Genomic DNA, 72,089 nt, shown 5'->3' with positions numbered 1-72,089 from the left:
CTCATCATACTGATCGGGCGAGGCGCCGGCGGCTGCTGCGTCCGACCGCTTCCCGGCGAGGAGGAAGTCGGGATCATCGAGGAAGAGCTGGGATCCATGGATCTAAATTTCTTTCTAGCGGTGGTGCGTGCAGAGGCGGAAAGAAAGCTGAGAGGCTTGTGCAAGAAGACTAGTGGCAATGACGAGGAATGGCGGCTGCAAGTCCGGGTCTTATGGGTAAATAACCAAAAAATTACCGCCTCTTCAACCACTCCCACATTTACAATGCTTCGACCGGTGAGAAAGGAGGAGCGATGACGACCGTGTGAATCTCTGCACGCCCTTTTGCCCGCATTAAATGCGCCTATACCCGCGGTTTCAAATTTTGAAAGGTTTCTTTAACTCTACTCGGAGTCGGGTGTCGATCAGTTGAGTTCTTTAAATCTTTTTCTTCAAGTCTCGAGTGAGGTTAGCCACAAGGCACTCGACCCGACTGAGCTTCCACTCGATATTCGAGGAAGGATCCATCTATACTCAATTGTTTCGACTATGAGCCTAATCCACTTTACTTGACCAAGCTTAAACTTAGCAGTACTCGAGTGGGTGCTTATGGAAACCTCTCCTTCGGGGTAGAGTTAGGGAGCTACTGTTGAATATCTAATTATGGGGTATATGCGCATAAGGAGTACATCATATGCAGACGGGGTATATACGACGCATATTTGGTAACTCTAGATATCACGGAACCGAATCAGCTGTACCTGATACACCCGAAGTCAAGGAAGTACATACCAAGAAGGTTTAGATTAGTTACCCAACCTGATACGACTTGTATTCAAAATAGATCTATCTACTTGGACATCAAGGAAGACAACTCCCTATCGACTACGACTGGATAGGAGTCGGTACCTCACCCCTATATAAGGAGAAAAGGCTTGGGGGAGAACAACGAACAAGACAACAACACGAAAGACACGGCAAAACACACGAGAGAGAGAGAGAGAGAGGGGGGGGGGGAAGCATCGACAGAGGAGTTACTCGACAACTTTAGCCCTAGGATAGATTAAATCCAATCAACTCCTTGTAATAGTCTTAGCCACCTTTCTTGTACTCGAGATCATCAATACACGGCAGCAACACCCCCACAGGACGTAGGGTATTACTCCAATCGGAGGCCCGAACCTGTATACATTGTTTGTCTCGCCTTGTGATTAATCCATACACTTGAAGGTACCCAGTCAATTTACGGATATATTGTCGGGAACTAATCTTTGACATGTTGTTCTTACCATGCATCCAAACAAAGAGGTATAGTATTGTTCATTTTTTGTGTCATTTACTTTTGGTACTATCTATTTACTACTTTATTTGGTTGTGTAGTCATCGATCACCAAAAGAGAGAGATTGTAGCAAACATGCCCTTGGAGAGATTGTAGCGACCATATTTAAGGCATGCATATGATTTTGGTGATTAATAACAACATAGTCAATAAGACTAATAGGTTTGTCAAGTATATGATTTAGTAGGTCTCATGGATGCAATACATGAAGAAGCCACCAAAGCAAGGATGAAGATTGATCAAATTGGAGGAATCCTAGAGAAAGTGTACATGCCGGAAGGCCTGGCGCAGAGGAGATTGTACACGCTAGAGCATTTCAGCTCATGGCAACTATACATGCCGGAAGATCAGACGCATGAAGCCAGTACTCCCTGGAGTGTTTTTGACAATGGGGAGAAAAACTATACACGTCAGATGGTCTGGCAATATGGAGTTGAATACGCCGGAGTATTTCTTGCAGAGGATGTTGCAAATGTTGAAGAGTGAAGATCAACACACCAGACGATCTGGCGCACTGATGATATACACACCAGAGTATTTTGTGCAGAGAAGAAAGTGGCTCGGTTGGCAGAAGTAGTGTACACGTCGGATGTTCCAGTGATGGAACTAGTGAACACACCGGAACATCCGATGTTCACACAAGATTTGAGTATGGTTCCAACGGCTAGTTATTGAAGGATGTACACGTCGGATGATTCGGTGAGTACAATGATGCTTATACCAGATCATCTAACGTATACAGTAAAGTTGAGCCGTTTGGGCAACGACTAGTCCGCGGGGTTGAGGCTATAAATACCCCTTCACTCGGTCATTTGAAGATGTGGCAGTGTGTTGGAGTCCAAAGGAAGCTTATATACACTTGAGAGAATATTAAAGCCACCAAAGTACTTAAAGTGATCATCCAAGATAATTAAGCATAATATTAGAAAATGATTAGTGCTAATAGGCCTAGAGAGTGTTGTTGCTAGGTGTTGCTACTTAGAGAAGGGATCAAGGAGTGATCCTACATTATATCAAGTGGTATGTCGGTACCTTAGAGTCTTAGTGACCCACCGGCACCTTGGGCTATTGGTGGCTTAAGCTTGTTGACCCTCCAACTTGGTATGGAGCGACGGCAAGAAGCTTGTGTAGGGACACGAAGACCCTTGCCTTGGTGGCTTAAGCTTCGAAGTGAAAATGACGGCAAGTGATCAGAAGAGAGATTTGGTGTGATTCTTGCCTTTGTGGCTTAGTAACTTAAGAATCGTGACCAGAAGAGTCTTAGCAATGGGAGTATATTCTTGGTGGAGCTCCAACGTGAATTAAGAGTGGTGTTTATGTCATCGATACTATATGATAAAAATCCCCTATACTGAATTTGTTCTCTCTAGCATGTTTACATTTTAGTATTTACTTACATACAATTTATCTTTTTAGATAAGTTGTAATCTTTTTTAACAGTGGAGTAGACACATTAGATAAATTTAGATCATATTTAGATAGAAATTGATAAAGGTTTATGCTGTAAAGTTTTTAGAGCCATTTAGATTTTTAAGTGTCCTAAGTCACTCCTATTAAGATGTCATCGATCTCTACGTAGGACCTTACTGTCATCCATCTGTTGAAAACTAACACTTCATTCATAACGGGAGATTGTTCATTCTAAGGGGCTATAACAGTATGATCCTCTTTCGTCAATGCCTTTTCTCATTGCAATTGATGTACTCAATCACCCGATTTCCAAACCAAATGATATTGGAACTTGGCATACTGTCCCGCTTTGCGGGTTCAGAGAATATTCCACAGGATATTTTCTGCACGCAGATGATGTGGCAGTTTTACTAAGGTGGTGTTTGGTTTCAAATCTGTAATGCAAAGGCAAACATAATCAGGAAACAATAGGATTGCTAAGGGAATGGCTAAAACCTGAATTTGTTTGGTTGTGCTTGTAACGGTAATAGAAACGGGACACTCCATTGCTCAACCAGATTTAGTCCATCGCAGTCCACGTCCTCGCAGGTAGGAGCTGCATCCCCGCCGATCGTGGCGCCCGCATTCCTCGTCATTGCAATAGTCTATTGTTGGCAATGCACACGATCTCCAAAGCAAATAGTTTTAGCAGATTGTCCAGCCTTGAGGGTTCGGAGATTCGGCACAGATTTTTTCTGTACGCGGATGATGGGGAAGTTTTCCTATAACATTCAGAACAAGATCTTCTAGTGTTCGAGAAATCCAGAAATGGAAGCGTTAGGATTGTACAAACTTCGACAAGGGCTCACTGTCTCCCATTCAGTGTTCAAGGAAGATCAGCTTCCAGTAGTCAATTTCCCATGCAAAAATTTGTGTTGAGCACCTATAAGTTAAAATGGTTAGAAAGGTGGATTTGCATCCTTCAATCGACAAACCCAGTTCCACAGATAGATAATGATTCTATCTGCTGGTAGGATTTCGACGGTGTCAACTCACCTGCAGCCTTCTTTGAAGGAGTTGACTCAACCACTATTTTCAGTTTATGCCCATGTGGTGCATCTGGCAGCGGCAACTGCGTCGGATAGGTTGGCTATCATTTGTTCAAAAGTATGTTAGCAATAATCTTGTCATTAGTGCATATGCATGTTATTTTGTTCATGTGCATGTAGCAAACTATCTGTATAGGCTTTGCATATGGTAGTAGTGAGTGGCACCAGCGAGAATACACGGCAGTATGTGTGATAGGTACGTGTCGTGAACCGTGCGATACGGTCAAGGGAGGTGCCACTATCTGCGACGTGCAAAGGCCGCTGCATCAAGTGTTCGTCTACAAACTAACCTGGCGGCAGTAGCGATTACTAGCTGCGTGGAATCAGTTGTGTGGTAGACCGTTTCCACTGGAAGACACGTTTGCATGTAAGTGTGAGTAAATGGGCATGAAGTGCTCTAGTCCTGGTCAAGGCCGTGAAGAGATTTCGTGGCAGGAGAATAGGCCGGATAGGCTTGCATGTCATCTGCACGTTGCATTAGTTTAGGAGAGTATGGCGCAGTCTACGTGTGGACTGACCGACAGTTATCCTTTTGCATGTACTTCAGTTTATATATATGAATGAAAATGACGAGAGCTGTGTGGCTTGCGTTAACAAAAAAAAAGACTTACTTGTGCTGCTGTATTCTTGCGTGTGTGAGTGAGCCACCAAAAGGCTAGTGTGTTTGTGATAAACACCTAGAGAGTGAGGAGTGATTCCAACAATTGGTATCCAGAGCCACGTCGAGGAAAATGATGCCACGCGACGATTCGTCATCGAGCAAAGCCATTGTAAGCAGTGGTTTGGGCAACTCGACGGCGACGGCGGCAACGGTGGGGAGGCTTCCGTTCCCGATGCTGATAAGGACGAACTACGCGGCGTGGGCGATGAGGATGAGGTTCCTACTGCGAGCCAACGGCGCATGGGGTGCTATTGATCGTGGGAAGGCGCCATCAACCGAGGTTGTCAACGAGGTCAAGGACCAGCTGGCCTTGTCGATCATCTCCCAGTCAGTCGACGACGAGACGCTGCTGCGAGTTTCGAAGAAGGAGACCGCCTATGATGTGTGGGAGGCGTTGCGCTCCATGCATGTGGGCGTTGAGCGTGTCCGGGAGGCAAGGGTCCGGTCCTTGCGAGCTAATCTTGATAACCTCAAGATGAGTGATGCGGAATCTGTTGATGATTTCGCTGAGAAGTTCATGACGCTAGTTGGGCGTATCCGTGAGCTCGGAGATGCGGTGGAGGAGAAGTATGTCGTGAAGAAGCTGCTGCGATCCGTCTCCACAAAATTCATCAATGCTGCATCGGCGATGGTGCTGTTCGGGGACATCAACAATATGGCCATGGAGGAGGCCATTGGATCATTGAAGGCCCATGAAGAGCTGCTCAAGGGACGGGAGGTCCGATCTGAAGAGCATCAGCTCCTCATGGCAAGAGGTCGAGACCGTGCCCAAGGTAGCCGCGAAGGGCGCAAAGACAAGAGCAAGGTAAAATGCTACAACTGTCAAGATTATGGACATTATGCTTGGGAGTGTCCTAAGAAAGAAAAGGAGGAGAAAGCCCTACTCGCACAAGGCTACACCAGCGATGAACCTGCTCTCCTCTGAAGTTGATCGAGTGTGAAGACATGCCAAGATTAGGGGGGTAATTGTTAGCAATAATCTTGTCATTAGTGCATATGCATGTTATTTTGTTCATGTGCATGTAGCAAACTATCTGTATAGGCTTTGCATATGGTAGTAGTGAGCGGCACCGGCGAGAATACACGGCAGTATGTGTGATAGGTACGTGTCGTGAACCGTGCGATACGGTCAAGGGAGGTGCCACTATCTGCGACGTGCAAAGGCCGCTGCATCAAGAGTTCGTCTACAAACTAACCTGGCGGCAGTAGCGATTACTAGCTGCGTGGAATCAGTTGTGTGGTAGACCGTTTCCACTGGAAGACACGTTTGCATGTAAGTGTGTGTAAATGGGCATGAAGTGCTCTAGTCCTGGTCAAGGCCGTGAAGAGATTTCGTGGCAGGAGAATAGGCCGGATAGGCTTGCATGTCATCTGCACGTTGCATTAGTTTAGGAGAGTATGGCGCAGTCTACGTGTGGACTGGCCGGCAGTTATCCTTTTGCATGTACTTCAGTTTATATATATGAATGAAAACGACGAGAGCTGTGTGGCTTGCGTTAAAAAAAAAAAAGACTTACTTGTGCTGCTGTATTCTTGCGTGTGTGAGTGAGCCACCAAAAGGCTAGTGTGTTTGTGATAAACACCTAGAGAGTGAGGAGTGATTCCAACAAAGTATCCTTGGCCACTTCTAAGGGATTCGGCTCAACTCAATCCCTTGTAATTCCGAGGAAACATGAAGTAATTGCCCAGTAATCGAAACAAAGGATAGGGGGTATGGCTTCTACTTGTTTCCTCAGCAGTCAAAGGGATTTGAGCAGATTGAAATTCTCGGAGAAGGCGCATCACGCTTTGTTCCCTTCGTCTCCAACACGAAGCGAGGCGCAGCTCTGCGGCGGATCGACCGGTTTCCTGCAGTGCTGCAACGAGTCCTCCGCCTAGATGACCCGAGGGGCAATGATCACAACTCAGGGCACGCATGCGTGCGCGTCTGCTATTGTAACGCTGCCTCTATCAGATCTTGCCCTTGCTGCATATTCTGGGACCTGCTTTCAGGGTGTTGCTTCGTCGCCCGTGCGTGCTTACCGCGAGAAGGCAGAGGCCTCGTGAAACGCCGAAGATGAGACCGCTCCAGGAGACACGGCTCGTGTGCTCAGTACATATTTTCCTTCCCAATGGTTTTCATGCTTCCTTGGCTGCGCGCAGCTGGCTGGTTGGTCAAGCTGACTGCTCGTCCCGACCGCTATCTTTCATCAGGGATCCCACGCAGAACAATTTGAAGCTATGTCTCATAAAAAAAGGCCTCACGTGCTTTGGTGTCACAGACCAATTTTTGCATTTCATATCATTAAGCATGTATAAGCATCATGTACACCGTTGACATATGCAGCGGACTCATCACACATAAACCATTTGTTCGACATGTAAACCTTCACATGTACAGAGGACTCATCTTACGTAAACTATTGATTCGCTATGTAAATGATACCAAGAAAACAACGCTTCTACTGTGAATGTAAACCATGGATGGAACATGTAATTAGTAACATAAGACATTATATCTAGTGTATATGTAGCTGGAGCTGACAGCTCGAGCTGACACAAAGTAATTATGCTAGGCATTACATTACCAATAATATGCATAAGTGTTATCTAAATTACCATAGATGTATGTAATTTCTGAAATTATGAGAAGTCCACTTTACCTGCACCAAAAGCTCTCTTACCAAATGTCAATGACATGGGGGCCTTTGATCCAATTGGGTGAATAGGGCGGCAGCCACAGCTGCTACTTTTTCCACTCTTTTTCCACTTAATTTCTCACACTTATCCTCTCTATGATGCAAGGGACATTGCCCCACATGTCAGTGAGCAAGGGCACCACTTAAAGTCTCCTCTCCACCTTACCAACCCAGCAATCTCCCTCATTTCCCCCACCTCTCCCACTTGGTGCAAACAGCAGCAGCAAGCTGCAACCATTTTAGCACATCCTCTCACTTCACTCCTTCTAATCCCTACCAAGATCCAAGATTCACCTAGAGCGTGATTCTCTATTGGAAAGCTTAGCTCAACTATCCATCCATAGCCATGGTAAGCACATGCACAAAGGTTTGCTATGGTTCTTGGCTTAATTTCTCTTCGCTGCCCTCTATTTGGATAGCAAGGAGCTGATCTTGTTTTCTCCTTGTTTTCGTAACTTGGATCCATTTGCAGCCTTGGATAGAAGGATTAGCTTCCCCACTTGCTTATCTTTCCATCAATCCAAGCGGTATTCACATGCATAAAGATTTGGGTGAGTTTCAATCCATTTTTATCACCCCTTCTTGAAGGGAATTTCTACAGCAAGAACTCATCCTATTTCTTCTTATTGTTATGCATTTCCCTTGCTCAAGAATAATGTATTCCTTGGAGGCCTTCACTGCTAGTAGGAAGGTAAGGAGGAGCCTCTGCAACTACAGAAAGATCAAGGAGTCTCGAGTAGCAGCCACACAAGAAGGGAGGACCAACGCCGAGCAAAGAGAAGGAGCAAGTCGATGCACACGTGCTTTTTTTCATCTTTGTTGAGTTCTACCTCCGAGAACAGCACTTGCTTTCGTGAGGCTCTAATGCTTTTCTTGTTTCCTCTTATTCCCACTAATTTAAGTGTGAAAATCACAGTAAAATATCTAATCTCAAACCGTGTTAGAAAGAGATTTAGCATTTAATTGTTGAATCTTGTAAAATCCGTAGGAAAATTAATACAAATGCAAATGAGGTGAAACTAACTCTCAAAATTCTTTTATGCGACCCACTATGTGTGAAAAATATTGGTTAGTGTCGAGATTTGTCTAAGAAACTGATCAATCTCACTTACACTACCGGATTTTGAGACTCACTCGGCAACGTGTTTACCGAGTGTAACACTCGGCAAAGCACTGTCGGCATACACAGTGCCGGCAAACAGATGTTTGCCGAGAGCCAAATACGACACTCGGCAAAAAAAAACGACCTAACGGCGGCAGAGCTTTAACCGTCTCTTTGCCGAGTGCCTAAGGGATAGAGGACACGTGACGCTCGCACATCGTCCCTTTTTTTGGGCAGTTTGCCGACTTTACCGAGTGTCCGTCGAATACACTCGGCAAATCACGGCACGTTTGCCGAGTGTATTGGAGGGCACTCGGCAAAGTGAGCACAGAATAGTGCCCAGATACCACAGTTTGGCGACATGTGGCACTCTTTGCCGAGTGTATTGGAGCACACTCGGCAAACTGGCATCCAAAATGCCAGATTGAACAGCCTTGCGACACGTGTCCGGTTTGCTGAGTGTAACACTCGGCATAGCCGTGTTTGCCGAGTGTTACACTCGGCAAACTGTTATTTACCAGATCGACAATTGATCCATACCAGATTCAAAACTGTCGCTGCAATTCAAAACAATTTGTATATATTTCACAGATTACCACCTTCACATAAACATCGCATATTACATAAACATCACATAAACATCGCATATTACACAAACATCACATAAACCGTCGCATAAACATCACATATGTCACAAACAGCGCATAAACTATCGCAAGTGACACAAACATGACAAATTGTCATGACAAGATAGCAAAATATAGTCCAAACAAAAAGAAAATATAGCAGGCCGTAACGGACTCAACACTTGATTACCACCTTAACCTGCATCAATTAAGGAGCAGAAACGCTAATTAAGAAGTATGCATTTGAAAGTAAACAGAAATGGTAAGTATGGATATGGGGTTACAAAAGTAAGTTTTCAAAGTGAGGAGAACAAACCAAAGTGAGGTGGAGTACCAAAGTGCGAACCTCCAGCTCCAGGCGTATTCGATCCCTCTGATGGATACTGCACAAAGGAGGAGATAGTTAGCACAACACTCTATGGATGTAGGAATGGCAATAATGGTGATTACAAGGTTATAAACTAACTCACAGGAGTGTATGGAGCCTGTGGAGCAAGTGGACGAGAAGGCGGTGGCATCGGTGGCGGAGTTTGGCCCATTGCAGCATAAAGGGGCGTCATCATCGCATACCACTGGGATCGTTCTGCCACTAGCCTCTCCTCGAACGTTCTCTCTAATTCATGCCGGAGCCTCCTTTCTTCATCCAGCTGGGCCTACAGTATGTCAGCGCAATCTCATCATCGTTCCAATGCAAAGCATGTAAAGATCGTGTAGGATGAATGAAATAGAACTAACCTGGATTTCGTTCATCGCAATCCGTGTAGGCTCTGGCGAGGGCGTATACCCGGACCTGAGCTCGTGCTCTGAGCTCTAAGTTGAGAGAGAGAGGGAGTGGTGGCCGTATCGAGTGTGCCATCGCCAATCCAGAACTGGCCATGTTTCTTGCCTCCTCCCGCCCTCATAACCACTTCCCCATCAAGATCATGCTCGCTCGGATCAAAGTCTGGGCCGTGGACCTCCTTTGCCATCGATGTGTATCCATCCAGGCGAGCCTTGACGTTCTCGTTGGTGTACGCTGAGGCCGGGTCATTCGGGTCATAAGCAACCCCGTGCATCGCCTTTGACTTATGGGCCAAAGCATAAGCCTTGAACTGGGAGAGAGGCTGACCATCATTTTTTGCCGACTGCAACAGAAAAGCAATAACATTCATAAAGGGGGCGTCCGCACAGAAATTAAGGAGAATTGAGCTTGGGAACAACAGATGCTATTGCATACCCATCTAGCCGCGAAACCAGTCAGGCTGAGGTTGCCTTGATGGTGTGGCGCGCCAGGCATCAACAATCGCCTTTCCCGGCAAGCATTGTGACTGTCCTCCCACTCGGGAGCGCACCACTTGTCCACGATCACCGCCCAGCACGGAAGGTCTCCGGCGCACCACCCCGGAGGCACCTAAATAATCAAGTACATGATATATAAGAAGAAGAAATTAAGTGTTAGTAATCTAAGGAATAATAAGCTTTAATGTACTTTACCTGCAGGTATTGCTCCCGGGTCAGAAATATGGTCCTAGCGTCTTTTTTTGTCACCTTCGCTCCAAGGTGTTCCGCGTGAAATTTGATCACGGCCTGGATGCGCACCTCATAGTGCATATCCTTAACAAGCTTCTTGGCAGCTTTGTCGACGACAGCAGCTGCCCTAGCCTCCAAGCCCGGCTCGCATCTAAAAAAAATCCTGCATATAGATGCGATAGATCCAGTCATTAGTTAAATAATTTCCATGCGATTAGTATTGACTAATGTAGTGCGAAAGAAACTTACCCACAGCTCGGCCTTCACCCGCTCGGCTCTATTGGGAAACACCCTTCCCTCCCGGTCATAGGCGTCCGGCGCGGCTGCATAGTGGGCCCATGTGTATGCCGACTCGGTTACTCCGCCCAAAGTAACCATGCCAGGGAACTTCTCCTTGATCAAAAGTCCAAGGATGCCGTTTACATGGCGTGAGTGGTCACCCTCTCCAACCTTCAGCCAGTTCCTGCACAAGTGTAAAGGCAAATTATTAGTATGTGTTGAAATATTGAAGATGCAAAGGCAAAAAATATAGTGAGAGTAGAGAGAGCCATTTACTTCTCTCCATCTGGTCGAATGAGCGGGCGTCTAGCCATTGGCACCGGTCGCCTCGGGAGGCTAGAAGGACCACGCAGCCACACACAAGAAGAAGTAGAGCTAGAGCTACCCCCCTGGTCTACCTGCTCCTCCTCATCCCCAGACTGAGTCGCAGCCGTAGGTATAGGCGAGTCAGACTCAGACTCAGCCGCACCTAGAGGCGACTGAGTCTCCTCCTCAACAGCAGGTATAGAAGCACCTCCTCCACCCCTGCCTTCGCCTCTCGGCCTTCCTGGAGGTCTTCCCCGGGGTCTCTTTCCGGACCCGTCACCTGCATCCGTGGCTTTCCTCATCGCTTTTTGTATAGCGACGTTAACTTCCTCATACCGCCCACCATGCTTCAATCACCTGCTATGAGAAAGAGTAAACCAATTAATACGGATGATACAACTTGATCTAAATAGATGAAGCATACTAAAAAAACCCATGCTATGAGAACGAGTAAACCAATTAGTACGGATGTTACAACTTGATGTAAATAAATGAAGCATACTAAAAAAAACATGCTATGAGAAAGAATAAATCATACAGTTATTAGAAATAAACATAGAGTTATTAGAAATAATCATCATCATCGGGATCAGCTGGATCATAAGTCTCATCATCACTATCACGCGTATTGAAATAATCATCCTGATGCTCGGGAGGAGGAATGCCGTCATCACCGTCATTGCCTAAATGTAACCGCTCAATTAATTCCAAGTCCCTCGCATTCTCAACCTCGTCTTCTTTGTCCTCGTCAGCACCAGTTTCATTGTCTACTTCCATGCCCTGAGCTTCCGTCAAGTCGATCTCAAAATTCCCTGCGAGGCCATCTTCTTGAAAGAATTCTCCATCATATGTGTTGGGGTCTATGTTGTAATCTTCATTGTTTTGGACTGGTAGTTTACCGTGTGGCGGTACCTTGTACACAACATCCCAACCCTTAAGACGCTCAACGGTTTTGCACGGGTATGAGAGATAATAAACTTGCGTGGCCTGTTGAGCCACAATATAGACATCGTCTCCTGGTAAGACGGTTGATTGTCGAATTTCGACTAGCCCAAGATTAGGGGTCTGTCTCACTACTTCTGGATCGAACCAATGGCATTTGAATATGACGGGATTCAGATGTTTGCTCCCATCAAAATTCAATTCATATATTTCTTCAATTCTTCCGTAGTACTCAGCCCCATCTAAGCCTGGAGTAAAAACTCCGGTATTTGTTGTTCTACGATTGGGCCGACTCTGCTCGTGGCTTGCTGTGTGGAAGCGATATCCATTCACGTCGTAAGCCTTAAATGACCTGACCCTATAGGCACAACCATCAACAACTTGTCTCAAGTCGGCACTCATAGACTCGTCGGTTGTTCCCTACAAGTTTAAGCAGGATAGCTTGGTGTATTAGTCGCATGTAAGAAATGAAATCAAGTTAGAAATGAAATCAAGTTGGTGTAATAGCCAAGTTAGAAAGTACTTTCTGTTTGAACCAAGAAATGAAATCGGGCATGTCATTTCCCACACCATCTCTAAGAAGGGCCGAAGCTTCCTCGAGGGTAGGTTCCCTTGATTCATGCCAGAATTGCTCATTGAATTCCCTATAGCAATGAGAAGAAGCGAAGTTGGACACAAACTTGTGACTAGTTGAGAAATAATGTATTGAGCACTTACTGCATGTACGGCTCCACTTCGGATAGGTTGGTCAAGACATACAACATAATAGTGCGCCACTCTTCATGTTGCAAGGTCTTGTTAGTCGCACCACTTGCACTGCCAAGTTGCCCTCTAAAAATGCTAAGCTTTGATTTATCTTCGGGGTTGCCAGCATTGTAACGAGGGGGTGGATTATGCACACTGGGAAGATTGTCAGCATAGTATTTTGTTGTGAAGTTTGACACCTCCTCCAGGATGTATGCCTCGGCTATGGATGCTTCAATTTTGCATTTATTTTTACATTTATTTCAAAGAATCTTTTAGAATCTCTCAATTGAGTAGCACCAACGGCCCTGCACGGGCCCCCCATTCGTGCCTCATACGGGAGGTGCAAAATCATATGTTGCATCGGATTAAAGAAGCCGGGTGGAAAGATCTTCTCCAACTTGCAGAGCAACACAGGCGCCAGTCTTTCCATGTCTGCTACCACGGTATGAGATAACTCTTTAGCACAAAGCTGGTGGAAGAAATTGCTCAACTCCGCAAGCACTAGCCAAACATCCTCGGGGACATAGCCTCGAATCATCACCGGCAATAGCCGCTCAAGCCATATGTGATAGTCATGACTCTTGAGCCCTTTGATTCGCAAAGTAGCTAAATTCACTCCCCTCTTCAGATTCGCTGCATACCCATCAGGGAACATCAAGGTTTGGAACCACTCAAGTACTTCCCTCCTTTGGGCCCTTGTAAGAACGAAATTGGCCTTTGGCTTCGTCCACGATTTCCCGCCTCTGGGAGGGGCCATGTCTAGCTTTGGTCTATTGCATAATCTCGTTTGATCGACTCTAGCCTTAACGTTATCCTTCGTCTTCTTAGGAATGTCAATGATTGTGCCAAAAATGGCCTCAGCAACATTCTTTTCAGTGTGCATACATCAATGTTATGTGGAAGAAGGAGATCATCGAAGTAGGGGAGATTCCACAAGCATGGCTTGTGAGTCCAGGCGTGTTGCTCACCATATCCCAGAAATCCATCTCCTTGGGCATTGGCCTCGAGAGCGTCTAACTGAGCACGAACCGCGGCACCGGTCATCTTAGGTGGTGCTGAGCCTTCGACAATTACATCTTTCGTAAAGTTCTGCACGTCTTGTCTGAATGGATGGTCAAGAGGAAGGAATTGTCGATGCTTGTCGAAGGAAGAATATTTGCCACCCTTTGTCAACCAAATGAACATCAGAGCGGCCCTGCATACTGGGCATGGGAACTTCCCATGCACACACCAGCCATAGAATATCCCATACGCCGGTAGGTCATGCAGGGAGTACTGGTACCAAACATGCATTTTGAAGTTTGTCTTTGTAGCTCGGTCGTATGTCCAGACCCCATCCTCCCAAGCACGGACCAAATCATCCATCAGAGGCTCCATGTACACACTCATATTCTTCCCCGGGTATTCAGGCCCCGGAATTATCAGCGACAGGAATATGTTCTGTCGTTGAAAGATGACGCCGGGGGGGGGGAGATTGAGGGGAATAACAAACATGGGCCAATAGCTGTATGAGGCATAAGTCATACCATATGGATTGAACCCATCAGTTGCGAGCGCAATTCGTACATTACGAGCCTCTAGAGCTTTTTCACGATGAATCAGATCGAACCTCTTCCATGCTTCACCATCCGATGGATGTACTAGCTTGTCAGGATTGTATCGACGCCCATCTTTGTGCCATGTCATCTGTTTAGCAGATTCCACAGTCATATACAGCCGTTGGATTCTCGGTACGAATGGAAGATACCGAAGGATCTTCACAGGGATTGCGACTTGCCTCTTCTGACCATCACCAGAGTCTACCTCAAGATACCTAGAGGAATTGCACTTCACACAGTACTTTGCGTCCGCGTGTTCTTTCCTAAATAAGATGCATCCCCTTGGACAAGCATGTATCTGCTCATATGGCATCTTAAGTGCACAGAGGACTTTCTTCGACTCGTACATGCTCTTTGGCAGAATGTGACCTTCCGGGAGAAGGCTACCAACAACTGTCAGCATTGCATCGAAGGTTTCTCGGTTGCAGCTAAACTGGGACTTGATAGCCATTATGCGTCTGATGGCATCCAATTGAGAAACCTTGGAATGCCCGTGAAGGGGTTGCTGCGCCGTAGACAACATATCATAAAAGGCCTTTGCGGTTGACTCCGGCACTTCCTCCATACGTGCTTCATTAAAATGTGCGTCATGAAAGTCATCTAGCATGTCTCCGACCCCGACATCATAGTCGTTGGTGCGTTGACGCACCACCTCCTCTCTGGCACGTTCGGACTCACCATGGTAGGTCCACCGGGTATAGTGTGGCATAAACCCATTCTTACAAAGGTGTTGACCCATGACCTCCTTTGTTTGTTGACGCGCGTTTGCACAAATACTGCAGGGGCACCAAGTTCCACGAGATCCCTTAGGCCTAGCAAATGCTAATTCCAAGAATGCATCGGTCTTCTGGATCCATTCATCGGTCAAAAAACCCTGAATAGAGCGGCCAGTGTACATCCACTCACGATCATCCATCCTCTAACATATTGGGAAACATACACATATAATATTTTTTATTCAGCAAGTAATATAAAAATCAATTTCATCTACCTATACAGTTAATTATTTCCATCAAATATTTGTGTTTTACCATAAGAGGGAATCGGCATGCATCAAACTATCTAATAGGTAAAGATAGGTCCTAATCCCACCCGACGATGTGTAGATTGGGCCGTTTTCATGCTCTACTCCGATCCGAGACAGAATTTTGGCAGCACCTCCCCGCTGTTCTCCAAATACACGTCTCAACAACAAGCCAAGAGAATGTGTATCCGGAGAACAACGGGGAGACGCTACCGAAACTCTGTCTCGGATCGGAGTAGAGCATTGAAACGAACCCAATCTACACATCCTCGGGCTGTCCAAAAAATGTGGACAATTCGAAACAATTACGGTTATAGATATGCAAAGACTTGCATATTTATAACCATAACTCTTTCAAACGGGAGACGCATAGGTTACGCGACATGCACATCCTAAAGCCTAAATTAGCCAAAATTCAAAATTTCGGCGGCACCTCCTTTGTAATAAATAGCAAAACTGGCATAACAACACAGGCATAACAACACAACAACACAGGCATGACAAATATGGATGATACAACCATCTAAAGACTAATTAGAGGACAACACAGACTGAAATATGAATCAACTTTCATAACCCATTCCCCGGATAGTATTGCCACGAGGACTCCATATGATCTACTTCATGTGCTACCAGCAACACATGCTCACAATGACATGAGTCACATATGAAGTCCTCATGGCAATACTGTCCGGAGGAGGGGGGTGGCCGGAGGAGGGAGGAGCACATGGCTTCAATGGCGCATGACGTGTGGTGGTACCTTGTACCCGGGCGTCGGAGGGGGGCGGCGCGGGGGAGGCGGCGTCGGGCAGCGCGCGGAGGCGGCGGTGGCGGCGGCGGGCCGAGGCGGCGGCGGAGGGGGGGCGGGGGCGCTGGCGGCGGCGGCGGTGGCGGGCCGAGGCGGCGGAGGGGGGCGGCGGCAATGGCAGCGGAGGGGCGCGGGGGCGCTGGGGGCGGCGGCGGCGGCGGAGGGGGGCGGCAGCACTGGCGGCGGAGGGGCGCGGGCCGAGGCGGTGGTGGCCCGCAGAGGCGCAGGGGCGTTGGCGGCGGCGGGCCGAGGCCGCGGCGGAGGGGGGGCGGCGGCGGAGGGGCGCGGGCCGAGGCGGCGGCGGCCCGCAGGGGCGCTGGCGGCGGCGGAGGGGGGGCGGGGGCGGGCTGAGGCGGCGGGGGCGGGCTGAGGCGGCGGCGGCAGGAGGGGAGTCGCGCGCGGGATAGTTTTTGATCTGTCCCCGCGTGCGGGGTGGGGAAACCCTATATTCGGTAAATTGCCGAGTGTCGACTTTGCCGAGTGTCAAATCTAGAACACTCGGCAAAGAACTTGTTTGCCGAGTGTGAAATCAAGACACTCGGCAAACAATTGGTTTGCAGAGTGTAAAAGCAAGATACTCAGCAAAGAACTGTGTTTGTCGAGTGTGAAAGCAAGAACACTCGGCAAACACCTGAAATTTTTTTTTGGCTACATATACACTTAATGAATTAAAAATGGCAAACGAATCCAGAAAAATGCCAAATTTTAACATCGAATATGCTATGTTGTATGTTGAGTGTAGAAAATGTTTCAAGGTCAAACGACGATTCAAACGTCACTTCAGCTTCAAACCTGATCCGTTCCCTCTCAAAACCATGATTCTTCCTCGGAGATGCTTCGGTTTCTAAGCATCGTACGTGACAAATTTTGCGAAACCTTCTCAATTTTTTATCTCAGCCTCTACGTATCATATCATGACACTATGGCAAGTCTCATGTTTTTCAGACTTCGTTTGTTTTTTTTAAATTAAAAAACCAATAAGCTACATGTTGCTGGTCGAGTGTTGCCGCCCAGATGTTTCAAATTTCTTTTCATTTCTTGGGTAAGGCCTAAAAATAGACTCAACAACATGAATATGATTTTTCTACCTATTTTTGTTCATTATTTCATGTACTTGCAGATCAAATTTGACTTATATCCATTAAAAGCCTAGAAATACACTTAATGAATTAGAAATAGCAAACGGATCCAGAAAAATGCCAAATTTTAACATCGAATATGCTATGTTGTATGTTGAGTGTAGAAAAAGTTTTAAGGTCAAACGACGATTCAAACATCACTTCGGGTCAAACCTAATCCGTTCCCTCTCGAAACCACGATTCTTCCTCGGAGATACTTCGGTTTCTAAGCATCGTACTTGACAACTTTTGCGAAACCTTCTCAATTTTTTATCACAGCCTCTATGTATCATATCATGACACTATGGCAAGTCTCATGTTTTTCAGACTTCGTTTGTTTTTTTTTTAGAATTAAAAAACCAATAAGCTACATGTTGCTGGCCGAGTGTTGCCGCCCAGATGTTTCAAATTTCTTTTCATTTCTTGGGTAAGGCCTACAAATAGACTCAACAACATGAATATGATTTTTTTACCCATTTTTGTTCATTATTTCATGTACTTGCAGATCAAATTTGACTTATATCCATTAAAAGCCTAGAAATGCACTTAATGAATTAGAAATAGCAAACGGACCCAGAAAAATACCAAATTTTAACATCGAATATGCTATGTTGTATGTTAAGTGTAGAAAAAGTTTCAAGGTCAAACAACAATTCAAACGTCACTTCGGGTTCAAACCTGATCCGTTCCCTCTCGAAACCACAATTCTTTCTCGGAAATGCTTCGGTTTCTAAGCATCGTACGTGACAACTTTTGTGAAACCCTCTCAATTTTTTATCACAGCCTCAACGTATCATATCATGACACTATGGCAAGTCTCATGTTTTTCAGACTTCATTTGTTTTTTTTAGAATTAAAAAACCAATAAGCTACATGTTGCTGGCCGAGTGTTGCCGCCCAGATGTTTCAAATTTCTTTTCATTTCTTGGGTAAGGCATAAAAATAAACTCAACAATATGAATATGATTTTTCTACCCATTTTTTTTCATTATTTCATGTACTTGCAGATCAAATTTGACTTATATCCATTAAAAGCCTAGAAATGCACTTAATGAATTAGAAATAGCAAACGGACTCAGAAAAATGCCAAATTTTAACATCGAATATGCTATATTGTATGTTGAGGGTAGAAAAAGTTTCAAGATCAAACGACGATTCAAACGTCACTTCGGATTCAAACCTAATCCGGTCCCTCTCGAAACCACGATTCTTCCTAGGAGATGCTTCGGTTTCTAAGCATCGTACGTGACAACTTTTGTGAAACCTTCTCAAACTTTTATCACAGCCTCGACGTATCATATCATGACACTATGGCAAGTCTCATATTTTTCTGACTTCGTTTGCTTTTTTTAGAATTAAAAAACCAATAAGCTACATGTTCCTAGTCGAGTGTTGCCGCCCAGATGTTTCAAATTTCTTTTCATTTCTTGGGTAAGGCCTAAAAATAGACTCAACAACATGAATATGATTTTTCTACCCATTTTTGTTCATTATTTCATGTACTTGCAGATCAAATTTGACTTATATCCATTAAAAGCCTAGAAATGCACTTAATGAATTAAAAATAGCAAACAGACCCAAAAAAATGCCAAATTTTAACATCGAATATGCTATGTTGTATGTTAAGTGTAGAAAAAGTTTCATGGTCAAACGACGATTCAAACATCACTTCAGGTTCAAACCTAATCCGTTCCGTCTCGAAACCACGATTCTTCCTCGGAGATGCTTCGGTTTCTAAGCATCGTACGTGACAACTTTTGCGAAACCTTCTCAATTTTTTTATCTCAGCCTCTACGTATCATATCATGACACTATGGCAAGTCTCATGTTTTTCTACCCATTTTTGTTCGTTATTTTATGTACTTGCAGATCAAATTTGACTTATATCCATCAAATAATTTCTTATGAAAAAGAGTTGTCCATAAAGTTAGATTTCGATGGAACATAGCAAACATATTATCCATCCAAGAATCGCCAAATGAAGTCACTTTTTTGTTCCACCACTTCTCACTATGCTACCAGCTACCTTCTCTGATGCACTTAACGATGAACCAAGCAAAACCCATAGATTAGAAGGGCAGCTTGGTGTGTCAAGCTGATCTGCTTTTGCTTCTTCCACTTGGCAAGCATTGAAAATTCCTTCTTTGTCTGGATGACAGCTGGAATGATAGTATATAGCAGAGAAATTCCTTTTTTAAGGCAAGGAAGAAGAATTGTCATTCTCCTTCAGAGCACAACTGATTCCAAGGGCCGCTCCCAGGAGTCTACATCTGCTGCATCTCAATCTTGAAGCACGACTGAATTCTAACTCCAAGTTCATAACAATATCATCCTTAAACCATACTGTAGTAGTACCGGAATCGATGTGTGGTGGCCTTTGGTTGGTTGTTATTACGAGAAAGAAAAGAGAACAAAAGGAAACCAAAAAAAAAACAAAGAAAAAAAATCTTTTGCCAAGTGCTTCATATCGGGCACTCGGCAAACATTTATGTTTGCCGAGTGTCCGTTAGACGACACTCGGCAAAGGGGCGACTCGCCGTCAGCCGCCGAACGGAGGGACACGTGGCGCGTTGTTCGCCGAGTGCCCGAATTCGCCGAGTATTTTTTCTCTATTTTGCCGAGTGCTGTTGTTTGCCGAGTGTTTGTTGAGGTATTTACCGAGTGCTTAATTGTTTGCCGAGTGCGTTAGTCAGGCACTCGGCGTAGGTGGTTGTTTGCCGAGTGCCCGATATAATGCACTCGGCATACACGTAGGCACTCGGCATACACATTGTTTCTGGTAGTGTTATGTGCTGAGCCCAGAAATTAATCCCAACATATAGTGACTTCAGAGATAAAACGTAAACGTATCCAATCATTTTACAAAAGTGACCTTCGAGGAATAATGTCTAAATAAAACTACAGTGAAACTATATATACTTTATCCTTCAAGACAACTCCATAGGCAAACCGACGTACAAAACACCTTATAATGATCCATCTCCCGTGAACTCTCTAACATCTTCTCCAACTAAGTTTTGATAGCTAGTGTGAGCACATGTTGTACTTAACAAATTATGAGGAAACAAATTATGCATTTAAAGGCTTGAATAGTAATAGGGCAATTATGAGTCTTTTGCATAAAATAATGTTTACTTTAAAACAATTGAAGAGCAAGTAAATAATTAAGTGAACAAAAAAAAAATCAAACACCTTAAGGTTTCAACTATCTTGACTTAGCCAACCTTCTAACACCTTAACCATGGTTCTCACAACCAGTGTTGAACATCATCTCATTCATAGCTCCCACCACCATGATTGACAAAACAAACCACACTATCAAGTTCTAATCATGTAAAAATTTTCTTGCCATTCGTAACCATGAGTATAGGTGATTAACCAGTTTTACACTATCCAGAGATTATACACTTTACCAAGTCATTATTGCCTGTTTTTCCCATGTTCGAGAAACACTTACACACTTTTGAGGTGTGCAACTAGAAATAATTACAAAACATTTAAAAAGCCCCTCTCAACATGTGCATACTCGTTAAGATTTCATCGTAACATGAATATACCTCAATAACGGAAGCCCCTCTTGCACCTTATGGAAACCCTGGAGTACACCTTTTTGTTTCATGCAACCAAATGGTCTACATCATGCTGAGAGTAAAGCAAATTAATCAGCTAGACATGTACCATGCAAGGCTTGTGGTTGTACTGTTAACTTAAAAAGATCTCTCCACGAATCAGTCCTTATATTTGAGCAAGACTACCAAAACCCAAACGTACAACTTATATCGGTCTCATCCAAACCACTTGCTCAAATCCTAATCCATATTGCTACAAAAATTAGATATCATCTTTTATCATAGTTGCATAGGACTATTATCATATTCAGTTGAACAATTATCATTATCACCATACCAAAGCAAGGATAAGCATGTTTTACCCTTCCATAACCTAAAACCATAACCATGGCGATAAGGATGTTAAAGAAAAAACTAGGATAAAATCTAACTTTTGGGATTCCCGATAAGGATGTTAAAGAAAAAACTAGGATAAGTATGTTTGTAAAATAAAATTTTTAAAAAATAGGATCAATATGATCAAGAATGCAACTTACCTTCACTATATTCAATTGGGTCTTCAAAATCTTGATATTGTCCAGCAAAATATTAATGTCTATTCGTGAACATAAGTCCACAATTTTGTTGATTAAGAATCTAGTGTATTATGATTGGAGCAAGCACATTAACACATGATTTTATTTTATCCAGGAGTGTGCAAAACAAGGTCAGGTCGACGTCGAGTTCATTCGCATGGAGGAGCAACTCCAGAACATCTTCACTAAGATGCATGGCCATGGCAGATTAATTCAAGAACTTCTCTCCAAGATCGGCCTTATCCAAATCAAGTAGGTGCCGCAAGACTTAGGAGGTTTTTGTTGAATAATTCTTGTGCACATGTTTGTTTGCTTAGCATTTGTTCAGTTTGGCAGTTAGGCACATGGCCAGTTTGTTCGGCCGTGCGCATGCTTAGGTCGACGCACGCTGAGTTCGCCCGGGAGTGGGTCGTAGGCACGGCATGCCCGGCTTTTCCCGTTCATGGCGCGCAAGTAGGAGGCCACTATGGCCACGTTCGTACCAGAAAACGCTGCCGCTTAGCAGCACAAACTTCTATTCTCCAAGTGTTCGCGTGAGTTTCTTAGGGATTTTCCCAACAATAGCTGCACAGCGAATTCAGGACATTTCTCAACGACCGAACCTCAAGCATGGCCTCCAACGATTCATGGTCACCAGTGAGCCATGGTCAATTCCTTTCACTCAAACGACCGCCACCACATCTTAAAACCTTTCTCCAACGTGATTCCGCCAACCCACATAACCTTCGACGGCCATCGCTTCCCGCTGGCAAGAGTGACAAAGTTTTCTCGGCGCCCCTCCCTTGCCTCTTGTCACTACGGTATGGGCGCATCATGTCATATTTCTTTTACTAATAAGATTTAAACACGGAGTGATCGAAGCTATGTTTATTGTCTGTTACACATCCGAATTGTTTCACCTCGTCATCACCCAACTCAAGAACTACTGTTATCTTCTTCTTTTTTTGGAAAAAGGGAGCTTTATTAGCTCTCACCGTTACATCAAGCTGATACAACTGTATAAGAGTTTATCCTTGGTCTCTACATAACTATGATACACACAACCACGATCTAACAAATATCAACACATTACAAAAAAACCCATACAAAATAAAAGTCTAACAAGATGAAGTTACATCTCATTAGCTAAGGTTATTCTGCTTAGTCTTAGATGTCGAGTCTAAACTGCCATCTAAATTAGGTAAAAAGCTCCCTAGTTGCATGCTCCATCGAGTACATATCGTAGTAACCATCTCGCGATGCTTCTGCCGATACAGTACATACCACATATGGAGCTAGTGTGTATAAGTAAAAATAACCGGTAAAGAAGAAGAAGACTTCCTCTTGTTAAAGACAATGGCATTCCTACATAGCCACAGAGACCAACAAAATGTGACCATCGCCTCCCGTAAGTAGCCTTTCAAGTTTTTACTAAGATCTCGAAGCCAATTACTAAACGTGTTTTGAATACTTCGCGGTTGGTAAAGATTCAATACTATCTAGACTATTAGCCATACAGAGTGCGAAACGGCAGTAAAAAAAAGTGCTTAATTGTCTCGGGTTTGTTACAAAAGCAACACTTCTGGTCACCACACTATTGCCTTTCAATTAGGTTATCTTTTGTTAATAGAACACCCTTGCGCATATACCAAAGGAAGATCCTAATTTTTAATGATATTTTTAATTACCACATTTGACTATTCTAGATTGGTTCATCTCCCTTCACCAGGGCCTTATACAGGAACAAACCGTGAACCTTCCAAATTAGTTTATGCTCTATTTAAACTCATCTCGGTCCCCCATCAAAGTAATGTTGGTAAGGCGTGTCATCAAAACATTTCATGCAATCAATTTTGAGCTAGTTAGGTCATGCCTGAAAGAGAAATTTGCGGGGAATAACTCCATTGCCTTAGCAACCGAGGTTTGTTTATTTTGCTTATATAATGAAGGAAATTGGACTCATAGCAATGAGTTGCCTAACCAAATATCCTCTATAATCTAATTTCAGAGCCATCCTTTATATTAAAAGTATGATATCGGAATATGATACTACTGTTATCTAACTGCCAAAGTTATCTATCTTGCAAATGGACCAACCTTTACGGTCTGATAAAGTAAGTTGCAGGTTAAGATAGCTAAGTGAGTAACAGCGCATGTTTAGGGAGCTCGAATGTTACTTAATTCTTAGATACACAAAACTGGCAATAACAGAGGTGGGAAAAGCACTTCTTTTGCTTTAGTTATTGAATACACGGAACTATAGTGCATAACATGACACCTAAAAATATCATTTGGACAGCATGTACTCTTCTTCCAAACTAATGATACACGCTTGTTCCTTCCCAGCCTCGTGTTTCCATTAATATATCAATAACGGCAGTGTAATTTTCTTCAGATCCCTTTCCAACAGTATTATTTTGTGGTACTATCTCTCTTGACGCTTGAATTAGGCCTTCGAGTTTCATCTCCACTTGCCTCATTGTGGGCCGGTCTTCTCCTTTAAATTGTATGCATCTGGCTGCTAGATTGGCAACACTGTTGATGATTTCTTGGTCTCCCTCTTCAACAACTTGTGTGTCTAGTATCTCGACTAGGTTGCCTTCCTCAAGTAAAGCAACAAAATGTACTAAAAGATTATCACCTTCATTAGACTTATAAGCAGTGGGTTTCTTTCTTGTCAGTAACTCTACAAGAATGACACCGATGCTATAAACATCGCTCTTCTCCGTGAGTCTTCCAGTGCAGAAGTACATAGGGTCTAAGTATCCAATAGTTCCTTGCACGACTGTGTTCACACCCGTTTCATTAGTTGGAACATACCTAGATGCTCCAAAGTCTGACACCTTTGAAGTTAAGGAATCATCAAGAAGTATGTTAGAGGGCTTAATATCTCTATGTATTATTGGAACAAATGTAGCTGAGTGGAGATATGCCACAGCTCTCGCGGTTCCTGTTGCAATTCTAAGCCTGTTCTCCCAAGACAATGATATTGGTCCTTCAACATGAAGATGCTCATAAAGTGTTCCATTTGATATGAACTCATAAACTAGTAGTGGTACTTCTGTTTCAAGGCAGCATCCAAAGAGTTTAACTATATTTTTATGGTTGATTTGTGACAAGGTTGCTACCTCATTTATGAACTCATCAATTTCCTGTTGTATCACAATCTTTGATTTCTTTATGGCCACGACATTCTGGTCTGATAAAATTCCTTTATATACTATGCCGTGACCTCCCCCGCCTAGCTCACGGGATTTGTCGAAGTTGTTTGTGGCCTTTTCCAACTCTTCCAATGTGATAATCATCCTTTCAGGTATATCAGCCCGTTGAGACACTAATTGTTCCCACAACTGACCACGGTTTTTCTTGAAGTTTTTTTGCCTCTGCTTTTTCACTCTTCGTTTCTTCAGCTTACGTGATAGAAATGAGGCACCAAGAACAATAGATATAAGACTTGCACCGCTGCTGATGCCGAGACCAATGCTTAAACCTAATAATTGATAATATCACATTATTAATTCAAATCATCAAAAGGATAACAAAATCTATGGTTTACAATGCTGACTTAAACATTTGTGTTCAGGACAGCAAGCATCATGTTTTCTCTTTTGACAAGAGTAGTTCTAGCAATATTCAAAGTTTAGAGTAAATTTCTCATAACCACATGAATTTGGTCATATTAATTGGAGAATGACACTCCTTGCATGTATTCCACATAAGTACACATTGTACTCCATATTCTCACAAAACAAACCCTTTTTTTCCATGTTAGGTTATACATGAAGTGTTTCCCATCCACGAGGTTGTGAAAAAGTAACCAACTTGCAACTGCACAGAAACACCCTTTCTTGCCCCGGCCCTATCACTGCCGATTTGGTTTGTCAAGATTCAGCACTAAAACTCTATAAAAAATAACCAATAGTGAAAATCAATTATCACTACCGATTCGGGTTAAGAACCATAACCAATACTATCACTATTGGTTCTTAATATGAACCGATATGATAATTGATTTTTACTTCTAGTTCATATTATAAACTGACAGTAATAATGGAGGGAGTATCACTATAGGTCTTTATTATGAATTGATATTGATAGTTGATGACATATTATATTTGAAAATTCATAACTTTTTCATACCAAATTGGATGGAAACAAACTTATATGAAAATTGTAGCACTTGATGAGATCTACAACTTTGTAGTTTATAAATTTTTTATTTGAAATTATTAAACAACATTTGTTTGTACCCAGATCACCCCTAATTAGTAGTTCGGTAGTAGTGTTAGGTGATAAATAATCTCAGCGACCCCAACTAACCCATCACAACGACAAATGTAATGGAGAGATAGTTACATCTTTTGAGAAACTGGGAACAATTTAATTTAACATATGAAATATGAATAAAAAAGGATTTAGTTACCACAAAAAGCATATAATTTTATAAGGGTAAAATGTGTACATTATCGTGTTTTGTTCTTATTTATATGCACTTTACTATTTTATCTGGAATATCAACATCATGGCGTTTCTAACTTCTAAGTGTAACTAGCATGCCTATCTTGTGACGCTTTCAAAATGAGTTATCCCAAGTGTCAAAAAGAGTGTATAATTCATGACTCTTCGCTCACGTGCCATAAAAGTCACAAAACGTCAATTCAAATATATTGCGGTGACACTACACTCAGGGGTCACAAGTAGACTTTTCTCTTGTAATGTGAAGGGTCACCAGTGGACGTTTCTCTTGTAGTGTGTAGACATCGATCGTTGATTTTTTTTATTCTAGTGACTTTATTGTGGACCATAAAAGCATTGTGAAGGGTCACCTTTAGAAGATTTGGAACAACCACCTCTTATGTGTGGGTCTCCGCGGGTCCCACGTGGACAGAGACAAGAAAACGTTCCCGGTAGATTCGTGCACTCGCCATAGCAATTTGTATCTTGAAGACCACACTCGTCGATATCTGCCGTCACGAGAAGAAGATTAAACTTCAGACTTTGAGATACCTGCTAGTTGTGTGCATCAGTGCTTGTATGTTCTACTGAACATATATATGTATATAGTTAACATTTTTCAGCTGGTTTCTCGAAAGAAAATAAAGTTATTTACAAACCTGTGCATCCATCCGCCAGGTAAGGGTTCCCTTCATAGCCATTCGAACACCGGCACACGTAGGGGCCGACGCGGTTTGCCCGTGTCGCGTTGAACGGCCCTGGTTCAGAGATTTTGCAGTACCCGCTCTTGCAGGCGCTGCATATCGAGCCAGGCGCATCAGCGCTGGATGATTCGATCACCCAGTCCAGTACCACCGGAACCGTCATGTTCTCAGCCTTGGTTGAGCCATCGCTGGCAGTTTGAAACAATAGGTCTTCCCTCTGGACCGTAGCGAACCACCCTAGATCCGCGATAAATACAAGCGGCTGCCATGCGCTGGAGTACTGATCGAACTGCCGGAGAAACACGTCGTAGGACGTGCGGCCCCAGTTGACGGGCATCTGGCAGCAGCCGATGCCGGAGCATCTTGTACTATTGGCGTCCAGAGAAAGAATGAGACGTCCCTTTTCATCCCTGGGGCAGAAGGAGGCGCAGCCCGTGATTGTATCGTTGCCTGCTTTGCCTCCCCGGATTACCAGCTCCGCGAGCACGTTGCACCCCGTGACAATGAGCTCGTTGCGGTCCCCCGACACGACCAAGGGCCCGCCGTCGCGGAGGCCTCCCCATACGCCTCGCCCGACCGAAGAACCCGCGTCCATGGTCATGTTTATCCCCGTGCCAATGACGGTCACGGTCGAGTTGAGGAGGGAGATCTGGGTGACGCGGAGGTCCCCGTCGCCGACGAGCAGGCGCGGGGGTTCCTGGGAGTGGTCGCAGGTGAGGTTGAACCCTGGCAAGTAGCACCCGGGGCTCAGCCCAAACGGGTACGGCACGCTCACGTTCCCGCAGGTGGTGGTGCAGTTCGGCAACCCTATGGCTGCAGACGTCGCCAGCTGCACTACAAATCCTACGACTACTACCGCTACAGGGACTAGCATCGTGGAGCCTGGAGGTCGACACTGCCCTAGCTGCATCGATCTGCTATACCAATCTGCAGGAGATCTTAGTTATTACTAAGCCTCTACCGTTCTATATATAATTATCAATAACCTTCATGCATGACACCGTAGAACGACTTTTTCGTAGCAATTACTTTCAGCATGGTGGAAACGTCCAACCACTGACATCGTAAGACACGTATTTGAACTGGTGTATGGGTACCGAGCAAGCAAACGACGACGCATGAACCAACACTTCAACGAAGAAAATTACCATGGCTTGCATCAAGAATAGCGACAGTGCCAATATTACTGTTTGTTCTAATAACAAACACTATTGTTACGAGATCATATCATGAACCAGAAGTGATAATAGAGGAGTATCTGCTCATGTTATGAACCAGCATTGATAATGGTATATCAATGTCGATTCTAATTTAGTAGCTTGTCTTCGAAATTTCATAATTTTTTCATACCAAGTCAAATAGAGATATTTTTATATAAAATTTGTAGCTCTCGACGAGATCTATAACTTGTAGTTAAAAACTTTTTTTATTTGAAGTCCTCTAGGTGCCCAAATAGGCTTTCACTACTACAGATCTAGTATTTTATGTCGGCCCATCACTGCTAGTTCCTAATACCGGCAATGATAGAGCATCACTACCGGTTCATAAGTCGCGTGAGAAAAATCAGTCACCATGGTTTATGAACTAACAGTGATAAATATCATCACTGTCGGCCAATGGCTTGAGCCAGCAGTGATGCCCAACTCTCTCATCACTGCCGGCTTAAGCCACTGTTCGGCAGCGATAACAGAGCACCATTGCCAGCTGATTACATGAGCCGGCAGTGATATCTCGGCTTTATAAAAGTCTCTCTCTCATTCCCCAAGCTTGAGCACAACAGAGAGGAGCTCTGTTCTTGTTAGGTGGCGGCCATTTTTTGTCACCAAGTTCTTGATGGCTTCAAAATTTTGAGGAATTCTCATGCCCTAGGTGTTCAAGGTATGTAATTTCATCTCCAATCTATTTCTAGCTGAATTTTATTTGCTAAATTGCTCTAGATTTTGAAATGATGGAGATGAACCTATGGCCATAATATTTTGAGACAATGTAGATGCAATTATACCTCATTTATGATATGGAAGCTTCAATTAGTAGCTTATGGTGGAAGTGTCTTTATTATTGATTTACATTAGCTATATGTATGAGCATATTTATTTTTGTTTTTTTAATGAATTAGAAAATTTAGCTATGATATTAAGGTATATAGCAAACTCCAATTATATTTTTTATATTTTAATTAATTAGCAAGCTCCAATATAGGAACTTTAGGTATGAGTATATTTATGGTTGATTTTTTATGAATTAGAAAAATTATCCATGATATTTAGGTATGTAGCAAGCTCCAATTATATTTTTTTATTTTAATTAATTAGCATGCTCCAATATGAAAACTTTAGGTATGAGCGTATTTATTTAGATTTTTAATGAATTAGAAAATTTCGCTATGATATTTAGGTATGTAGTAGGATACAATTATATTTTTTATATTTTATTTAATTAGCAAGCTCCAATATAGAAAATTTATATATGAGTGTATTTATTTTTCATTTTTACTTAATTAGTCCAACATAAGGGTTGAATAATAATAAAAATTTCTAGGGATGGCACCAACAAACACTCATTAGAAGCAATCACGAAAGCGTACAAAATGCGGCTCCTCCAACTCGGGCCAATTGCTGGTAGGAGATAGCGCGGTAATTTATTTGTTGGTGATTGCTAAATATTCTAGATGTTATGAATTTGGATTTACAATAATGATATAATTGTAGATGAACAGAAGATGGATGTACGATGCGAGCCATGTGAGCGCAGAGTACAAGAATGGCGTGGAGTGTTTCCTGGTAGCAGCCGCGACACACAAGTCAAATACACAATCTCAATACATATGTTGTTCATACATCGATTGCGGGAGCAAGAAACAATTTTTTACCACCCAGCAGATACATTTTCACTTGATGCTAAGGAGCTTTATGATGAGCAATGTTGGCCTGATCTTCCGATAGGTAGCGATAAGTCGATGGGTGGAGAACTCGACGTTGATGATCCAAAGGCTTCGACCCGAATAGATCATCGCCCTTGCAATCACTACACCACAGCTCCGATGGTTATCAACCGTGTCGCACGGTTGACCTCGCCAAGAAGGCTCAATCCCTGCAAGCGTACCGAGAACACAAGCAAGAACGTAGAAGATGCAATCTGAAATATTGCGAATTGAATTCAAGCACTCGAAGTCGGGGTTCCACAAACACTTGCGGCGGCCTAGTCGGTCCGGAACAAGAGTGAAAATCTCACAACTGTGTGTAGATCAATATCTAAGCAAAACCCAACCCTGATTAGGGCGGCGGCTACTGTATATAAAAGACTAGGGTCGGCCAAGAACCCCTGGACGCGTCCCTAATGGACTCCAACACGATACACGGCCCAACGACCCAAAAGATGGTGGTGCAGCACCCTGATAGATTCTGGACGTCCACTTGTTTCGACGATTCCTGTTGACTCAGAAAGAATTTGGACATGGGACTAGTCCCGTTGGAAAGCTTATCTCCTTAGCTTTCCAACCATGTGTAGAACGTCAAAAACGGAGTCCATATGCATCCTGGACGATGATTTTAGTGCAGGCTGATCCTGGACTCGGAAACGGACTCGAACTTGATTGAACCTCTACCTTGGCTTGGGCGCCCTTGCTGTTCTTTTCCCGTGTTCCTAAGTAACAATACATCACAATTATTCAGTAGCATCCCATCCTCATCAAAATATAAAGGAACACTAAGAAACGAGCTCACCTCATGATTTAGTTGACATGCACGAGCTCGTGTCAATGGACCTATTGTTGGAGGAATACTCGGTGTGTGTGTATCCGAAAGAGTGATGTCCTCATCATCCTCCCCCTCTTGAATTGGAGTCGTCCTCGACGCAATGTCATCTTTTTCTCCCAAGTAAGGCTTTAAATCTGAAATGTTAAATGTGGGACTAACCCCATAATCTGCAAGCAACTCAAGCTTATATGCATTATCATTGATCTTTTCCACAATTTTAAAAGGACCATCAGCTCGAGGCAGCAATTTACACTTTCTCAAATTAGGAAACCTATCTTTGCGCAAATGTAACCACACAAGATCACCAATTTCAAAAGTAATATGTTTCCGACCTTGGCTACCATAAGTTCTATACTTCTCATTCATCTTTTCAATATTTTGCTTAGTCAACTCATGCATTTTCAGAATTAAATCAGCACGTGTCTTAGCATCAAAATTCAATTTCTCGGATGTTGGTAAAGGAAGTAAAACAATAGGGGCACGGGGGTTAAAACCATACACTACCTGAAACGGACTTACCTTGGTGGTGGAGTGAACTGATCTGTTGTAAGCGAACTCAATATGGGGTAGACACTCTTCCCACATCCTCAAATATTTCTTCAAAATAGCCCGTAACATGGTGGATAATGTGCGGTTCACAACCTCTGTTTGTCCGTCGGTTTGAGGGTGACATGTCGTCGAAAACAGCAGCTTTGTCCCAAGTTTATTCCAAAGTGTCCTCCAAAAGTGGCTCAAAAATTTTGCATCACGATGCGAAACAATGGTGTTAGGCACTCCATGCAAGCGAATGATTTCCCTGAAAAATAAATCAGCTATGTTTGTAGCATCATCGCTCTTGTGACAAGGTATAAAATATGCCATTTTTGAAAAACGATCCACAACGATAAATATACTATCCCTCCCCCTCTTAGTCCTAGGCAATCCTAAAACAAAATCCATAGAAATATCCTCCCAAGGCACACTAGGAACAAGAAAAGGCATATAAAGTCCATGTGGGTTCAAGCGAGACTTAGCTTTATTGCAAGTAGTGCAGCGTGCCACGTAGCGCTCGACGTCGCGCCTCATCTTAGGCCAAAAGAAGTGAGCAGCCAATACATCCTCGGTCTTTTTCACTCCAAAATGTCCCATCAAACCACCTCCATGCGCTTCCTGCAAGAACAATAGACGAATAGAGCTAGCTGGGATGCATAGCTTGTTAGCACGGTATAGTAATCCATCAATCAGCACATATTTATTCCAAGTTCTTCCTTCGTTACAATCTTCAAAAGCATCTTTAAAGTCCAAATCAGTAGCATATAATCCTTTAATTGTTTCTAAACCAAAAATCTTATGATCGAGTTGGGACAACATGGTATAACGTCTAGATAACGCATCTGCAATGACATTGTCTTTACCTTTCTTGTGTTTAATGATATAAGGAAAAGACTCTATAAATTCAACCCATTTAGCATGACGTTTGTTCAGTTTGGCTTGGCTTCTAATATGTTTCAAAGCTTCATGATCAGAATGAATAATAAACTCCTTAGGCCAAAGATAATGTTGCCATGTTTCTAAGACTCGCACTAAAGCATACAACTCCTTATCATAAGTCGAATAATTAAGAGATGGCCCATTCAATTTCTCACTAAAATAAGCAACGGGTTTACCTCCTTGTAGTAGCACTCCTCCAATTCCAATGCCGCTAGCATCACATTCTAACTCAAAAGTCTTACCAAAGTCCGGAAGTTGGAGTAGAGGTGCATGCGTAAGCTTATCTTTCAGCGTATTAAAAGCTTGTTCTTGTGCTAGCCCCGATTGGAACGGAACGCCCTTCTTTGTCAACTCATTGAGTGGGGCAGCAATGGTGCTAAAATCTCTCACAAAACGCCGATAGAACCCTGCAAGGTTATGAAAGCTTCTCACCTGTGTGATAGTCCCAGGGGTCGGCCAGCTCTTGATGGCTTCAATTTTAGTTTCATCCACTTCAATTTCCTGTGGAGTAACAACATAGCCAAGAAAAACAACTCTATTCGTGCAAAAGGTGCACTTGTCAAGGTTAGCAAACAAACGTGCATCTCTCAAAGCAGTAAAAACAACACGTAGATGATCAATGTGTTCTTCATGTGACTTGCTATAGATCAAAATATCATCAAAGTACACCACCACAAATCTTCCTATGAAAACACGTAAAACCTCATTCATCAATCTCATGAAAGTGCTAGGTGCATTAGTTAAACCAAAAGACATCACTAACCACTCATATAGACCGAACTTAGTTTTGAAAGCAGTTTTTCATTCATCTCCTAATTTCATTCTTATTTGGTGGTAACCACTACGCAAGTCAATCTTCGTGAAAATAATAGAACCACTCAACTCATCAAGCATGTCGTCTAGCCTAGGAATAGGGTGACGATACCTTATTGTGATATTATTAATGGCTCTACAATCAACACACATGCGCCATGTACCATCTTTCTTAGGAACCAAAAGAACAGGAACAGCACAAGGACTAAGGCTCTCTCGTACATACCCACGGTCCAAAAGGTCTTGCACTTGTCGCTGAATTTCCTTAGTCTCCTCCGGATTGGTCCTATATGCAGCGCGGTTTGGCAAAGTCGCTCCCGGGATCAAATCTATTTGGTGCTCTATCCCTCTCAATGGTGGTAGCCCCGGGGGTATCTCAGCTGGAAAGACATCCTTATACTCCTGCAAAAGGTTAGTGACAGCAACAGGCAAAGAGCTAGGTATATCATCAATTGAAAATAAAACCTCTTTGCATACGAAAGCATAGCACAAAGTATCATTATCTTGAATTTCAGCAAGATCAGATTTAGTAGCAAGCATAACACCACCCTTTAACTTAATGCCTTCGGACCTAGGTGTGTTCTTCTCTTTCTTAGGTGGAAAAACAGATTGAGCTACTTGCTGATTTTCAGATTCGAAAACGCGTTCTTTCTTTTCTTTTTCAGCTAAAGCTTTATCATATTGCACAATTTCAGTAGGTGTCAAAGGAAGCAAAGAGATTTTCTTTCCCTTGTGCATGAGAGAGTATTTATTACTTCTACCATGGTGTGTAGCATCGGTATCAAATTCCCAAGGACAGCCTAACAAAAGTGAACATGCTTGCATAGGCACTACATCAAAATCAGCATAATCATGGTAGGAACCAATAGAAAAATGTACTCTCGCAGATTGTGTTACCTTAACCTTACCGCTGTTATTGAACCACTGAATGTAGTATGGATGAGGATGTGCACGTGTTGGCAAGGAAAGATTCTTCACAAGATCGGAGCTTAAGAGGTTGTTGCAACTTCCGCCATCAATTATGGTACGAACACGTGCATCTTTGACAATGAGGAATATCTGGAATAGATTATGGTGTTGTAGCTGCTCTGTTTGCCCCATTTGAGAACTCAAAACTCGCTTCACAATGAAGGTGCGTGCTGCATAACTCTCCGTGGTAGCGGTACCACTAATCTCCTCCCCCTCACTATCCATGTCATGATCGGCTGCAAGATTAGCTTCAAATGCATATTCTTCCTCGACATCACTATGACTAACATATCCACCATCTGCTGTTGCGGAGTATGCTCGCTGGCTTGGGAAATCCTTCATGACGTGGCCAATACCTTGGCAGCGACGGCACACAATGCCCGTTGTACGACCCGTGGTAGCTGCACCTGAAGAAGAGCGTGGCATTGGATCCTGCGAAACAGTAGATTTACTCACCTCACGTGATGATTGTGGTGCTCCTGCCGAACGCGCCCGAGTGTTGGAGGAGGGGGCAGCAGATCGTGTAGAAGTAGAAGGGAATGCTATTGCTTGTCCCGGTGGTACTCGTGACGTAGATGTACTCCCAAAATTGTTCCACAATTTCTGCACCTGTTGTCGACCCTGCAGTTCTTTTTCTGCCAAGATAGCAAAATGGAATAACCTATTGGTAGTATTGTAATCTTTATAATCAACAAGGTCCTGAATTTCACGTCTCAACCCGGAGTAAAAATGAATCATGGTATCCTCATCATCCTCTTGTATACTACAACGAAGCATAGCAATTTGAAGCTCTTGATAGTAATCATGCACAGATTTAGAACCTTGATTTAAGCATTGTAATTTCTTTTTCAATTCACGTGTATAATCAGGAGGAATAAATCTATTGTGCATGGCACGCTTTAGTCTAGGCCATGATTCAGGTTCTAAGCCACTAGAAACTAGACCATTCCACCAAATAATAGCATAATTCGTGAACTCACAAGTGGCTAGTCTAACTCTATGCATTTCAGGAACCATATGAGAACTATACTTTTGATCAACCGTCATTTCCCAATTCAAATAAGCATCAGCATCATATGCACCATCAAAAGGAGGCATTGAAAACTTAATCTTAGAATAAGGATCATCGCGGCCGTTGCGATTAACATTATTACCTCCATTACCTTGACGACGTTGTTGTTGGCCACGACGTAATTGTTCAGCATGAGTACGTTGCTCAGCACGCGCATCTTGCCCAACAAAAACCTCACCATCTTCTTGGTCACCATTATTAGTATCATCATCATCATCATATGAATGGTCATCATCCTGTGGTGGCTGTCGCAACTCAAGGTTGTTGACTCACGTGACGAGATTAGCAATGCTTGTTCTAATATCTGTCAATAGCCTAGTATGATCCTGCAAGGCTTTGTTGAGTTCTTCCTTGGACACATAATCCTTAAAATCCGACGAAGAGCCATCACCTGACATGGTTAGTAGAAAACAAAGGACAACACAATATTATCCCTATCAACTACTAGGTTGTGGAAGGTGGAATCACACACACTCAAGCGTCTTACCACGCTCTTACAAATGTTCTTACCAACGCAGCAAGGAGGAACAACCGGTGACGAGTCTGGAAGCGTGGGATGATTGCAAGAGTGAACCTGTTCGGATCAAAGGAGGTGGAGCTTGGAAGGCACAATATGGTAGCAAGGATTAGCAATAATTGTAATCAGAAGAGCAAAGCTAAATAAGTGTCCAAAGTATGAATCACAGTTGCTGGTCTATCACGTGTCCCTAGTCCTAGCACAACAGCTGAAACAAAGCTAAAAAGGATGATCAGAGAAAGACACAGCAAACAGCACAATTATCTGGGTGTTCTCTATGTGCTCCTCTTTTTTTGTCTTTTAGCACTAGTAGGAATCACGAAATTTTTTTTTTCGTATTTTTCTGATATTTTTTCTGAACTAGGAGCACACAAGCAACAACCACAGAAATTTTCAGCTCAAACGGATGCAAGATATGGCCTACAGAAAATCAAGCACGTTCTCTGAAAAGCGTGCGGAAACTTCGCGGCTCGAATACTCAATCTTCCGAGCCGAATTTGGGAAACAATTTTCGGCGGAACCCGGCAAAGCCGGGGAGCAACGGATGTAACTTTTTTTGTAGATGTCCGTGAAATTTTTTTTTGCCTGATTCCGAGTCCGTATGAGAAAGTTATGGCGGTTTTACTGAACCCCTGTCGAGTTAGGGTTTTTTTTAAGCAACTCTTGCAGAAATTGACCTCTTTAAGGTATTGCAAGCAATAGAATCGCGAGATGAACAAGGATGGCAGCGGTGGTAGGGCAATTGATACAAGGTGGCTTGCGACCTATCTAGGGTTGGCGTGGCGAAAAGTAACACAAGGCGGCTCACGGTATCAAATCGAGTAATGTGGTGGCTCGACTTGTTAGTGGGGATGGTGGCGATGGGATAGCAGCGTGATCAAAACAGCATGGAGCGTTGACTAAAAACCAAGAACACGACTCTAAAACCAGCAACAAGACTCAACCACGGACACAAACTCAACAACGCGCAACTGAAAACAAAAATTGCAAAGGCACAAAGGGTTCTAGGGTAGCGGAAATTGACGGAATTTTTTTAGCTTTTTCTGGAATCTAGGTAATTAAAAACAGACTAATCTAAAGGGGAAGACGAAATTACCTAACGGGCAACCTGAAAATCTGATACCAGTTGATGAGCAATGTTGGCCTGATCTTCCGATAGGTAGCGATAAGTCGGTGGGTGGAGAACTCGACGTTGATGATCCAAAGGCTTCGACCCGAATAGATCGTCTCCCTTGCAATCACTACACCACAACTTCGATGGTTATCAACCGTGTCGCGCGGTTGACCTTGCTAAGAAGGCTCAATCCCTGCAAGCGTACCGAGAACACAAGCAAGAACATAGAAGATGCAATCTGAAATATTGCGAATTGAATTTAAGCACTCGAAGTCGGGGTTTCACAAACACTTGCGGCGGCCTAGTCGGTCCGGAACAAGAGCGAAAATCTCACAACTGTGTGTAGATCAATATCTAAGCAAAACCCAACCCTAATTAGGGCGGCGGCTACTGTATATAAAAGACTAGGGTCGGCCAAGAACCCCTGAACGCGTCCCTAATGGACTCCAACATGATACACGGCCCAACGGCCCAAAAGATGGTGGCGTAGCACCCTGACAGATTCTGGACATCCACTGGTTTCGACCATTCTTGTTGACTCAGAAAGAATTTGGACATGGGACCAGTCCCGTTGGAAAGATTATCTCCTTAGCTTTCCAACCATGTGTAGAACGTCAAAAACGGAGTCCGTATGCGTCCTGGGCGACGATTTTAGTGCAGGCTGGTCCTGGACTCGGAAACGGACTCGAACTTGATTGAACCTCTACCTTGGCTTGGGCGCCCTTGCTGTTCTTCTCCCGTGTTCCTAAGTAACAATACATCACAATTATTCAGTAGCATCCCATCCTCATCAAAATATAAAGGAACACTAAGGAACGAGCTCACCTCATGATTTAGTTGATATGCACGAGCTCGTGTCAATGGACCTATTGTTGGAGGAATACTCGGTGTGTGTGTATCCGAAAGAGTGATGTCCTCATCACTTTATGCCTGGCTATACCCGTTAGACCGAGCATGGTGAATCTGAGATCATACAGGAAGGGCAATACATTGGCAAAGAAGACAGAGACTTGTGCACCGATATGCTGGCCGATGAATACACCAATATACCACCTACTGAAGATACGTTTATCAATGATGTTGGCCAATGCGGATGCCGATGATTTGGAGCAAATGTTATGTGATTGCGAGGGGAACTTTACCAATGAAAGAGAGTTTCAAAAGTTCTAGCGTATGGTAAAGGACTCTAAAACACCACTGTTCCCGGGTTATGAGAAGGAGCACATAAAGTTGTGTGCCGTACTTTCACTGCTACAATTGAAGAAAAGCAATAGGTGGTCTGATACAAGTTTCATAGAGTTATTACTCTTCTTGAAGAAATTACTTTCAAAGGGAAATATGCTGCTAGAAAACACGTATCAGGTCAAGCAGGTTATGTGCCTATTGGGGTTATAAGAGCAGAAAATACATGCATATCCAAACGATTGCATGTTGTATCACGGAGAGCATGCAGACTTGGAAGCGTGTCTCGTCTGTGGTGCAGCACGATATAAGCGCGATGGTGATGATATAGATGGTGAAGCTAAGAAGAAAAGGCCCCCCATCAAGATGATCTAGAATTTCCTATAGTCCCCCGTTTGGAGTGTTTATTCATGAACAAAAGGCATGCCAAACTGATGTGATGTCACACCGATGAGCGCAAGGATGATAGAATGCTGAGACACCCAACTGATTCTACACAGTGGAGAAACATCGATAGGAAATACAAGGAGGTCTTTTTGCAGAAGATGTGAGGAATATAAGATTTGGGTTGCGTACAGATGGGATGAATCCATTCGACAACATGAGCAATAGTCATATCACTTGGCCTATGACTCCATGTATCTACAACATTCCTCCTTGTTTGTATATGAAGCGGAAGTACATTATGATGCCAATGCTGATTCCATGGCCGAGGTAACTTGGCAACGATATGGTTGCCTACTTGAAACCATTAATGGAAGATCTTGTAGTACTGTGAAAACGATGGTGTGAAGATATGAGATGCATACAAATGAGAGAACTTCACCCTATGCGCAATGCTATTCATAACAATACATGATTGGCCAACCTTGGCAACCTATTGAGCCAAAATATCAAAGACTACTATGCATGCGTGCATTGCTTGGATGGAACAGAGAGCTTGTGGCTGAAGAATAGCCGAAAAACAGTGTACGTAGGTCATCACAAATTTCTTTGTAAGGATCACTAGTACCGCAGCAATAGGAGAGCTTTTGATGGGAAAGTTGAGACTCGATCACCTCCTAAGCATCGCACTGGGAGATATGTACATGAGACGGTAAAGGGACTTAGGGTTATCCTTGAAAGGGACACGGGAGTACACCAATTCTGAAATCTAATCTTAGAGCTCCTATGTTCAAAAAGAATTTTTTTTTTATGACTTAGCTTATTGGCTAGATTTGGTGGTTCGACACGCAATCGATGTGATGCACATTGAGAAGAACATGTGTGATAGCTTGATTGGTACGTTACTAGACATAGCTGGCAAAACAAAGGATACACTCTAAGCACGGAAGGACCTAAAATGTTTGAAACTCACACATGATCTACATCCCAAAGATTTGGAGGAAGGCAAAAAATATCTTGGTCCAACTAGCTACAATATAAGCAAGGTGGAGAAAATTACAATGTGTGAGTGTACATGGAACCAAAGTTCCATCCGGTTATAACGCCAACATAAAGAGCCTAGTAAACATGAAAGATTTGAAATTAATTGGCATGAAGTCTCATGATTGTCATGTGATGACACATATGCTTCCAATTGCAATTAGAGGTATTCTACCGCCAAAGGTGTGAAACCAAATCATAAAGCTGTGTTCATTCTTCAATGCAATAATACAGAAGGCCATCGATCAAACTAAGCTAGATAAGCTACAGGAAGACGTGGTTGAGACTCTATCCCAACTTGAGGTGTTGTTCCCTCCATTGTTTTTTGATACCATGGTGCATTTCATTGTTCACATTATGAAAGAGATACGGATTCTTGGCCCCGTGTTTTTGCATCAGATGTACCCTTTCGAGAGGTTCATGGAGTTCTGAAGAAAAATGTTCCTAACCAAAATCAGCTGGAAGGCTGCATGGCCGAGGGCTAGGGAACCGAGGAGGTCATTGATTTCTGCATCGACTACATGAATCTCAGATCGATTGGTGTGCCTGTATCTCGCCATGAGGGAAAGCTATAGGGGAAATGGACGATAAGTGCAAACTCATTCCACACTAACAACCCCATTTTATTCATGCAAGCATATTTCACAGTTCTGCAACAATCAGCTGTAGTGGACTCGTATGTCGAAGAACACTAGAAGATGCTACGCACCAGAAACCCAGGGAGGTCTAATGTTTGGATCGCACGAGAGCACCAAGATCATTTTAGCCTCTGGTTACGTAGACAGGTGATGGATAAGCACATAGAGTGTGCTCAGTTGAATATATTGGCTTATGGACCATCAACTACAATCCTCGCATTTCATAGATATGACATAAATGGCTATACATTTTATACAAGAACTCAGGATAATAAGAGCACCAACCAAAATAGTAGTGTCCGTATATATACCTATGACTACAATAGAAATAGGGAGACCTACTACTGATTCATAGAGGAGATCTGAGATCTCGACTATGGAGTGTTAAAGGTTCCCTTTTTTTGGTGCCAATGGGTTAGACTCCCAGGGGGTGTGAAGATCGACAAGTACGGTATGACTACAGTGGACCAAAAACTCGTTGGATACAAAGAAGAACCATTTGTACTTACAAATGATGTTATGCAGGTCTTCTATGTTAAGGTCCTAGAGACCCGACTAACAAGGAGGAGCGTCACGTGATTCTTTAAGGAAAAAGAAGGATTGTCGGAGTGGAGAATGTCGTTGACAAGGAAAACTATAATCAATTCGATGAGCTACCTTCTTTCAGAGAGGACGTTGACCTAGGTCCCATGGAAGACACTGACGAATCTCAAAATATACACCATGATCATAATGAAGGACAAATCATTAAGACAAAGTAGCTAAATTGTATTAATTACTATGTACGAATTTTGTTTTAGATGCAATTATACCTCTTACGTTATGGAAGCTTCAGTTTGTACTTTACGGTGGAAGATGTATTTATTATTGAAAATATTGATTTTTATTTTTAATGAATTATTGCACAAGAACTATTGCTATGTTTTACTATTTTTTATTTTTAATGAATTAGCAATAGCAATAGCATATTTCTATTTGCATATTACATGATGTACATTAGCTATAGTTATGAGCATATTTATTTTCAATTTTTAATGATTTAAAATATTTATCGATGAAATTAAGATATATAGCAAGCCCCAATATAGAAACTTAGGTATGAACATATTTATTTTATTTTTTGATTGAATTAGAAAATTGAACCATGAAATTTAGGTATATACAAAACTTAATTTTGGTATATAGAAAGTTCAAATTTAAATAAATATGTAGTAAGATTTTAGGTCAACAGAATGTTAATAATTATAGATAGTACAAACTCAATCGAAAACATTTGAGTAGCACAATGGATTAATTGTTTGATCTTACTTGGGTTAGGTCGTTGGTTTGAGTCTCTACGTGTTGCCGTGCCCTGCGCCCTCGTCCACCACCATGATGTCGGGGTAGGCCTCCTGGTTCCCCTTGTCTCCTGCTCCCATCTGACTCCTAGGGTTTAAGCGCAAGTTCATACTGATTCATGGGCGGCTGCTTGTGTGTTCAAATGATTAGAACAAATGCTTATGTGCTGGCCCTTTTGTTTAAAATGATAAGAATAGGTGCTGCTTGTGGTCCTTTTGTGCATTCAAATGATAAGAACATATGTTGCTTGTGGTCATTTTGTGAGTTCAAATGATAAGAACAGATATGCTGTCTCAGTCCATTTGTGTGTTCAAATGATAAGAACAGATGCTAGTTGTGGTCCTTTTGTGTTCAAATGATAAGAATAGATACTGCTTGTGGTCCTTTTGTGTATTCAAATGATAAGAATAGATGGCGTCTCAGTCCTTGCTAGTCTGTACTTGTATAGCGAGACATATTTCATGTATTGTCTCTGCAGTGGGTTACCTATTATAATTTGATCCCTGGATTATATGCTGCTGAAGTTCAGAGATCGATTACCATATTAGATTCTAGATAAGGAAGTTGATTCATCCTTTTTGTTCTGTCATTACTTGTTTGAATTCTGCTGTTCAGTCTCTATTTCTATCTCGACAGGAAATTGCTTGTCCTTTTCAGAATCTGTGCTCTCTGATTTGGTACAGCAGCACTGTCCATGATGATATTGTGTGATTTTTGAGAATTATGTCCAGTTTCTAAGAACTAGATGACAACTTAGTAAATTATTCGGTCATTGATGTACTCAATAGAACAATTAGAGGGCAGAACCTTGATTGTCCTGGGGCCAATTGACCTTATTAGGTTCACGTAATAGTGGAAGAAGAAGGATTTATCCAAACTGTGGTCAGTGTCCTTCATCTTTCCTATTATGTGTGCCTAATAAGACCATTTGCTATAGTCATTGAGGCCGTATTTCTTTTTTACTCCTATTACATGTTGTATTAAAAATTACACTATTTTCATACTTGTTTTTCTTTTTGCAAATGATGAAATTGGAGACCATACATATGACTGCAAAGCTCCACTGAGATGGTTATTACACATGCACCTTGCACGTCTTTTCACTATCCTAGTCGAGCTTACAGTCGTATATAATTATCTCCATAATTTGATACTAATGATGTTTTCATACTTGTTTTACATATTTTTTGGTATTAGTGTCGTTTGTAGTATATCATTTTTTGGAGTTACTAGATTCAAAGGAGCATGTTACAAAGGATACAAAGTCCAAATAGGAAGCTATTGTGGCATACAATAGTCAAGTCATCTAGGCCAAATTAAAATTGGCTACCTTTGAAAATAAAAAGAAGAAATTTGATTTCACGTGTAAAGATGTCATAATCCTAGTTCTTGTTGTAATCATTATTTTGCTATGTAAGATGATGTGACTTGTAAGGTCAATGTGTCACTTGTACTGAACCTTTGTGCATATTTGTGCCTATTTTGCTATGTAAGATGATGTGACTTGTAAGGTCAATGTGTCACTTGTACCGAACCTTTGTGCATATTTGTGCCTATTTTGCTATGTAAGATGTGACTTTTTTTTGTTAAATATGGTATATAGTCAGTTACAATATTGTATGTGTATGCATTCTATCTATCGACTCCTTTATGGTTATCTCACTCTTTCGATAGCCTCACTCCCTCTCTCGTCGGCTTTATCTCTATCTTCCTCCTTCATCAGCTCTCTATATGTAGAATACTCAATCATTCATTGTCATCGTATACAGAACTCGCAGGAAGGGATGACACCACCAACTGCCGATCCGACTCAGGTGCCAGAAGGAGATGTAGTGCCACCATCAAACACTGAAGAAGGTAGCCCAAGCCACTACCTCAACCTGGACCAAACAGATGCCTGTGGAGACGATGAGGTAATTCATAAGTAGATGAATGCATCTATTCTACATATTGTCATATAGGTTCTTAATAGTTTTTTGCTTATGCACAGATGCTTGATGCTCCGGAGGTTCACAACAATGAGCAATCCCATAAGCGACATCGTGTTCGAGGTCCCTCGAAGATGCCTATGGGACGATTTGTGATTACAGAGGTCTCACTAGCATGGGAGCCAACTGCACCAGAGAGAGTTCTGAGGCCATACAAGTCAGTTTGTGGGATCGCTATTAAGGATCACGTGCCCATCAGCTACAGATTGTGAACTGGCAAACGAGGTGATCCGCACGTGGTTCCTGATTCGGTCAAGAATGACATCTTGTGACCCAAGATATTAGAGAAGTTTGACTTACCTGAAGAGACATATATTAAAGTAGTTAAGCGTAAGACGCTAATGATCATAGGCCTTCCATTTAAGAATTAGAAGGGCACACTGAGCAGAACCTATGTGTAGAAAGGTACAATACTAGATTTCCACAAATGACTGCAAGTAGAAGATCATTGGTAAGCCTTTGCAGAGTGAAGTTATCGGAAGAAGCATAGAGGTTGAGTGAGGTGAACAGAGCAAACTCTAAGAAGAACCTCTACCCCCCACAAAGTCGGCAGTCGTGGGTACGTGAGGAAAGAACGACAGTGGCAACAACAACTAGATGAACTGTGAGAGAGAGGTGTCATACCTGAGACGGTGGACTGGAACGAATGATAAACGTGCTTCCTTCTTGGGAGGAGTGCTTCTTACTTGTCTAATGGTAGCTTATGCTTTACGACCCGTAAAGACCAGGAAGTGACAAACACTTGCAAAAAAGCTTGCAGAAGCTCACAAGTCTGCACAAGGCTCTTTCAAGCCAGACATGGATAGCGACGAGCTCACCTTGGCACTGAGAAATAAGGAGCATGGTGGTCACACACGAGGCGTTGGGGTGATGGGTTGGAAATATGGATTCACAGGCGACGTCGAAAGAGATCCCAAGCAGAATGAGATGCAGAACAAGACGCACAACAAGCTAGGATGATGGAAATGCTCCAACAAGCGCTACAAAAGGAGAGGGAACATACGGAGGAAAAGATAGCACAAGTAGTACAGCAGGCCCTCATGCGTGAGCGGGGTGCCATTGTGAGCGAACAAGAATGGTCGGCGGTGTCTCCTAATTTTAAATGCTCTAGCCCCGGTGGTCGTCCGAGTAGCTGTGCGTCCATGGGAGTTCTGAGACCTGACCCCATCACTTATCCCGTAGACCTCATCATAGCACGGACATCATGTAAACTACAAATTGGTGCTAGGAACATTACCATCAAGGTGGCTTCCGACGTGGCTTATCCTTGTGGCTCCCATGAACATTTGCACGAACGTCCAATACCAGAGATCTACGTTGTGGTCAAAATAGATGAGGTTGTTGACCAGTACTGTCATGTTGAGGTGGACTACCCCACAGAGGAGGATCGAACACTATAGGAGAGAATGAATACACATTCATCATGTGGGAGAAAGCCTACATAGTGTTTCCACATTGGACAACTCCCGAGAACCTCTTCTCTCCACGACACCCCGGGCTGCTGTCACCTCGAAGATCTCCCATTCCTCAGCCATCTCCTACAACAAGTCCACCTCCCTAACCATTGTCTTGAAGAAGTCCACTGCTCAAGAAGCCAACCATCAGCTCAGAAAACACGATCAGGTTTCACAGCATCCAAGCAGACGACATCATCTAAGAAGTCAGTGCCATCTAAAAGGGTTTTGGAACCCAAGGATATCTATTCACTCACTGCTGAGGAAACCAAAAAGATTGCGGATGCCAGTGTAACTATACATTTCAATCCTCCACCACCTCCACCGAAGTTTGTTGTGCCTGAAGAAACTATGAAACTTTTCATGAACATAGCTAAAGCTAAACATACGTGGGCTGCTTCAAATAAGCCGTCGAGTGACTACGAACATATTAATAAGAAGTAGGCCAAGAGCAAATCAAGTCCAATCGTTCAGGATGCTCCAAGCGTTGGAGACTTTCTGGCTTCTTCTAGATTAACAATAGAAGAACTAGCACAGCTTACTATTGGAGCGAATATTGCAAAGTTGGATGTTACATGGCTGTTTGAGTTGGACAAACCTTTGGTCATACCAGATATAGAAAGAAACCTTACAACTCAAATGCGCTAATTACATCAGTGGTACTTGGAGCAGTCCAGGTAGAGTTTTTAGGTGTTCCCCGTAAGATACACAGATAAATATTTTCTCAACGAGGATAGCTCCTTCTAAGTGCAATTCTTGTACTTGTATCAATTGTGAAAGGAATATGCCCTCGACGTGGCTATAGTCAGAGTATGGACTCTGTAAGTGACTTATGCATATAATTCATGTTATATGATCTTGTACCTTGAAATTACATGGTTAACTTCTCTCTTTCATAGAATGGAGTTCCGCACATGTAGACAAGAATTAGATAATAAATTAGGATTCATCGATCCTAGGCTTGTGAACGAGGAACTTGTAAGGGAGCGTCCAGACTTCGCCGAGGACTACTTATTCAAGTGTCTGCTTCACCACCAATACAAAAAGATTTTACTCTTACCCTACAGATTTTAGTAATTGTTTCTGTGCCAGGGCATTATGCTTTTATGGGTAACTCGATTCTAGTATTAATTTGCTATGGTGACATAATATTGCTGCAGGTTTCATTAGATCCTCCTTGTCATCCACCCGGACTTGAGCAAGATCATTGTCTTGAACTCGCAAAAGAGAGATAAGACGACCTACCAAGACCAGAGATGGCCAAATGGGCCAGTCGTGCTGGCCCGACACGGGCCCAGCTCGGTACGGCCCGGCTACGGTATGGCCCGATAGGCCCAGATACTGTAACGGGTCATGCTGTGCCGACCAGCGTGCCACGCCCTCGGCCCACGGCACGGCCCGTGAAGCACATTATCGTGCCGGGCCAGCCCGGGCACGGTTGCGGCACGACGAGCCATGCCAAGCCGCTGGGCGGGGAGGTGGGCGGCGCGGGGCGGAGGAAGGTGCGGGCGGCGCAAGGCTGAGGCGGGGGCAGGCGGCCGAGGTGGGGGCGGGGAGGCGGGCAACGTGAGGCCGAGGCTGGGGCGGGCGGGCGGCGCAGCGACAACGGCCAGGGCAGGGGCGGGAAGGCGGGCGGTGCGAAGCGGAGGCGGGGGCGGGCAGCACGGCGAGGGCGGCTAGGGTGGGGGTGGGTAGGCGGGCAGCGTGAGGAGGAGGCGGGGGCGGGTGGTGCGAGGCGAAGGCGGGGGCAGGGGCGAGGAGGCGGGCGGCACGAGGCGGAGGCTGGCGGCGCGGGGCGACACAGGGGAAGGCGACCGGTGCGGGGCGGGGTGGGCCATGCCTGTGCCGGCCCATCTAAACTGGGCCATGCTGTGCCAGCCCACTGTGCTGAGGTGTCGGCCAAAGCACGGCCCGGCTAGCCGTGCCATGCCGACCCGGCCCGTCTACCCTCGTGCCTAGGCCGTGCCTACAGTGTCGTGCCACGAGCCGGCCCAGTAGGCACGACCCAGTTGGCCATCTTTAACCAAGACCTTATTGACACGCTAAATAGGTAAATTGAATCATTTAATATTCTTGATGATTGCATCTAAGTTAATTGGTATTGATATTCATGTACAGGGCATACACAAGATACCGCAAAAAAGAGTGTTATCTACTTTCCATTTAGGAAGCAGTATGATGTAAAAACTAACTTTCCGGTACGCAGGGAATATTCATGACTTGCATTTCCTATTGAATAAAAAGGTTCAATTCATTCCACTAACAAATCATTTCCTCTTGAAGTGTATGAGGCAGCCACCCGGTAATAATCTCTGCAGGTTTTATGTTCTTACTTTCATGCACGCATTCAATGTAGATGGAGACACTGTCAGATACAATGATCTTGAGGTATGAAATTACATATCAATGCCTTCCTTTCAATTTCTATACGCGTTGAAGGACTAATTCTTTCTATTCTGCAAACGTAGTGCTCCAAACTATGCAAAGGTGCGTTACAACCTACAGAAATACATGACCTTCAAGAATAGGTTGATAGGTTCTTCCTGGAACATGTTATCAACTCAAACGTCGAGTTTCATAAACCGATCGTGCCGTCGACGTGGGACAGACATTCGGATGACACCGTACCTCCTAGTAGAGAGTATACGACAAGGAGGAAGTCTACTAGGGGGTTAGACTGCTTATATGTCGCCAAATGACATCATATTAATGAATGACATTAATTATTATGTATTAATGAAGGACATGCATTATTAAGTATTAATAATATGTATTTATTATTGATTTTGTATTAAATGTGTCTTATTGTATGCATGTATTGAGAGGGAGAGAGAGACAGAGAGATTGAGGAGAGAGAGAGGGAGGATAGAGAGGAGAAAGATAAAGATATTGAGAGGGAGAGAGATAGAGGGAGGAGTGAGACAGAGAGGACAGAGAGGAGAGAGAGGAGAGGCAAAACAGTTCTGGCTGAAAGTTTCAGCAGACAGTGATGCTCTGGACATCACTGCCTACCGAAACCACCAGCTGGCAGTGATACCATAGGCATCATTGCCGGCTGATGGTTTCAGCCGGCAATGGTAAACCCTTTCACTGCCGGTCCGCCCGAGTGGCAGTCATAGTCAGGGACTATCACTGGCCGTTACCCACTGTCGGCTCCGAAACCGGCAATGAAGGGGTTTTAGAGTCGGTAGTGATGTACTATTCTATATTCTATAGTAGTGTTTACAGGCAATTTGACATCCATAACTTATTGGACTTGACTCCTTTTTATCGTGGTTCACTCATAGGAGCACCTAGCACTCATAAACTCGTTGAAAAAGGATCAAGCTAGTAACAACTCAATGAAATGAGAATATGTGTAATGCTTAAGCATTAAATTATTCGCATGTTGTATATATAAAATGCACTCGTCCAAGCTCTTATCTGACTTTCATATGGGCCAGCTCATTTGTTATTCATATCTTGTATATACGAAATGCACTTGTCCAAGCTCTTATCTGACTTTCATGTGGGCTAACTCAGTTCCCTATGGAATGATACAACAATGTAAGTTAAATAAATGGTCGTTTCTAACAGTAGTAATTACATAGTGAAATAATAATATATGTAAGGCTTAAGTTGGTTCATGTCAAAGTAGGAGAAATTAAGGGTTTGTTTGCATGTTTGTATTGAGATATTAAAAAAAATTTAAAAATTTGTACGAAGTGGAATGGAAATAATGTAATACAAAAATTGTAGCTCTCGATGATATCTATGACTTTATATTCAACAAGTTATTCTTTTTAATTCGTTTATATGCCCAAATAATTGACATAAGTTTGGACAACAAGGGTCAAAAAGAAAATATAACTCATTGCTATTAGTAATCAGTGACAGGTGAGATATTAAGGAGGCTTCGTGTGAGGTGAGATGTTGTTGGTTCAACTCTCACGAATTGCAAACACTCGTATTTTGCAAAAAAAAAATTGCATGACTTAATTTTTTTCTCGAGAAAACTTAATTTTTGAACCAATTATCACTGTCGGTTCATACCGAAGGCCAAGAAGGATGGAATGAGCTCGGAGGAGGAGGAGGACGATAACAATGATAAGGACGAGGAGGAGGAAGAGGAGGACCTCGGAGATGGTGACACCACTACTGATGACAATGACAACATCAATGCACATGACGAGAACAACATCAGCGATGACGACGGTGACGATGGCGATGAAGAGGACGACAATTTCTGTTCATGGGCCGAGTATCCTCTCAGCTGCGGATAGTCGACACGTGCATTAGGGTTTTTTGAGCAATTTAGTGTTTCTCACGATATCATATGCATGAAGGCAGCTTTTGGTGTAATTAGTATAATATGAACTATTAGTAATACTAATCTCATTTAAATATCACTATTAGTGCTTAATTTTTTATTGTTTAGTTATTGATTGAGTATCATTGCCGGTTCATAGCTGGAACCGGCAATGATAAGTATACAAATCGAGTAGAATAAGATTAAGAATTGGCAATGGTAGCTTGTATCACTGTTGGTTCCTATTACGAACGGATAGTGATATGTACAATCATTGCCGCTTAGTCATTGCCGGTTCAAAAATTAGCAGTGATGTTAATTTTAAACTAGAAGTGATGACCTTTTCTGCAGTAGTGCAAACCTCTTGCCTTTGTTAAGTAAGAGATGAAGGTTCAATTAATCTTGCAGTTCACAAAAATGTTCATTAGGACAAATACCAACAGAAAAATTTTCATTAGGAATAAAAGACAATTAAACGTGATTCACAACATAAACTGGGTTCATGGTGGTTCCCTTCATAGCAGCAAAGAACACATGTTTCATTGAACCAAAATCGACACCAAGCATCCTGACCGTGAAAGCAACCATAGGAACAACCCCATCATCTTATCGCTTGATAGCGATGGATACAAATATATTATATGCATATCTAGGACCCACAATAATAACATTACACTCAGTACATAGATCAAACAAATCCTAACAAAACCACGATACCTCCCTCACGTGTAGGGAAAGGTATTTGGAGCCTAGATCTTGAACCTTCCTCGCAAAAATAAACCTTAAAAAACCATTGCGGAAGGAGATTAGATGGCAACAAGGAGAGCAAAGGAGATGAACTTGTTGTCGCTTTACTGAGGGAGACGAGCGGTTTGTAAAAATAGGTATTGGAAAACAAAGAGTAAGGCGTCAAATTTAAACAATACTCGGATTCTTAGCTACATATGTTTTTTCCAGAAAATTCGTCTTTTTCTATCATACAGATAGAAACATATCTTACAAGGAACTATCTATGATAATATCACATACAATTTCTTTTAAATTCTGTATGTGTTTGTATGATAAAAATAGATGGATTTATAAAAATCATCTATGAGTTCTGGTATACCCAGACGGTCGATCATGTTATAGACATGTCTACTTTTACTGTTTCTATGGTAGTGGAAGGGGAAACTGCGGTAGAGACAGTGGCGTCGTACCTCATAGCGCATGAAAGCAAAACACATTTCCCGTTCCGATTATTCCTAACCTTCCCGCAGATATCCGGTTCCATGAAATTTTGGCAATTTGACCCGATCTAACATGACAAAAGGAAGCACGTGACAAGTTGTTTGCAATGTCGTGCATTGGCTATTGATGCGTACCATCTGATCAACACGCTGATTGATTAATCCAAAAAGTCCAATCTGAACGAGTCTCCTCCATCTTCCACACGAAGAACACGAATGATTCAAAGCGCCACTACCCACGAACGCTCCAGTCGGTGGACAATGGGCTCTGGTCGGTGGACAATTGTCAAACCCCACCCTTTGAGTCTTCGAATATTACCTGAATTAAACCTACAATATAGCGGAACTTAACGGGTAGATCATAAGTCTTATAGGCAATTTGGGTGCCGCTAAAACTTTAGTCTTCTACTCTTCATCTCCAACGGCGTAGTCTTTCTCAGGATCATCAACTGAAGTTCAGCAAAGCAAGAGTGAGTACATAAGATACTCAGTAAGTTCTACCTCAAAAGGCCTAAGTAGATGCATAGGAGTAGAATAAGAAAAAAAGGCTATAGAATCTTTAGGTTTTGCGAAAAGCCAGTTTCGATGTAGGTGTTTAGTTTTGCAAAGTCTTTTTCAAAAGAGTGGATAAAGAAAAGTTGAGTTCAAGATTACGGGGTTGTTGGCCCAAGGGGAGATGCAATCTGTCCTGCTAGTTCCTAAGTTTTATAGTTAGTGTACATTTTCAAAACATAGGCACACTGTCTACTCACACATCAAGGAATACTCACACCTTAGAGCTAATATCATTAAGACCATACTGTAGTGTCGCCCATGATCGTGGGTATGGCTATTTGAATATATTTTCACTCTACAAAAGGGTACAACTTTACTCACATGATACGCTCAACCTCCAACTAGGATCAACAATGGAGCAGCATAATGAGACTACTCGCCAATCGAACCTTCCGAATTCCAATCTATGGGAAATTCATGACCAGCAACTTTTGGCTTTCAAGTCAGCCGCTCAGGGCTAGGACCTCTCGGGGCATATCCGAATGTAACAGCCTTGAGCCTCCCAATGGACGACTTGCATCTTGTCCTGGCTCCCGCTGTAACGCCTCCCTTTAGGCGGTCCTTCGGAAAGGCCAAAAGGTGAGTTGCAAAACCCTTTACCCATCCTCAGGAACATGTGGTTGTACATATGGTCGCTAGGTGAGATGTCAAAATAAACCGGTCCTTATGCGACTGAGGTGAGTGTCTCCCAACATCTTGCTCATCATACTCACCCCTGTCAAAACATCTTTGGGGTTTCTTTATTAACACACTCACTCACACCACCAATCACACACACACACACACACACACACCATATTTCAAACATTTCGAAAAAACATGATTCAGGTTATTATGATGATTCCTTTGTTTAAGCAGAGCAGTCTTAAGCATGCTAGTAGTTAAGCAATCATCCAAACAATCAATATAGTTGATGTTGGTGACTTTCTACGGTTTCAACGGAATAAAGGTATTCAATAATAAGGCATGACTAGAACAAGCTAGGTCATAACTATCTCAATATTTTAAATTAGTGTTAACAACCTAAGCATACATATTACTATAGTTTCAAACAAGCCTCTACTGGTTGTGTTTGAAAACATAAGTGCAATATGATCAACGGTGTAGGACTTGCCTCTATTGTAGTCCTTGTCTACTTCTTCATAGTTCGGTCCTCGGGGTCTTCTTCAAACATTCTTCTAATCTACGAAAGTGAACATTGATAAGCGCTAGATCGAAAAACATCTACACAGATTTCTAACCAGAAACGAACATTAGGAAGAGCGGATCTAACGACTCTAGAGGGATATGCTCTATTTCTATCTATTGTTATTTGAGTCAGAAACATGAGGTACGGTTTAAGTGGTGATTCTACACTAAGGAGTGCACGTGTGTCATATTTCCTATTTCGTATTTATCTAGCATTTAACCTAATTAATTGGTATTTATTTATTATTTATTCTAATTAAGCTATTATTTATCCTAAAAGAAAACTTGTTTAATTATTATCTACACAAATTAAACTAGCATAAATTAGGTACTAAGATTTCTTATATAACCTAGGTCACGGTTATCTAATTTATCTACATCTAAAACTTGACAAAACTAGCTAGAGAGCTAATTCTAGGTTTTTGACAACACATAAATGATTTAAACAAATTATATTAAAAAGTAATTAGATTAAAAAACAATTGTGAAATTGACATGGTTGGATAAATCTCAAACTTAGATGAATATCGGTGGAAGAATTATTGAAAACGGAGTTAGAGCGAAGGAGAAACGAGTTTCAAAAGTGTAGGACCGAGAATGGTGACTAAATGGAGGTGAATATGCATCTTACTAGTTTTTTCAAAATGGATAGTATTTTTCTATTTTCTCACTCAACGTGTCTCGAAACAAAGAGCGAAAGTAACACAAGAAGAGAAACAAGTCACAATAAGAAAATAGGGCCCTCAAGGATGGAATTGAACATAGGTTCCATAGAACACCATTCCAAGAGTCATAGCCAAAAGAGATAGCAACTTCAAAGAAGAACACTCAGACCAAAATAATAAGGTACCAAGTGAAGCAATTCTCTAAGTTGATGATCTAGAGGCTAGGGATGATTCAAGACCAACTCATATGAGATTAGGATCCCTCTAGCAACAAGAAGAATAGCTTCAACACGATGAAAAATTTCAGCTCACAAACCAAAACGAAAATCGGAACAAAAACTGAAAAACTTGCAACAAAGCAATAGAACCATTAGAGAGAAACTAGAAGGAGATGAACTCAAGTATGGGGAAAAATATAAACTTCATTTCTTCCAAAGGTTAACCCTATATTTGGTAGATTACAAAGTATTTTTGCTCACAAAAGCTCTCCCCTAATACATAGACTAAACACTTCTCCCACCCTTCTAAAACCCTAGCTTACAACTCTCCAATGGCTAGCAACAGTCTACCACACAGCCCTACCCCTCAATTATAGGCCTAGGATAGTAGTTTAGCCCTTAAGCTTCCTTGTTTCTAAAATATTCATCACATCCAATGACCTCCTACCTACCATCGGGATATTTTGGTCCAATCTTCGTCCTGTCCATCGAATGGTTGTTTCTTCTTCATGACTTAGTTTCGCCTCAACGCAAGCTTTGCGATGGTGCCACGTGTAGTCCATCCTTCTACGGTTTTGAGGCTAAACCACAAAATCGTCTTGCACGCTACTCAAAGCGTGACTCACTGTCACTTGCTGACGCCTTAGCAAGCATCCCGATGTCAACACGTGCACTCCTTCTTGCAAAATTCACCAATGGCAAGTCTCTCCCACTCCCGATCCCTCGAGTCGCCTTGTCTCTTGCACTGGTATCCTCTTCACTTGAATTTGTCAACACGTTATCTTCATTAACCATCTCATAATTTGCTTGATCTCTACGTGTACAGCTAGGACTACCCTTGACTTCGTTTGGCCGCCTTGATCGTTTGGCACCAACCACTCGCTTGTCCTTGATCATCCCACCGTCAACTGTTAAGTTGCATTCATCACCTACACAATACAGGATAATCAAACATGCATCTCCAACACCATTATGGATTAGTCAAAATCAAAATTCTCTATTGAAGGACACATCCCAGACAAATCATGAACGTTGGATGATCCCGCGTTCACCCCTTGTGAGCGCCGGACCATGTAGCATGTACAATCCATCAGACCATGCCATTTTGCAACCTCTCTGCAAGAAATACTCCGACGTAGCATCCGACATTCACTCCTTTTTCAGCGCCGAACCATCCGCCAAGTGTAAGCCCACCAGAGCCAGTTTGCAATCTCTCTAGAAAAATTACTCCAACATTCACTTCTTTTAGCGCTGGACCATCCGACGAGTTTAAGTCCACCAGAACCAATTTTTAACCTCCCTGAAAGAATTAGTCCAGCGTGCACTTCACCCAGCACCAGACCATTCGGCGTGTACATAAAAATTTTCCTCTGAATTGAAATGCTCCAGCATGTACAATGGCCCATCACCAGACCATCCGGCGTGTACAAAATCTCCAGCACCAGATCATCTGGCGTGTGTAATTTTTCTAGACTCAGAGATAAAAATGCTAACTCTATTTTCTCTGTAACTTTGATTAGTCATGATCAAAATTGCAACACATAAACACACTCATGCAATCCTAAAACTCATCAAACTAAATCAACATCCTTATCAATCATTCATCACATATAAACCAAAACATATTTCAACTTGATTTCTCATAAAAATTTGTCGGAGGTTAAAATCAGAAAAAGGAAAAGGAATATTCCTTCAACTTGGATGGGCTCATTTTTGGTCGGGTCGACTTGCTGGCTCACGGCTTGGCTCGGGACGGCGGCTCGGCTCCCTTGAGTGGGGGCTCTGCTGGGTTAGCTTGGCTAACTGTTTTAACTTGGCTTGGCTCACTCTAGTGGGATCCCACATGCCAGGGTGAGTGGAGAGGATAAGGAGGTGGTCGGCTGGCTCTGGCTGAGATCCGATCGGAATGACAGGGAGGGAGCAAGCAAAGCGGAGGGGATGAGGAGATGGTGGTGACCGGCGGAGATGGAGGGTTGCGGCGGCTCCAACGAGTGGCAAAAAGGGGCGGCAATCAGATTCGACCTAGGTGGGGCCGGATCTGATCAGCGACATCGAGGGAGAGGCAGCACGACTCTGGCGATGATGGCAAGGAGGAAGCGGCAGATATGGCTATGACGAGAAGGTGGCTATCGGTGACGGACCTGATGGGGCTAAGGTATGTGGGTGTTCAGATTGGCTCGATGAGGAAGGGGAGAGGGAAAAGGAAGGGGATAGGAGTACAGTGCTCACCAATGGTGGTGACGCTCTGGTGGCGGAGGCGGCGGTGGAGCTCACCAATGGTTGGGTGTCGATGATTGTAGTGGAGATTGAGAAGAATGAGGTGGTGCTCGGGTGGTGCGGGGTGCAGGAAGGAGGGGGCTCGGCCCCTTTTATTGCGGCCAGGGGTAGCTCGCCGAGGATGGCGGCATGGCGTCGGGGCATGGGCGCGGAGTGGCATTGGAGTGGGGCAGCCGCGATTCGCACGACATGCATGCCGTGCATGCCATGGCGGGACAGCATGGTGGTTGGTGATGACGGCAGCAAGGAGAAGCGTGCACAAAGGACGGTGGAGTGGTTGGTGATGCGAGTGAGGGTGAGGATGGGTGGCACTGTGGGCTGCAACGGGATGGAGTATGGTGGCGAGAGAGAAGAAAAGATTTTTTTAAAAAACTTGTTTTCTTTTCTTTAGGTGTGTTCTTCTTCGGTTCGGCGAAAAACTGCGTGACAACAATGGACTCAATGCTATCCGCGAACGCTGATCGAGAAACAAGCGGTGGAATTTGTACCGACTGAACTTGCATCTGGCTTATTTAGCCGACAGTCTTCTGTCCGGATTCCCTTACTGAAAAAACAATTTTTTTGTGTGGCATAGCGAAGTCGTCGCTCGTCACTAATGCCGTGCATGCTTTGCGCTCCCAAAATTGACGATGTTTTAAGCTGAGTCTGAAATCGGGTGTCTTTTTTATTATGAATGCAAATTTCTCCCGGATTTAGCATTCATTTCGATACCCGATTGCACCACGGTGTTCCTCGCAATTAATCTGACAAATAAGATCCATAATAGATATATTTTGGTTTCTTTATTTTTTAAAACACAATTTTAAATATACCGTAACTGCAAATCAAATATCACTACGTGAAAAATCTCAAAAGTGACCGGTCATAATTGTCATGAGCCATCACTCTGAACGTATCACTTATGACAAGTCATAATTGACGGATAAGAACTCATCAACAATGATGTTATTGATGATGAGAAAAAATTTTACCATCACTTATTAAGGTTATAAGTGACGGGTCATAACTGTGATCCGTTACTTATTACAAGTCATAAGTGATAAACCACAGTTATAACCCGTCACTTATGACTGATGAACGTTTTTTCTGTTTTTGACACGAAAAAAGTAAAAAGATATTTTTTGCCCGAGAACCACACTAATACAGGACCCATCGCATATACCCAATCGACACCATTTTTAAATATATTTCGGTCTTTCCATTTCATGGGACTCGAACCTGCGCCCAAGGTCTCGCGCGCGACTCCCTTACCACCTCAACTATCACGTGTTTGTGATAGAAACCAGATATGCTATCATTTTAACTTTCATGGCCGAAGATCACAGTTATGACCCGTCACCTATGTAAGTCACAGGTGACGAGTCACAATTATGACATGTCACCGATGATGTTTTTCCTGAAATATTGACCTGGAGTGCTTTTAGTAAAAATGACATAACTTTTACATACAAAGTCTGATTTTGACGTTTTTGTTTTACTCCACGGACATCTACAATGTCGGTTTTGGCAAAATTTTCGAGGCCAAAAACGGCTTAAAAGATTGAGTTCTTGTCCCGGAAGTTTCTGCACCGTTTTCGGAATGGGCGTTTGTGTCCATAGCCGCCACCCCTTACATCAGACTTGAGAAAAATTGTACAATAATTCCTATTCCAGTGTTGTTGAGGTGAGCAAAAATAAGAGAAAAATAAAAAATTAGCATCATATATATATATATATGTATTCCTGAGGCTGTATATTTTATATATATACACCCTGATGAATAGATAAAATAACATAGAATATACATATATATGAGTATATGTTTATACTACTATACATATATATACACACACATGACATAAACCAGGAGTACATGCACTTTTGCACCACATGAAATAATAGCTCTATATATATGGATCATGTACATCTATAAAAATAACCATAAATATTGTATGTGTATATCTACATAAGTCTAAATATATGAATACCTAGGGTTATATATATACACACAATACATGAAATGATAGCTCTATATATATATCAAGTCATTGGTGATATGTCACAACTTACCTATCACTAATAACTGGCTAGGATGACCTGTCACTAATGAGTTAGTCATTGATAACGGATAAAGTTATGACCCGTCACCAATGACTAGTTAGGATGATCGGTCACTTATGAGTCGTAATAGGTGATATGTCATAACTACGACTCATCACCTATCACTGACTTAGGATAACCCGTCACTTATGATAAGTCATAAGTGACAGCTTACAACTACGATCCATCACTTTTAGCAGCAGTGACAGGTCATGTTATGACTCGTCACTCATTTCGTGTCTCATTTATCTATTTTTCACGTAGTGTATATCGTAACATTACGTATAAACGTTTAAAGTGTCTTCCCAAATTGTTGGACTAGGTTTCACAAATTTGTTGTGCGTGTCTTTTTAAAATTTCGGATAGGCAAAAGAAAAGGTTAAAGTCATTTAAACAGGCAAATTGTTGCACAACTCGTTTAAACTATTAAAAGTACATGGAGGATGACAAGGAATATATAATTAATAATCTTATTAGAAATATGATACATTATGATGATAGAATTACATTGTATACATGCCTAGTTTCCATGTAGTGGATTTTAGAAGCCATCGTAATAAGTATGACAAAGTCTTATTGTCTAAGTGTAAGATTTATCTCTACATGGAAAGAATCTCAAGATATGGAAATAGATACCCCAACACCCAGTAGATACAAATTAAAGTCAAATAAATATGCTTGGTATTTTGAGTAGGACACACCTCTCTCCACCCAACTATATAAATTAGGATAGGGAGTACAACTAAGATAAGCCGATTCAAGTTAATCAGAATAGATTCCAAGCTTTCAAGCTTAGGAGAAGAGCTCCACAAGATTGAAGAACTCATTGAATAGTTTAGGGTTCAGATCTAGATATTCCACATTGTAATCATTTTCTTGAGTTAATACGTCTCAAAGCACCATACATGATCTAGGGTTATTATTCTCCGAAACGTCCGAACCTGTCTACATCGCGTGTCTTTTTTAATCTACAGTTGATAGGTGTCGGCAAGGTATCCCTACCCTATACAAATATTGAACTGTCATTTTACTAAATCATGATAGCTGGCGCCTACTGTGGGAATCAATAAGGCATTTTCGTCGACTGTTTAGGTCAAATCTACCGAGGCTGGTTTCTCAGATAAAGGATTTTACAACGATTTCAGCCAAGAAATCTATACACAACCCCGGCCAGATGAATTCAGATCCGCAAGATCGGATGACATTTTCTGGCAATTGAGTTCCACAATTCGAGAGCCAGTTTCTTTCACCTAAGTTGTAGATCTACAATATCATCTACAGCTTCATGTCATGGTAGTTTATACTACCAAAAGTTGCATGTTCGGATCAACAAAATCTAGAGGTAGAACTTTGCATTGGCGCTCATGAACTTTGACGAGGAAGAATATTTCGATGACTCTGAATCATACAACGTCAACATGGTTGATATAGCAGCTGTACAAGATGATCCAGGGCAGGAGGTGACAATGGTGACGATGTTACAGCCAGAGAAGAAGCCCTTGCCAAGACTCGAGCTGATGCCGAAGCTACCGCATAGGAAGCTGAAGGAATAAGGCTACGGAAGCAGCCAAATCCAAGGCTTACGATGGAACCACAGCCAGAAGTCCTCCCCCGGCTGTGGCACCTTCTGTGGACCACAGAGACCATACCTGACCTCAAGGAAAAGGAGTTGGTGGTCCATCCCATCGGAGACTTTTCAACTTGGAGGCTCCCCATGAGACCGCAGACCATACACTGTCATAGTGAAGCCCGCCTCGGTCTGTCAAGATCGATCGAAAATGACCAATGTTTCTATGTGATAAGAACTTAAATCAATCTTAATATATAATGACTTTATAGATAATAATTATTACAATTTCTAATTTAATCATAATTAAATGTCATACAAAAGTGATTTTCAAAGACCAAGATCTGAATAAAACTACATCAGAACTACATAGACTCTATCCTTGACGATGACTCTATAGGCAAACCGACGTAGACTGATCAATCTTCAGTGAACTCTCTAACATCTTCTCCAACTAAGTATTTGGTGATATAAGAGTGAGCATATGTCATACTTAGCAAGTTGTGAAAATATTATACATATGAAAGCTTCAACAATAATATGACAATATGGCTCATTTACAGAAAATTTTACTTTAAAAGAATTAAAAAATAAGTAAATAATTAAGTAAATAACGGTAATTAAACATCCACCTCAAAATTCTAACTATCCAACACCTCAATCATAGTTCTCACCACTATGATTGAGCAAACATCCAACTGTCAAGTTGTAATCATGTGAGGTTTTGCTTGCCACTCGTAACTGTGAGTACGGCTGATTAACCAAGTTTACTCTCATCAGAGGTTGTACATTTTACTCACAAATTATGATCAACTCTTTTGTCGGGATCCATCAGTAATTTACACACTTCTAAGGTGTGCACCGAGAGATCACTAAAAAGCTTTTACAACGGTAAGATCCAAAATAAACCAAATAGAACAAAATAATCATCATCACACACAAGATCACATTTTCTGGCAACTCTAGTGAAAGAATGGGTTAAATCAGAACTATGGTTGATAAGTTATGGCGTCCAAAAGATTAAAAAGGACAAAAAGATTAACTACAAATGAAATTATGTGATTACGATTTTTTTGAGAATTTTTCAGAGAAATCTATGATTTTTAGGGATTTTCTAGAATTTATTAATATTTATTTGAATTATAAAATAATATAAAAACATTATACAAAATTAAATAACATTATTAAAATTATTTTCCAAATTAATTCTATTTCTAGAATTATTTTTTACTAAAAAACTAATTATCGTGTAATATATAGGATATATGATGTCATTACCAAATTAAAATAATTAAAAGAAATCTATTGCTGACTGGGCTTGCTGACTCAACACTTTAGTCTGATGTGGCGCGGCACATCAGCAATTTTGCCAATGTGGCATGCTGACTCGACCGGCTGACATGGCCCTAACAGCGTTACCTAGCCGACGGCACCCGATAAGGTATTTAAATCTACACCATCAATCGTCGATCATACAGCTCTAGATCTATCTACCTGAACCGGTATTCTTGTTATAATCTTTATTTCTTAATCAAGATCGAACGGCTCACGACTTACCTCTCTGTGCTCTGATGTTTCGACGTCGGCAACTTCCTTTCCATAGTGGTGCATCCCTGAAGAGACACCGGAACCAAGCTGGCTGCATGAATTGCTCTGACGAGCTACGAAAGAGAACCAGAGGCTCATGACAAATCCGTTTGAGCTACATGTTGTTGATAAAGAGCTTCACAGTGGCTTGGCGACGAAGAACAATGCTGGTGACTTTCAGTGATGTGCAAGAGGGGGTCTCCTGTGGTGGATCCATGGCGAAAAGTGGGGGATTTGATTTGTGAAGCTCTGGGGATCTCGGCTGGTACACATATATAGGTCAGGACGGAGTAGAGACCGAGATCAATATGATTTAGGGTTCGGATGGGATATGGGGGTGGCAACTCCATCCCCAACTCGAAGTCTCTCATTTAAACCAGTTTGGCTATGGATAAAATGGGAAAAAGTTTGCTAAAGCCATATGGACTCTATCCCTTGAGGTTCTAGAAGATATGTTGGGTCTATTTGTCTGAATTGAATTGGGATTATCATGGTGGTGAAGTCAGTGAGAGTCGCACAATCTCATCCTTGTGGTCTTCTAGATGATCCTTAGCTCAGTTTGATTGGATTAGGGCATGGAGTTTGTTGTCGTATAGGTGTCGGAAGAAGAACAGAGAAGAAGGGGAGAGAAAGATGAGGAAGACGATGCTGGTGGCCTGCCTTTGTGTGACGCTGGGCCGGATCATTGTGACCGAGGCCCAAACTAGAGAGAGGGGACACGGAAGAGTGAGGAGGCGGCTGGGCCAAGAGGCTGAACTGGGCTGAGTGGAAAAGAGAAAGAGATGAGGGGAGATGGGCCGAGGGTTTGGTCGCTAACCCAGAAGAGGGATTTTTCCTTTTATTTTCTTTTTCTATTCCTCTTACATATATATATATATATATATATATATATATATATATATATATATATATATTCATATGTATACAACATGTATATTAATTAGAATATTGTATAAACAACACTCTCATGCACACACACACACACACACACACACACACACACACACACACACACACACACACACACACACATATATATATATATATATATATATATTGAAACATTTCAAGCAACACATACTGATATATTTATTTGTATATGATATATGTCCAATATAAGAATAAACCTTTTCATATGTATATGCATATATTATACTCATATGTACATATATCACATATATACTTCTTAGGTTTTGTTTAACTTGCATTTTTTATTTTCTTTATAAAATATTTTTTATTTAGGTTCATAAATTGGGCTGCTACACAGTCTATCCAAGACCAAGGTACCTTCCCTCGCACAAGTCTTCCAGAAGCTACCACCGACATCGCTGAGAATATTCATAAAGAGTCAAATAAGGAAACCGAATTGCCGAAGATTTGGACTTATCTTCATGAGTCCATATCAGGAAATCTACACATATTGCCACTAGAAGCCCCTAGATATATTTTAGAAGGAGAACAAACCAAGCTACAAGTTAGCCATGGCCAACACGGCAAAGGAGTCCTTGTGTCACACGTCACCCTCTCCTCGTGCCGTGTTGCAACTAGGGGGACTATGCCGTTTTATGGTGGCCAACTCTTAGCACTATATATAGATGACCCTCTCAATGTTTTTGCCATGGAAGATCCCAAGTCTAGAGCTAATCTTAGCGAAACACCTTCAACTTTAGCTTTTGTCATTTAGACTAGTTTAGGCTATTTTATATGATCTAATTAGGCCACGAGACTCTAATTAAACCAGGGTTTAGAGCTGGATCTACCGACATCAAGGTATGCCATGATGGTAATTGTATCTTATACCTTATGAAGTATCAATATCTTTTTTATTAAAGATCTGTGATCCTGTCTTTCCATTTGGTCCTAATAATCATGCATGTTCTTCATTCTTTATCTAGTACACGTTTAGACGATTAGCTAATAGATATATTTGTGGTGATTAGAGTTATTAATTGAAATTAGCATGGTAGTTGAGTTTCAAGTTGAGCTAGATATTTTTAGCCAAACACTGATTATCCCCAAGCTCGTATTCAACGAACAACTAAGTGTAAGATTAACCTTCCAACGTGACACCCGGGGGCCGAAAAGATAAGCATTTTGACTGACCACATCATTGAGTAGAACTCAGGTTCTCGATTAGGATAGCACGTCTAATTGGTTTCTCGGGATTCTCAAGTCATCTATTTGGGATTTCAAAAAACTTTGAGCACTCAAGCAAGCCTTTGAGAAGGTATTCCTTCCAAGTAGGAACTCAGATTTGCTTGAAAATATCACTCCCATCTTTAGAAAAGATGTGGGAGGAAAGATTTGTCACAGGTTGGGTTTGAAATTTGAATCGTCATAGTAGAGATTTCGGGTAGTGGTGATAATCTCTACCTGGCAAGAGATCATCATGACTCTGGGAAAACGTACGCGTATGGTGTCATAGTGTGCTGAGTTTACTGGGTTACTATTCCAACTACCTCCACACGCATCGGGCCTTAAATGCAACGTGACGTTAAAGCAGGAAATCGTGGCCTTGAGTCGTGCTCGAAACCATCACATCGTCAGTTGAAGAGCAATCTAGAGAACCATCGTCCCTATATAAAATGAGCTATTTGTGTGTCACTTTTGACCGCCTCCATAACCCTCCAAATTTTTCCTCTCGAAGCCATGGGCACAAGAATATCAAGAGAGTATAGAGTTCCAACGCTGGCACTATCGCGATCGTGATCCTGCCTTGGCTGGAATCCAAAATCTCGGAGGAGGCCCTAGCCAAGGCAGAACACAACCAGGTCAACCCCTAATGCACCCTAATCTCCTATGCATAGGTGGTGGGTGAGGTGATCCCAGCCCAGATACTACCTGGACTGTCGTTTTCCTTGATTTCTTCCACTGTGGTTTCGGTCCCCCCCCCCCCCCCTTCTAACTTCTTTCTTCAAGTGCTCAGTTTTTATGGGCTTGAACTCATCCACCTCAACCCCAATTCCATCATTATTCTTAGCATCTTTGTGCACCTGTGAGAGGCCTTCCTGGGTGTGCGGCTGTCTGTTGACCTCTTTAGGTACTTCTACATCCTAAAGGGGATGTCAGACAAAGTCATCAATGGCGCCAGATTCCGCCTCCAATAAGGGATGTTGGCAGAGTACATCAACTTTGCCACCAAGATTTCCTAGTAGGTGTGGCACAAGAGATGGTTTTACTGCCATCCCGGCCCGCCTGAACTCCCGTATAGAGGTCATGTGTAGATGGAGAAACCGAGGTAGACCACTGGATGCTGGACTCTTGTTGCCAAGATTCAGTACCTGAAGGAGCAGGGAGTGATGGCATATGACATTGCCAAAGACTTCATCAATTGATGCCTAAGCCCTTTGAGGTTGGGGATCTCTAGCGCTTGGGAGTTTATGGACGCGGTGGACCCAACATGAGAACGTTAGATAGGTACTGACTGATGGGCTTGTTTATTATGAGCTGTTTTTCGTCCATAGATCTCCTGGAAAAAGTAGTGGAGCAGAAGATTAGGTTTATGTTTGACTTAGCCCCCAAACCTAATCGTCAGAATGTCCCAATCCCCATCGTAGAAATGGAGGCTGATGCTTGAGTGAGGATCTTGTCAGTAAGACTCATGAGTCTTCTCATTTTCTTATTTCATCTTATTTCCTAGTATCGTAGCTCACGGTGGAGGTTGTCATGAGTTATGAAGCTTCTTGGTTGCGAGCGCCTCAACCTGGAGGCCGAGAACATAGGCCCTTAGGAAGAGGACCCAGATGAAGTCCTGATCATGGGTACTAAAGGCCCAAGCAAGACGACCCTTTGTCCCTAGCTTCACTCGCGGCCCCCGAGGTCCTAGCCTCGAGCCTGTCTCCCATGGATCCAATGCCGACTTTGGCAACCGAGGACCAGATCCCTACTACAACCACCACGAACCCGACCCCGACCACAGCACTCAGAGAACCAAAGAAGGATCGTGGAAAGGCAATCATTGTTGAGGGTTCATCAAGTGATGCAACCCTTCCCACGCTAAATGTAGGGATATGGGTGGCCCCATGAAGCCATCGAAGAGGCCAGCCTCCATGCTCGTCTCACGGAAACCCTTCTGGGGCACAAAGTGGCCCAGGTATGTTTTGTCGCTATAGACATCTTTCCTATGTTTGTAGGAGCACGAGTATTATGTTCTTCTCTCATAGGATGATCGGAGCACAACATCTAGCCCCTAAGTCATAGCCTCTCCAAATGTCACGTCCTTCGAGGGAGGTGAGGGCGAACCTGCCATGCCCTTAGTGTCGACCGACGAAAGCAAGGAAGCAGCGGTCCCATTGCCCCAGGCAGTCATGAATTCGATATATGGGCTGCTTGGAGACATGACCTATAGGGAAACCGTCCAAGGCCCAGGTGGTCATGACCCAGATGTTGTCTTCAACTCCTTCTTTGTGGTCAACATTATTGTAGGATAACCATTTATTTGATGAAATAACAAGTACTGACCTGATATTTTGTAGCAATTCATGTTACGGTTGAGCAAGTTTCGTGGCGAGCAGCCTACCACTTGAGTTGCCAAACTTGAGAAGGAGGCTAGATGCACTACCAACTCTCTCAGGGAGTCGCTAAGAAGGAGAGGATGCATATGAAGCTAGAGGATCAGTCGAAAGGTAAGCCCCCAAAAACCCAAATATGCCACCTCTTCACATTCATGTTTTGAACATGGTGTTCTGTAGAACTTTCCAAGACTAGTGATGCCCTAGCCTAGGAAGGGGACCAGATGTCTTATGTTCGGCAACAGCTTGTTGTGGCCCTTAATGTTTTCCACGAGGCACTTGTGAAAGTGCATCTAAGCTCCTTGTGGGTTTTGGCTAATTGATGATAAACGATTAAGGGACTAATGTGTTTATCAAGTTTATGAATAGATTTTAGTCCCATTGAAAAAAGTTAAAAGAAGTCAATGTCCCTCAAAAAGAAAGGAGAAGCGGCATGAAGAAACTCATAGAGTTCAATTCATTTTTATTTTGAATTTGAGTTTAGGAATATCGTACTATAAAGAGGGATGCTTTTTTAAGTCTTCACGCCGGTGGCTCGCATGGAGACGATACAGGTACTAATCACGTTGGTTACACACTCAGATTGGCAGGTCCATCACATGGATGTGAAATCAGTGTTCCTCGACGACGATTTAATGGAAGAAGTCTACATGCGTCAACCACCTGGTTTCATCGACCCCCAGCATGAACACATGTAGTATCGTTTGTGCAAAGCTTTGTACGGGCTGAGGTAGGCACCACAGGCATGGAACGCGAAGCTCAACGACGCACTGCTCCAGCTCGGTTTCAAGCGCAGCCCCCACGAACACGCCGTGTATCGAACGACAGAGAGGGACAAGGTGCTGCTAGTCTGTGTGTATGTGGACGATCTTGTCATTACTGGCTCCTCGGTGGGTGTTACCAAAGAATTTAAGCAGCCAATGAACAAGGTATTCAAGATGAGTGATTTGGGCTTGCTGACATATTATCTCAGGATAGAGGTAAAACAGGAAGCAACAGGTATTTCCTTTTGTCAGAGCAGCTATGCGCGGAAATTGGTTGAATTGGCAGGTATGGGTGGCTGCAATTCGTGTGCAACACCGATGGAGAGCAAATTTAAGCTGACAAAGAGGGTGGAAGCTGCTACAGTAGATGCCACGGAGTACGTGAGTATTGTGGGAAGTCTGCGCTACCTAGTGAATACAAGAGCTGACATAGCATTTGCAGTGGGCTTAGTCAGCAGATTCATGGAGGCTCCAACAGTGCTTCACATGGCAGCTGTAAAACATCTGCTCAGATATGCGAGTGGTACTCTGAATTTTGGATGCTGCCATAGGCGTGAAGGTTTAGAAGCATGTTTGTCAGGATACAAAGACAGTGACTTTGCTGGCAATGGCGACGACCGAAGAAGCACCTCAAGAATGGCATTTTCTTGGGGAGAAGTCTGATCTCATGGGACTCACAAAAGCAGAAGGTGGTTGCATTATCGTCTTGTGAGTATATCAGCATCTTCGGCAGCTTGCCAAGGGATTTGGCTCAGCAGACTGATCAGTTATCTGAAAGGAAAAGAGTTGAAGAAGTTTTAGCTATATGTTGATAACAAGTCTGCACTTGAGCTTTGCAAGAATCCTGTTCATGATGGGCGCAACAAGCATATCGACACTCGGTTTCATTTTATCCGAGAATGTGTAAGTGATGGCAAAATGAATGTTGATCATGTTTGTACTGACGAACAGGTTGCGGACATCCTGACAAAGTCACTCGGGCACATAAAGTTTACTGAACTGTGACAGAAGATGGGCGTGGTGGCAGTGAACATGCGTGATTAGGGGGGTGATTTGTTAGGATAATCATGTCAATGTGTAATAAACTCAGCACATTACGGCTGAAGTAGTTAGCAGTCAGTAGGTTAGTCGGAAGTCTGAATAAGTCAGTAAGTTTCAGTCAAGTTTGTTAGCTAGTCATGGCCCCAGGAATCGGGCCTGCGATGGCACGTTTAGAGTCTGTGGCTGAAGAATAGCTATGTTAGTTGATGTAATCGTTGATTATATTTGCATATAAATAGATGAGAAAACCTGCAAGAGGTGTGAACTGCAGCACCAAAACACTCGAGTTCAGAGCCTGTTTTCACTGTTGCGAGTCTAAAAAATGCCCTGATTTTCTTCAGGCGCTGCGAGGTGAGCTGAGCGTTCTGTTCCGAGTGTTCCAGCGCGTTTGTGTGAGTGTGTCCAGGTGAGAGGTGTGTGTGATTTGCAGTTTTGGCAACGTCACGTCCAACCCAAGACGACGCTCTTCTTCTGCTGCGCTCCCTGGTGAAGCAGTCCGATCAGCCGTGCTTACCGCCATCCCCAAGATGGATACGCAGGCCTGCACTTTGCTTTCTGCCAGGCGGGTTCCTGGCAAATTGCACAAGGTCTACTCACGCAGGACTCCGACCAAGGAATCGCTGGCTGCTTCTGGAGTCCTAGCCAGTTCCACGGCAGAGGTTGTGCTGCTTCTGGAGTCCTAGCCGGTTCCACGGCAGAGGTTGTGCTGCCTGTGTCGGCTGTTACAGAGGCTGGATGTCCCAACGCCGGCCGGTTGACGGGTGTTGACATGGGAGCTGCGACGGGGTCTCAGGCGGAGGCCGTCGCGGCCGGTGCACCAGCTTCATTCGAAAAGGAAGCTATCGGATATCCCACTGCATCCCTGGCTAGGGTGGCTCCGGCTGGGGCGCTCCCGGGAGAGAAACCCATGTGTGGCGCCTCTGCCGAACGGGACATCAGTGGGCAAAAAACTAGCATCACCACATCATGCGACGTGTGTCCCAGCATGCCCATGGTTGGGGCGGCTCAGGCTGGGCCGCTGCTGGTGTTGGTGTCCAACGGTGGAGGAAGCCAGCTTCATGCATCGGATAAGTCAGTAATGCAGGCAGTGAATACCACCATCATCAATGCGCAAGAACTAACCTAACCACTGCAGGTTCTGAAGCAGGCAAGTTTGTATTGGACGAGGAGTCTTGGCTGGCGCTTCCTGGAGCTTGCTTGCAGGGCGCAGCAGAATCCGGGCTTCGTCGCAGCGGTCGTGGTCACGTGTTCCCAAGGCCAACTGGGGCTGAAAGTGCTTCAGCAGAGGGTCGACGAAGCCCGCGGCTCCAGGCACTCCCGATGGAGAATGGCATTTCGTCGACAGATGTGAACACTATGACGAGGGCAATGAATAGGGTGGATCCAAAGAACCTGGATCAATCCAATAAAGCGCCCGAGAGCGTCACCAACAAACCTGCTTTTGCGCCTGCACCCATCTTTGCATCATCTCGAGGTTTGACGCCCGCAACAATCCATGCCTTCTCTTCTAAAATTTATTCTCTTGGTATTTCTTTAGGCAAGAATGCTTTAGAATATGAACATTCGATTAGGTCACTTGGATTGATGGTTGCTGATAGGATACATGTTTCAACAAACAATTCTACACATATCGATACAGTTGCACAAATAATAGAATGTTTCGAATCAAGTGACAGTGAGATGGAGATTGTGTGGGACGGTTTCTCTTTATCTCACTTAGTAAAAGAAGTTATAGAGACAGACATGGATGAGGCAGAGCTTGGAAGCTTTTTTAGCCACATTAGAGCTGCCCCTAGGAAATCAAAGTCCAAACCCTCCAAAATAAAGGTCCGATGAGCCGACCTAAGGCAAACTCCAAAAAATACAAAGCTCCAAAGAGCATCACATGAAAACTGTTCTCTGGAATAGCAGAGGTTTTTGTGACTTGACTAAACTCTGATACATCAGCTAAAATGTTAATGACCAAAATTTGGACTTTGTCATTCTAATAGAAGCCCAGAAAAGTGAGGTTGACGCCAGTCTTCTCAACCACCTATTTGGTGGCTTGGACACAAGGTGGCATTGCTTATCTTCACGTGAAAGATCTGGCGGCATCTTGCTTAAGATAAATAAAGACACTTTTGACATAAATGGAATTTCGGATAGGGCCTTTTTAGTGAAATGCCATCTATGAAATAAAAATTGATGCATTTATGTGGGCACTTATAGTAGTATATGGTGTAGCTCAAATGGAAGCAAAGCCAGCTTCCTTGAAGAAATAGTGACTATATATCGTGATAACCCTTACCCAGTTTTAGTTGCCAAGGATTTCAATCTTTTAAGATTTAGTCATGAGAAAAAACAATGGCAGGTTCGATAACAAGTGGTCTTTCTTGTTCAACGCTATTATTGATAGCCTGGACTTAAGAGAGATCGAACTATCAAGATGTCGGTATACTAGGTCAAACAATCAACTAAACCCCACATTCGAGAAGCTACATCGGGTACTAATGATCACAAAATGGGAGTCTAAGTACCCACTAGTTAATGTACAGACCTTGGAGTGGACATCCGTGTTTGATCATACTCCATTCTAGCTAGATACTGGAGATTCCACACTTACCAGGAGTCGCAAATCTTTTAAGTTCGAGCTGGGATGGCTTGATCGTGAAGGTTTTGCTGATCGAGTAAAGGAGGCATGGAATCGGTCGTTGAGCAGAAGGAATCTGGCCCAAAGGTGGACACGAAAACTCGATGCCTTAAGGCGGCACCTTAGAGGATGGGCCGCCCATACTAGTGGAATTTATAAACATGAGAAACAAAGACTCGTAGCGATCATTGACGAGCTCGACAAATTGTCGGAACTTTGTTGTCTTACTGAAAGTGAGATCAGTTGCAAAAATATATCTAATGAAAATTTAATTAAGCTGCTCCAAGAAGAGGAGACTAAATGGCGACAATAAGACAAGATTCATAACATCCTCCAAGGGGACAATAATACATGATATTTCCTAATGGTTGCAAATGGCAAACATAGGAAAAAAAACGCATCATGTACCTAGAACAAGATGAAGGAAAATTGAGGGTCCAAACCAGCTAAATGCCTACATAACTAAGTATTATAAGCAGCTTTTCAAGTCACTGGAAAATTGCCACTTGCCCATGTCGGAATCAAGGACAGATGACATTACCCGAGTGACTGATAATGAAAATGACTTCGTTACTTCTCCCTTCACTAAAAAGGAAGCGTGTGATGCCATTTTCCAAATAGATCGTAACAAGGCACCGGGCCCATATGGCTTTCCAGCAGAGTTCTACCAGATGTTTTGGGACGACATCAAGGATGATTTGATGAAAATGTTCCATGAACTATATTCGGCGAACCTACCGTTCACATCCTAAAATTTGGGGTGATCATGCTCTTACCAAAAACTAAAGAAGCTTGCCGCATACAACAGTACATATTGATCTGCATGCCAAATATTAGCTTCAAGATTTTCACTAAAGTGTCCACCAATATAATAAATAGTGTCACGGACCGAATAATCCGTCCCACATAGACAACCTTCATGCAGGGTCAAAACATTTTAGAAGGAGTGGTCATTTTACATGAGACAATGCATGAACTCCATCACAAAAGGAAGAGTGGGGTAATACTAAAAATTCACTTCGAGAAAGCCTATAACAAAGTCAAATGGCTATTTCTCCTACAGCCCCTCTGGATCAAAGGTTTTTTTTTTTTTGCCTATATGAGGCTCTTGGGCTCAAAATTTTATTTTCAGGGGAAGCGTAGCAATTAAAGTGAATGATGAAACTGGAAAGTTCTTCCAAACAAAAATTACCTTCGTCAACGAGATCTGCTCTCTCTGATATTGTTCAACATGGTAGCAGATATGCTAACAGTCCAAGTTGAGAGAGCTAGTAGACAATGGGCTATTAATCCTTCAATACGCCGATGACACCATCCTCTTCAAGGAAGATGATTTGGAAAAGGCAAAGAACATGAAGCTGTTGCTATGTGCATTCAAGTAGCTCTCATATCTAAAAATAAACTTCCATTAGAGTGAATTGTTATATTTTGGTTTGGCACAAGACAAAAACAATCAATATGCAGAGATGTTTGGATGTGCAAAGGGTGAGCTACCCTTGTGCTATCTAGGTATCCCAATTTACTATCGTAAACTTAGGAATTCAGACTGGAATGGAGTTGAAGAATGTATTGAAAAGAGATTGAGCAATTGGAAGGCTAAGTACCTTACCATGGGTGGCAGGCTAGTCCTTCTAAACTCAGTCCTCAGTAGCTTACCCACATACATGATTTCCTTCTTCCATATTCCTTGTAGGGTACTCAAAAGGCTCGACTACTTTCACTCCAAATTCTACTGGCAAAGCAATAGTCGGAAAAAAAGTATCGTCTAGTAAAATAGAAAGTCCTTTGTAAACCTAGGGACCAGGGAGCACTAGGGATCCATGATCTAGAGATCCAAAATGTCGAACTCCTTTCCACATGGTTATATAAATTACTAACTGAAGGCGGGCTTTGGCAAAATTTGCTTTGGAACAAATATATGGGGTCCAAATCTCTTCCACAAATTGAAGGCAAACCAGGTGACTCTCACTTATGGGCTGGTGTGATGAAAGTAAAACACGTTGTGTTCCGCTATAGCACCTTCAATTTAAAGGACGGTTCTGAAATCATGTTCAAGGAGGACATTTGGCTGGACAATTCTTCCCTAAGAGACAAATATCCACAACTTTATACTATAACAAGAGACTGTGTCTTCGGTCCTACAAATCCCTAAATATAGCTTTTAGGTAGGATCTTGATGGTCCAAAGTTGATAGCATGGACAGATTTAGTGGCTCATTATTCTAATATCACCTTGGCATATGAACATGTTGAATTCAGATGGAGCTTAACCGAGTCTGTAATATTTTCTGTCCACTCCCTTTATAAGGTTCTTGTGCGAGGTGACAAACCATTCTCAAACAATCCAATATGGAAGCTTAAATTACCTCTAAAAATAAAGATTTTTCTATGGTACCTTTAGAAAGGAATTCTTTTAACAAAAGATAATCTAATTAAAAGACAATTGGTAGGGAATCAGAATTCTTTCTTTTGTCACAAAATAGAGATAATTAAGCACCTCTTTTATGATTGTTGCTTCGCCCGTTCTGCATGGTTCATAATTCAGGTGGCCTCAAATCTTTACCCACCAGGAAGTGCACCAAATGTGTTTGGGAATTAGCTTCGGGGTATTAGTAAAAGTTTGAAAGCTAATATATTGGCTGCAATAGCCACTTTTGGTTTGTCCATATGGCTATGCAGTAATGATATTATCTTTAATAGGAAGAAATGTATTACTCTATTGCATGTTATTTTTACATGTACATACTGATTTCGCTCGTGGCCTGTGTTACACTGTAGGAGCATCGCGTGCTGGTTACTATGATGGCAACATATTTGGAGTGAGTGTATGATGAGCACATGGCTCCTTCAGATATGATCAATACCACCAATAATCCTTAAATCATACAAGGTCTAATTACAAGAGCACGTGAACGACAATTAGACCACAAGTTGAACTCGTTTCTCGCTGTTCATGCTTTCTTGGATGACTTACTACTAAATTCTTGTGATGTTTTATTGCTTAGAAACATGAGAGAAACACTACAACCTTACCCGGACGTCATGCCTTGAAGGCCAAGTCTACTCAGACTCGAGGCTGAGTTCTAGTCGTGGTCATGGTCATGGTCGTGGTCGAGTCTCAGGACAACACGTCAGTAAAACAGGTATAACTCTCTCATACGAAGTCTGTTATAGGCGATCTTAAACATTCTAAAAGTTTACGATGAGCCCTTTCTAATGGATATGAGATCGACCAAACATTCCTTATAGTTTAGTCAAAG

The 72,089-nt window shown here is 42.7% G+C and overlaps 2 protein-coding genes and 1 long non-coding RNA gene across 3 annotated transcripts; 1 reads left to right on the top strand and 2 right to left on the bottom strand.

Annotated features, from left to right (window-relative positions):
- The first annotated feature begins 7,342 nt into the window (after positions 1 to 7,342).
- On the top strand, positions 7,343 to 8,180 carry LOC133899526 (uncharacterized). The gene is made up of 3 exons (XR_009906368.1): positions 7,343 to 7,505; positions 7,629 to 7,707; positions 7,808 to 8,180. It is a non-coding gene; the product is annotated as an uncharacterized LOC133899526 (long non-coding RNA).
- A 15,314-nt stretch (positions 8,181 to 23,494) lies between these two features.
- Positions 23,495 to 27,406, bottom strand: LOC133899181 (putative wall-associated receptor kinase-like 16). Its single transcript, XM_062340146.1, has 3 exons — positions 26,453 to 27,406; positions 26,165 to 26,302; positions 23,495 to 24,828 (listed from the first exon to the last, which is right to left on the bottom strand). Exons 1-3 carry the CDS (start codon positions 27,369 to 27,371, stop codon positions 23,657 to 23,659), a joined length of 2,229 nt encoding a protein of 742 aa, XP_062196130.1. The 5' UTR covers positions 27,372 to 27,406; the 3' UTR covers positions 23,495 to 23,656.
- An 18,236-nt stretch (positions 27,407 to 45,642) lies between these two features.
- LOC133898560 (vegetative cell wall protein gp1-like) lies at positions 45,643 to 46,086 on the bottom strand. The gene has a single exon (XM_062339268.1). The coding sequence runs from the start codon at positions 46,084 to 46,086 to the stop codon at positions 45,643 to 45,645; it is 444 nt and encodes a 147-aa protein (XP_062195252.1).
- Between the last annotated feature and the right edge of the window lie 26,003 nt (positions 46,087 to 72,089).

The sequence above is a fragment of the Phragmites australis genome, chromosome 18, assembly GCF_958298935.1.
Source record: "Phragmites australis chromosome 18, lpPhrAust1.1, whole genome shotgun sequence".
Lineage (NCBI taxonomy): Eukaryota > Viridiplantae > Streptophyta > Magnoliopsida > Poales > Poaceae > Phragmites > Phragmites australis.
Note: the sequence above shows the minus strand (reverse complement) of the source record. Positions and strands in the feature narration are given on the sequence as shown.

Coding starts and splice junctions, on each gene's coding strand:
- LOC133899181 (XM_062340146.1), bottom strand. CDS start 27,371: ATGCTAGTCCCTGTAGCGGTAGTAGTCGTAGGATTTGTAGTGCAGCTG. Junction 26,303..26,452: donor CCTGGCGGATGGATGCACAG/GTTTGTAAATAA, acceptor TCGTGACGGCAG/ATATCGACGAGTGTGGTCTT. Junction 24,829..26,164: donor TTGTTCCAAATCTTCTAAAG/GTGACCCTTCAC, acceptor ATCAATTATTAG/GTTTAAGCATTGGTCTCGGC.
- LOC133898560 (XM_062339268.1), bottom strand. CDS start 46,086: ATGGGCCGGCACAGGCATGGCCCACCCCGCCCCGCACCGGTCGCCTTC.